This window comes from Dromaius novaehollandiae, chromosome 20 (assembly GCF_036370855.1).
Source record: "Dromaius novaehollandiae isolate bDroNov1 chromosome 20, bDroNov1.hap1, whole genome shotgun sequence".
Taxonomy (NCBI): domain Eukaryota; kingdom Metazoa; phylum Chordata; class Aves; order Casuariiformes; family Dromaiidae; genus Dromaius; species Dromaius novaehollandiae.
In genome coordinates this window covers 11,372,899-11,444,365 of record NC_088117.1, presented here as the reverse complement: position 1 = coordinate 11,444,365, position 71,467 = coordinate 11,372,899, and the positions used below count along the sequence as shown (strand labels likewise).

The following is a 71,467-nucleotide window of genomic DNA, read 5'->3' as shown; positions in this document are numbered from 1 at the left end:
TCATAAAAAGCAAACAATCTCTACTCAGACATTCAATATCTGTGATTGAATATGCATGTATAAATAAAAAAAGCTATGAGATTAAAGCAGATTAAATAACAGTATTAAAAGAAAGGCTGAAAAATAATTTTGGAAAGTTGAAATGAATTTCAGGCAAAACAGTTTTACCAAGCATACTAAAATACGTATGCAAAAAAAGAAAAACTACCCACAACAAAGGTAACTACTAGCAAACAACCTCTTTATGGAGGAATAGAGATTCATACACCAATTTTATTATATCTGTTCTTCCTGTGTAATTCTACAATCTTGAAAACTGAGGCAAAGTTCATTTTGTGGGGAGGTCTTTCAATTTTAGCCATAGATTAAGAAGAATTCAGACACATCTTTTCTAAAAACAAAACAACCCCCCCCCCCCCCAAAAAAAAAAAAAACATCACGAGCTTGTTCTATTCACACAAATAGATCCTATTACCTGAAGACACTGTTCATATAACTAAGCATGCTTAGGACTACAGTGATTTTATAGACCCTCTGATGTGAACAGTTCTGTTTGGAGGTCCTTTGGATTCCCTTACCCTGATCCCATCGCAGGTTCAGATTACACAGTTCAACATTAAAACATGTCAAATATAAACCAATAAAAACATTACATCAAGAAAGCCCTAGCAGGTTCACACTGGCTGTCAGACTCCACAAGTAGAGCAAACTATCAAGAAAAATATATCTGCTTTAAAAAAGAAAACAAACAATTGCAAAATGGCTCATTTTGTTTGTTTTTCTTTTATCAGTCCAGAGATGAATCTTCTATTAACATCTGCCATGTATCATCATGTAATCCTCCTTTTCTCTTTCCTCCCAAACTACTGCAATTCAGGGTAACCCTAATCTTTAAAGTGGACAAGAAGCATAAAACCCTACCTGTGGTGGGAAGGATTAGGGAGTACATCATGCTTTTTAGTAGATGGGATTTAAACAAGCAATAAGGAGAGGAAAACCTCCCAAGACATAATCCGACAGTCTCAGACTGACCCAATTCTTTTGCCATAAGAAGTGATCATCACATATCTGTCCCGATTTAAATTGATGGTTAAGTGTGCCAAAGAGTTTTCAGATTCTACAATGTATTTTTAACTTTGAGCTGACTAGAGCTCACACTTGAAACATGGGACAATTTAATATGCAGCTTTGTACAGTTAAGTATTAAGAACATTTAATTTAATCAGAACACTTGTAGCAATTGGGACAAACCAGTAAAGAAAAATACCAGGAAATTTAACTTATGCAGGATTCTGGTGAAAAGCTAATATATCACCCAGTACAAAAACCAAAATTCACCAGGCAGAGCATGGTACTGAAAGAATTCAGCCTACCTTCCCACAGATAAGGGGGAGGGGGGGAAACCCCAAAACAAATCAACTACAGAATGATTAGCTACTCAAAAATCCCAATTTTGCAGGAGATTCAATTTTAAGACTGAGAGATTTTAATTGTATTTACAAGTAATGCTGGGAAAATATATATAGCCAAAATTTGAAATAAACACTCAAAATATATATATATATATATTTTCCTTACAAACAGTAGCTGAAAAATTGTGAATTTTTGATCCATAAACATTTCACCCGGCACTCTTACATTTCTTGCAAAAAAATTTTAAATGCCTTAAATTAAGAAAAAAAACCCAACAAATGAAAACTAAATAGAACTGTAATCAAACAAAGCACTGTCTGAAAAGAATAAAATCATATGGAAACCAGTATTTTAGCATTAGCAATTCTACTTCCATTTTGCTTGGAAGAAAGAGCATATATCCAGCATTTTTCTTACATACAAATCGGCACCAGAATATTAACATTGTTTCAAAAGATGCTGCAAGTCTAAAAAATAAGCAGCTTCACAGAACATCTGCAAGGAAGTTAGAATATCACTTATAACACATCAATAGTCGCTATGAAAATTTAAGTAAAAAAAGAAAAGAATCAGTCATAACATTCAGTATCTACGAAATTAAATTAAAGAAAGATTGGCTAACGGTTGTTATGCTTTTATAGCTACTAGGCCATATTGTTAAATCTCATTCTTTTCCAATTAAATTAACAGCACAACCTTGGATAACCTGGAACAACCTTCAGCCCTCTCTGGAAAAAATAAGTTCAGACCTTCTGTTTGAAATTCCCTCCTTTTTCTGCTTTATTGTTCACATACCTTATTTACCACTTGTCTATGCAAGGACGAAGGGACACGACTTCTGCCGATGCCTGCGAGCTGCAAGCCTTGCTGCAAGAAAGCTATGCTCTGACCCCTGCTGGCACAGAACTGAAAGCCGAGCCTCGAAAGCCACTGTCCTCCACGAACATACAAAGATTTGCTCTAATGCTTTAGTTTTTCTATCACACAGCAAAAGCGCTACATGCATTTCTCTCCTCCAAGTGTTTTGCGTAGCTGCTGCTTACCTGTATGCATCAATGCCTTTGGCTGCAGTGCAGCTTGAACAGTTAAGGTATGAAACAGCTTCCAAAGGGAACACGTATAACCTCTCAGCTCCGGTCTGCTGCCCTGACATCCGACCCACTGAATTCGCTTAGTGAGAAATATCCCAGAAATCTGAAAAGAATATGTATTTAAGATCTATGCAGCTCTGGGACCTAAATTAACTTAAACAATTTTGGAAATAATACTTAGCTACTGAACATAACAAACATTAAATAGCTTCAAAGTTCTTGAAACATGCTTTGCATTTTTGCAGTTCTTTTCACATATTTATCTGTAAACTACTTTATCGTTGAACATACAAGCTCTTATACATGTTGGAAACAGCAAAGAACTTGAGACAAGCAAATTCGCATAACCAAACACATGCAAGTAATCCTGTACAATGTCAAAGTGACAGGCTGAAACAGAACATTTTCTACCTGAGAAAAGATCTGTGATTAAATAAGCTTACAAAAAAACCCACTTCTTGCTAATAAACTCATGTTTAAGGCAAAGATGTTCAAAACTTGGAACAACCCTGAAGTAAAATCTCTGAGATATTCTGATGAACTGTTGTTAAATTCATCCTTCTTGCAAACATATTACATGACATGTAACACAGTCATTGATGCTAAACCTACCAAGATGCAGATCATGAATGTCTGATTAGTCTGACGGAATACATGCAATAGCTTAACTTGTAACTTTTTTTAGGCCCAGTATAAAAAAAAAAAAAATTCTCACATACACATACATATTCATATATGCATATAACATTATTGTAGACTCAGGCCAAGTTATAATTTCACTAGGCACAATAGAAATACCTTATTACTCAGTAAGAGTGACCTGACTTATAGTAGTAATGTATTAACAGGATAACGTGTAAAATTGATCACTATTTCTTCTAAATACAAAACCACTATTTATTCAACATATCGAAAAATCTAGTGTAAGATTTCAGATTTAGTGAACTTATCTCTCTGCTTCCTAAAACACACAAGTTTCCAGAATTCAGATAGCAGTCTCAGTTCATGGGAATAAAGATTCATATTAATTTCTGTACAGTGACGGGCCTATCATATTGCTTTGCATTACCAAACTGAGATGGGATTCCTAGTAAGGTCTACATTGTGGCAGGAAATTAGAGTGTTTTCTAAAAATGCTTCAGGAATAATGCCCACTTCAGTGGGTAAATACCTCCTCTTTTAAACTCTGACCTTAATAGAATCCTGGTGATAAAATAATTGGTGCATTCAAAGCCTTGAAAACCAATCAGAAAGAAAACAAAACATGCATCTTGAGCATCCCAACGTATGACTAGCATATGGAATGAACACACACTGGAGAGCCTCTCGTTCAGCTCAGTTAAAGAGAACAGTGTCAGTGATAATATACATCATACATGTGTTCATGCCTGTTTTGGAAAGGTATGGAGAGCAAAAGCAACTCAAAAATTTCTGCTGAGAATCTTAAATCATTTGAAGGTGACACAAGGAACATCTATATGTTAGTGATTGCTTGTTCATTATAAAACTGAGACAGGATTGCATATTTCAATGCTCTCATTTCAATTCCTTCCTAAGAATTTTTTTTCCTAGTAATGATTTCACTTCATTTTAACCTTCTTATAACTCCATTATGACTGAGGGACTATCAGTAAGTGATGTCTTAGATTTATATAGAATCTTATCCTTTACTAATGCTGTATTTTATGCTGGAAACTAGTAACAGCTTACCCGCATTTTGTTGTTGACCAGATCTAGGATAGCATCATAAGGGATTTTGTCTAATGGAAGGCTCACCAGCCACTCTTGCAAGGTCTCTAACAACTTTACCACAGGCTGACGGCCAGGAAAAAGCTGGGGGGGTGGGGGGGGTGGGAAAAAAAATTACCAACATTTTAAAGCTCAAATCTCATTAGCACCAAGACAGTTCTATATTCTATATTATATCTAAACATATTTTTTCTCATTTTTAAAAGCTTCATTTAAACTTAACAGACTTTGTTACATGCAAATTAATCATTTGTTCTGTTTCTCAATAAAAAGCTATTTGTTTATGAAATTTAACAAGTTGCATGCACGTAAAGTTAACCGGTAAAACGCAGCTATTCAATAGCACGCAGAAATGCTACAAAACAACTTTTGACAGGTTATGTGGAATTTTGCATTGAGGTAATTCAGATCAGTATATAGCTCAAGAAGGAATTTTGGCAGGGACCTCTAGGGAACTTTTAAATGGTCAGCATGTTAGTTTCACATCTATTCTCTCTAACAGTACTGATATCAAAGTATCATACACTTCAAATAGTATCTAGCCCTTTGGATCAAAAATTCAGATGGAAATGAAGACATACCAGATTACAAATTGAGATTGCCAAATCATCTTTCAACAGCGACTTTATCTAAATGACTGGAATGCTTCTACACACATTTATGATCCTAATTTTTCAAATTACTAAACAAAACAACTAACTTCACTATCCAATAGTAAAATGGAAGCCTATTAAAAACATTACATATGGATTATTAATATCTCAACTTTTATGGGCATAAGAACGAATGAATTAGAGGCATATGTCCTTTCTCACTCTTAGAAGATTAATCTCAAAAATTAGTTCTTATATATCTTTTGTTCAGATTTTTGTAAATACAGATGATGCTGGTTTTCTAGAAGGGTATTTTCTTTTTCACATATGTAACAGTGATTTCCAAATACTTGCAAGTTAAAGAACTCAAGGTCTGGCAGAAAAGTATGAGGAACTGTAAAACACATCTGTAATGTCATTATTTTACACTAGAAATGGTACTTTGCATTACTGATGTTTCTAATTATTACAGAATTCATTAGAGTATGCATAGCATCTTCTAAGTACCCTTCCAGAGGGAGCAGTATTTCAACAGATGAGGAAACAGTCCCTGTATCTGCTACATTAAATACATACAGTAATTTATGACAGAAGATGCTATACTTCTGCTAGTTCATTCTGTATAGTAGTTGTCCAACTATTCATAACTTCTCTCACTGGCTCAAAGGCCATTTACTTGATACTGTGCCAGTCTCATGGGCAAGAACTCCCTTTTGCTAACTGTCTGTACAGGATCTAACAGGAGGGATCTTGTGCATTGTTTGGGTTCAAAGACAAAGCTTTTACATAGTCAATAATAAAAGAGTACACCTCTGAACTACTGACTGTATATTATAATTATGTTAACTCCTGTAGGATCCCCAAAATGTTGTGCATAACCATCTGAAAGACAACAGTTGCAGAGCATCTCAGGTAGATATCAGTCTCATGGAGGATTCAAAAGAATGGGCTCCTGCACTAAGAGCCAAAAGACCTAGTTCTGCAACAAATAAAATCCCTGAGTAGGAGACTGGAGACTGGATTGGTGTGACACATTAATTAACATCACCATAAATGCTGTTAAAAAAGAGGATAGTATACAAAGTCCTGAAGTCCAGATTCACAAAGCTGTTTTTATTAATTGATTGCTAAATATTTAGTTAAAAAAAAAAAAGAGGGTGAGGTAGAGAGTTAAGCTTTTAAAACCAAAGCTTATAGCCTGCAAAGGATGCATATAGTTATGGTACCAACATTGCACACTTTGGCATACTGACAGTCTCAAATCTAAAAGATCCTAATGGAAACACATGAGAATTATGAATGAGAACTAGAAGTGTTACACAACAAGAAAATGCAAATAAAGGACAGCCTTCCCCATTTACCCAATCACAGTCTGGAGATGAGAATGCAACTAAAAGAGAGCATTCCCCATTTATGCACTAATAGCCAGGAAAGTAAATTACATCAGCTGGCCAGGAGCCATCAGGAAGAACAGAGGATGTTTTAGGGATAATATGATGGAAAGATTAGCACTACACTTTCTTAAAGAAATGAGGCCAGCTGGAGATTTCTGACCTCTATGGCCGTAGGGGGGCAAGAAACTGTCTGATTTTCAGATAAATCCAGATACTTGCAAATATTTCATACAACCCTTATTATTCCCTTAAATAGCTATTGATTTGCCTTGTTTAAAATAAAATGTTTATTATTCAGTAAGGAGACATTGGTTATTTCAGCTGACATTACAAAGTTAAATTATTTTAATTTTTTCAAGTCATATCATGTTACATTACTTACATTGCCCCTTCATTCAGTGTAATACAAGCATCTTTATTTTTGAAATACTGTACCTCAATTATATTCAAAATTTAGACTCAAGTTAGCAATATCTTTAAATGTTCAATTGTTTTATGAACATTATATTTGTCAAATAAATATGATAATATGCATATGCACTAAAAAAATCTAAACATCAGGAATGAAAAACAAGGTTCCTCTCCCCCCACTCAAACACAGTGGCTACTCATCATGAAAATCTGATAAATGGGCTAAATTTTTAGTGTTTGTTCTATATGCTGCAGACCAGAGTCTTTATTTAATTTTGAGCCTTCTAAGATGACATCAGTCCTACAAGTATTTCAGAATTGCATACAATAGCTCAAAAATAACATTTAAAGAAACCCACAAAAGTTTCGTATCTTAAGCTAGTGAAGAAACAGGTATTTAAACATATTTTGAAAGACATTTTGAGAGGTGTACATCACATAAGAAATTCTATGTTAGAGTCACTTTACTCTCACAAATAATCAAAGACTAGAAGTGTATACCTTGGCAGAGACAGTAACAAAATCCTTGAAGGTCTTTAGCTCTGCTCCCTCAAGTGTCTTGTGCGTAGCAAGCTCTACCCGGAGCAGGTAATGCAATCCTGATTCAAGGTCAGCCATGTACAGCTTAGATCTGAAACACACATATATAATGTTATAAAGTGGCAGGTTTCTTTTGCTCATTTTCTCACCAGTCATGAAGGTAAAATTGATATATAGTAGGTGTCATTAAAACCTCAACATTTGCCACTCCACAGTGATTGCAGTATATCCTACACCAGGTATGGGAAGATACAGCAGTAACTACAGCTGTTTGCTATGGTGAATGTCAAGCTCAATGAGTTTCACTGCACTCCACTTTTAACAGAGTAGTTTTACATCATTTTATGTAGCCATTAGACAAATGAAGTATAACCATACACATGAAGTTTTTCTGTGTTTGAGTAAACTTCTTGCCTCCTAGCCAACTTTACCATGTAATGGAATTATAACCTGACATTGAGGCAAGGAAATAGCTGGTGTAAAGAAATTACAGCTTCTCTTCAGAATCCAAACAAATCACAAATTATACCCTATGAAAAAGGGAGCCTTTTGTTTAACAAAAGTAGATTACAAACAGAGCGGGAACGTAAACAAGACTGAAAAAAGTCGGTTAAAAAGGACTGAATATAGAAATCCGCTCTAAAATGTAGTAGCTTTACTGTAGGTTATTTGCATACAAGTTTAACAGTCAAATTAAATCATATCAATCTTGAGACATAACTAAGCACCTCATGACAAGTACAAGTAAAACATCTAAAGCAAATCAAAAGATTTTAACAGTTCTTCACATTTGGAACTATCACAGCAACAAAAAAGACATTCACAACACAAAGCACTTTACAAAATACAAATGCATTAAGGTAAACACCCTCTCTTTCAACACTTTCAGAATATAACCTTAAGTCAGCATGATGCAGGGAAACATAGCAGTACAAGTAGAAGTTCATATAATTAATAGAGCTAAACACTTTATATAAGAGTTCAAAAGCACTATCACTTCTAAAAGCAAGCAGAATTAAAAAGAAACAACTAGTCAAAAAACCTTCTGTCCCCACCCTGAAATAACAAGCATTAAAATAAATAAATTTATATAAATAAAATGCAGAATAATCTACATTCTTAACAACTCAAACTACAGGCTTATTCTGACATTCACCTCCTTATTCAATAAGATACTCACTTATATTAAAAACAGTAAAATTCTGTTGAATTCAAGTTTCTTAAAGAGATATCCATATGCATGCATGAGATTCGCAAAAAAACCCTATCTGGAAGACACTTAGACTGGAGATCCATATCAACAAGATTTTGTTCTGCTGGAAAGCAGCTCAATTTAACTAGGTTGTTCTGATGATGGTCTACATAAAATATTTTATTATTGCTTTTTAAAGAAAATGACACTAATAGCCTCCATGAAATGAAAATAAGTATGAAATGAAAGCACTCAGTCCTACATCTTTTCCATCTAAAGACACTGAGGGATTACCTCTCTGCAAAGCCCTTGTATCCTTCTCTCCAACACAGAAAGAGGGTAAAGATAAACCTTACTGGATCTGGTATGACAAATGTCTTTTCTGGTGACTTGAGGGTTTTCTACTACATTAGCATTTTCCAAGCACTTTCTAGTGGACGCTGCCTCACTACCATACACACACAGAATTCTTGCTGTCTGTAGAAATGAGTCACAGTTCATTGCTATTTTACTATTTACTTTTTTCTAGAACACTGATTTCTTTGCTGAAGTTTTCCAATAATTTAAGTCAGTGATCTATATATTTCAGGTACTGGTTGATGAGTCCTTGGTATTTTTACATCAATTAAGTAGTTAAAAATACTTTCTAAAAATCTTTCCTTCCATAGCAGTGCAGGTATTTGCTGCCAAAACCCAAATACTAAAATCCCCCAGTCATGCCACCTCTGAAACATTCAGAACACCAGTCACAGTTGCAAGAAGGTTACCTTCAGTTAGTAGAAGCTGCGTCCTTGCTTCTTCCTTGCAATTGAATTAATTCACCAGTGTTACCCAAACACACTGAGAAATGGATATGTTGAAGCAACAGCTGAAAGCAACGCTTTCTGCTTGATGCCATCATTTCTCCAATAAACAAGCATTAATCTGAAAATCAAGGGTATCACTTACTTATCAAACTCCTTCCACACCTTGATTTCTGTGTTCTCTTCTTTGTTTTCCTTTATAGGCAGCTGAAGTGGCAAAAGAAGTTTTTTTCTTACACCTGGCAGTGACTTTAAATACGAAGAAAAGAAAGACCGTAGAGGCTTCAAACTGCACACAAAGCAACAAAGAAAAGATTATTTCAAGATTATCTCAAACTAAGTGAATAGTCAAGGTAAATTAGTATATTTTTGAAATAAAATCTTTGCTTTGTTTTCTGTTTTACAATTCTGGTAAAAGGTGTTATATTTTGATACGAAGTGAAATGAAACACTGTTCAGTTTAGGAACAGTAATAATAAAAAATAATTTGGATTAGTGGCTTGATATTCCATTCAAAATAAGAAAAAAATGTCACATTCACAAAAATTCAGATGATGTCAGTTCACCCTACACAGGCAATGTTCACATGGAACAAATATTTTGACTTGGGAGCAAGTTTGTTTGTTTCTTTCTTTTTTTAAGAGCTTTGATAATTCATTAGCTTTCTCACTTTTATTCTGAAGTATTTTCTTTTCAGAACTATCACAGTAATGGGTAAAAGCTACAAACTGGCAATAGTGGTAAACAAAAGTAATATTAGGTCTCTTATTAAAAAAAGATAAGAATATTAAATGGTTCATTAAAAACTACCAGCACATTGCTAACAGCGTATCACAACTCTGAATATCAACATTGGCCTTGAGCTTCTTTTTCAATTTAAAAAACCTTCAAAATTGCCTATTTCACAAAAGAATTTTGTCAGAAGTATCAACTTGTTCTTGTAGACAAACATCACACGGGTTATAATTAACTGCCCATGCCATTTTGGCTGGCCTTTCCTCCCATATGGTGAAATCTAACTTCTGCAGGCTTACTTCATATTGGTGTATTATAAGCACCCACGAAGAGTAAACTGTGTAACAAGGCCATTAAATACGATTATCATATATATAGCCAATGGGAGAAAGGTCTAAATAGTGCTCAAGATGGACAATTTCCAAAGACAAAGAAAGGGAACAGAAAACTTCAAACAGTACAATGTATCAATTACATGCTAAGATAAAATGTCATTATATAAACATAAACAAAAAGGTTATAAAATAGCCTCCTTTCATACAGAGTAAGTTACGGCAACTGCTATAGCTTAAGTGAACCCCCTAAAGTAGCACACATCTCTCAGAGACAGATAACTACTTACATGTTAATTAACCCATGGGATCCATTTGGATGCAACAGATAGCATGAAGGGACAGAGGTAATACCGAGTTTCTCTAGAAAAGGCTTATCAAAATTCAATGCTCTCTTTACCACAATGTTCTCATACTGAATCAAGTCTAAGATAACCTGGGTAATGAAAAGATAACATGAATTATACATTGCACAAGGAATATCCAATCTCGTAGAACAAGACAAGCAAATAGGTGAAGTGCATCATCCTTTAAGAGTATCATTAAACTGTTCACCAAGGAAGTGCATTTACTAGCATTCTCTGGACACTAACAATTTCTGTTGAAGAAGATTTACCCCTCTCTGGAAATGATTTATTCCCGCCTTCTATCTTTTTCTTGTTCTGCCCTGATCTTTTCCCTTTGAAATCTAAAATCTGAAGAAAACATGAGAATGAATGAATGATAAAATGTCCTCAAACTTTAAAACAGCCCAGACGACACTTCACAGGAACCAAAAGGTGTATGTTTCATGTTATATATATATAATGTGTTTAAAGGTAAATTTCAGGTAGCAAAGAAACATTTATTTGGTCTCACTGCTTAAGGCATTCTGATGTCAAAGTCCATAACTTAGAAACAATCAAGGGCTTACATAATTTAAGGCTTTGCCTGACAAGCCCTGTCAAATCATGCTGTGTAATCAGTGGAGTCACAGTACCTAGCTGTTCATCCAGCTCTTTCTGTCTACCAACCCCACAGCAGAGACTGCACATTGGAATATAGTGCCCATACCTCAAAAGTTCCAGTCCATAGTCCAGCATCTTAGCTCAAACCAATCTTCCTCAGCTGTTTAAACCTGATGCTGGGCTTTTGCACTGGAGCAGCTGGAGTGGGCACACATTCTTTGCAAGGTGTAAACTCCAGCAAAGGGTGTAGGAGGCAGAAGAGGGTGGTAACATGAAGATGCCTCCAAGATTTGCCAGGATTCAACTATCAAAGTTCTTTGCCAACTACAAAGTTGCACCTATGAATACGATGACTCAGTTAAAGCAGCGAAGATTTGTTCAAACCCCTCCCCAAACAAAAAACCCCCCAAGAAATCACACTGAACTCATTCCTTCCCTTCCTAAATCCTTGAAGATCCCACTGCTAAAGGCAAAGCTCTTTTGCTGCTCTAATAACTGCACTCCTCAGATCCATACATTAGTTTACGCTCTTCCATCACCATTTCAAATGCTCCATTCTTACCTACGAAACCTTCCAGGTTTCAGACTCTTCTTATGTTTCTGCTTGTCCTTCTTTTACTTTTACCCCTCTTCTATATTTTTTACTGTTCCTAGTTTCAAAGTTTCCACCGCGCTTCTCCCTTTTGGGTGAGTATTATCTTTGCTATGCTTTCCCTCACTTTCAAACTTGTATTTTAAAAGCCTCTTCTCTCTTCCCATCAATGCTAAACACATGGCCTTTCTTTCTTCAGCTGTTAAGACTTACATTAAGTTTGTCCATATTGCCTTACATATACTGTAAACTTGAAAACGTGATGTTCTTTTCTATTTCACTAAGATGTCCTATAAAGCTAAAATACTACATAATATTACCAAGTATTTCTCTGCCTGAAAGCAGATTCCATTTTCTGTTATTCAGATGACTCTGAGCTTTCCCTATAGCAGAGGGTAATAAAATTAAAGTGAGTGTGATAAAATGCTGAAGAATTTTATGTTCATCACCCTTCTTCTTTTCAGTAAGGCCCACGTGTATCAACACAGCAGTTTCCAGAAACAAATGTCTGGAAGCAGTCTGCTTCTCAAAATGATTTCCAGTTTTGGCAGCACACTCTCCTCCACTTACACAACTGGGCCATCTCAGCATCAAATCTAATTAGAAACATTTCACAGACACTTGATGTTTCTACACAGATTATGCCTAGATAATTATGCAATTTATTTTCTTTACTTATCCTAAATTTTGGCAGCAAGAGAAAAGTAACAGTTGCCTAAGCTAACAGCAGGCTCATTAAGTGCAGATATGATGCCAAATTTAATATTTTACCGGGGGGCGAGGGGGAGGAGGGACAAGTCAAAAAACCCCCCAAACTTTCACTTCCTCAGTGCCTCAGATCTGTGAAAACATTTATTCTCTAAATCAGGATGACAGCATAAAATTTCTTAAGACCTGTATGCAAAGAAAAGGAACCGGATATTTTAGATTACTATAAAGAGCTGAAATCACAAAAGCTGCCCAGAAGAACAAATATTATGAATGGTTCTCTAGCAGTAATAAAAGAGTAAGTCATGTATAATCTGACAATATTTTTCTTGTGATTTTCCAGGTCTTGAGACTCAAAAGAATTGCGGTAACAATGAAACTGATGAACTATTTTTCCAATAATGTATGAAAGGAAGAAGTTAACATGACATCGTGCTCAGTTTTAAGCAAGTTTTTTTGTGTGACTGAATGCAACTTTAAAGCCTTATGTCATTACTTCACTTCCTGATATCTCAAACGTGCATAATCTTTTTATCGCCTCTTTAATCTGGTCCTATAATCACAAATATTCTTGCTGGGCTAAATAATATGAAACCCAGCTGTATTATTGGTAACATTCATTTATAATAATTTTTTCATTCATAAGTCATACATTACCTCTCGTCCAACATAGGAGTTATTACTTTCAAACACGATGGCAGTATAATGAGGGCTACTCTTGTCAAAAAGAGAAGTAATATCACTGGACCTTTTAAGAAAAGAAAAGCCACTTAGCACAGGAGAATGTAATAATCTCATTGTTATTGATGCAATTTCCTTTAATCATCTTGTAGCAGAAGTAATAATCGTATAAAACCGTACTTAAACAAGTCTTTTTATATTTTATTTAATTAGCATAACCAGTTGTGTTTTAAACAAGGAACTTACGAAACTGGATCCAAGGGTGGGCAAGCAGGTGGTCTCAACTCTTGAGAATGGTTCTGTAAGAAGTCAATCATCATCTGGCGAACTGTTTGCAGCTCACGATCGGCTCCTGCTGAATACAGGTTACAAAAAGAAGAAAACAAAACAAAACCAAAAACAATCCCCCCCCAAACCACCCATAACACTATTCAGAAAAGAGGGAAAAAAGACTCGCAGGCAGATTTTCTCACATTTGCATGCTTTTGTAGGTTAGGTTTTTGTTTTCAATTTTGGTTTAAAAAAGCAGGCAATACTATTTGGCTTAAGAACAGGGAATAAGAATTTAATTGTAGTATTCCATTTTAATGTGAAGGCAAGATGGTATTTAACAGCTGCCATCCTACCTAAAAATTAAAAACACCTCAAGACTTCTCCAGACCTAACCATCTGCCTACCTTGCTGATTTTCTCTTCAAACAATGCTTCATTCTAAGTCTGTATTTAATTTTGCAATACTTGTATTGGGAGACTTCAGCAGCTTTTTTGACATAAAGATATTTATCATGCATTAAAAATTGCACAGGTGTACCATTCTTAGCAAATCGGCCAGGCGAGGATACTAAGCCACATAACAATAAAAGCAAATAACTGAAGTGTGAGGATATTTTAAGTTATTTCTTTTAAAGGAAATAAAATGTAGACGCTCTCACAAATGCCAAAAGTAACAGGTACAATTACAGTCTAATTCTACATGAAGGGCTAATGGTGCAGGTGGTCTCTCTTCTGACCTCTGGCCTGTTAAATGTTAATCCATCGGAAAAGACAACATTACTTTTGTCCACAGACAAACCACTTGAAGTCGTGATCCTGTCAGACACAGGGGATAAGCCTGTTTTCAGTTAGTCAACATCTGAATAGGGCTTTCCCAGCGAGATTCAGGATGCCTGGAAAGCAGCTGATGGATCAAAAAAGCATCAGAGTCAGGACCCAGCAAATGGAATATCATGCTGGTGAGATGTGTTTTGTTTAAAGGAGTTACAAAAAATGATCCAACCATTTGTGAAAATTAAGAGCTACACTTCTGAACATGAGGAGTGAACAACGCCTGTGCTTTACCTGCCTAAAAATCTGCCTGACATTTCATTTTCATACAGTACTTGTAATGTCACATCCTAAAGAGCTATTCAGTGTCCATTCTAACTCTAGATGTCTAAATTAATTGACTGGTAGAGGGATTTTGCTTATTGTATGACATATTCCTCAGTGATGGGATAAATGCTTTGGAGATTTCTTAGAGTAGGATATTCTTACCTTTATAATTTTCTCCAGTTGTAAACTGCTTTGTAAATGCTTTGAAGTACTATGCAGGAGGAAAAAAAAAAAAGTATTCCTTTGAAAACAAGTCACCGCATGAGACGAAAGCTCAGTTTAGAGGCAAAAACAGCTTTCAAGAGCTTTTACTTGTTACCGCTCTAATTACACAACATCTCTATCTAGCTATCTGTACAGAAGACAGCTTTCTTTTAGCCTATGTGTTCAAAGACCTGCTTCACAACCAGCATGTATGAGGATCGCTCATATATACCCCTAGAAATGCTAATCCAACAATCAAACGAATTTTTAGAGGGAAAAAACCTCCTATCATTATATAAGTTCCTTATAGATTTTTTTTCTAAAAATACTTCAGAGGCATTTTGAACAAAAAAATGTAGTACTCAACACTGTATACTGATTTATGACTGCAAGCATTAACCTGAACTAATGATTACCAGATTAGTACTACTAACTGTGGATATGCTCAGAACACTATTCACATATTTCTCAACTCCCTCCAGTGGTTAAAACATGGCATATAATGGAGCTTGACTGCCCTCTGCTATAAAAAATAAAATAGAAAACACTCAATGTCTAATAAAGAATACATTACAATTTACCCCCACAGCTTTAAAGAGGGGGAGGGGAACCCCAAAACCCACCATTGCTTTCTCTGTCTGGGTAGGACTCCATAACTTCTACAGTAAAACTTCTACTGTTTCCTTTCCTATTATAACAAACAAAATCTACTGACATCCATCCATCTATCAGTTTCTTTTAACTCTTATGGATAATAATTATACAGATCAGAAAAGACAGAGAAGTTAAAAATTGCACTTAGACCTGAAAATGAAAAATTCTAGATTCTTTTGGCAAACACTAGATCGCTTTCAAAGTCAGTTTGAGTGAATTTTGAAATTAATGAGAAAAACAGTGAAGAATTAATCCAGGCTAAGTTTTTAAATGGAACACGTTAATGAAATTGGGCGATTTCATGATGTAGTTTCAATCTACTATATTTACTTTCATATATCACAACTAAAAACATTATTAAAATCATGAACATTTGCATCTAAGATGGTTATTTATACAAATTATTATCTAACAAATATGTTACAACTGGTTGTTATGTACATGTAACAATATACTGCTTTCTAGAAGGATATCTTCTGTCAATAAAAAGTTTTCAGACTCAGATCCGAGGGCTGCATTACTGTTCCAGATGACTGCATCAGCTATTCCACTCAGCAAAAAGAACCTGAAATCATCTTTTATCAACCCTGCAGTCTTCTCTACAAAATCAAAGAAAAAAACCAGCTGAAGAACAATAGTTGCATGTAACGCTCTGAGTGAACATATTTGTTCTGGTTCTAATTAGTATAAAGCACCTATCATTTACATAATGCAATATATCATGCCACTTACCCTAAAAGTTGGATAATAGTGAATACCATATTCTTTACATGTCTCGTAGTTCTCTTCTTCCCCACAATCCAGCACACCAATTCTGATCGCAGATTCCCAATCTAAAAAGAAAGATATCTTTCCATTTTCAGCATAAGTGATCATGGATCTTAGCCGACAGATTAGATCAGTTCCCATGGAAATCAATAACAGAACTCCCATAGATTCCAATGGTATTTTTTTTTAAAAAAAGCGCATTGGTTTGATCCTCATTTGCTATCCATTTCTATCCTCAGCAGCAATATGATCTACTCATTTTTAACATAACTAAAACCCCTCCACTTTTCTTAGTTGCATCAATATTTTCAATAAATCTAAATGAAAAAAAAGAATCCCAACACACAATGCAACATTTTCAGGACTTAAGACATTTTACAGAATCCAAGCAGGTGAAATAGGGGCCAATCCAACACTTGCAAGATACAGTATCATTCTCTAGCTTCCTGCATCTGCCAAGCTTATTCAGCTAAATTCACTCTGCACGCTTATTTTACAAGATGAATCCAACAGTTATCCATCCATATGGCTGTCAATTACATAACTATAAATTTCATGCATCTTGTATCAGAGTTGATTTTAACACAGTCTTGCTTTCGATGAGCTTGCAATTTTCTCAGAAGCCTGAAGAATCACAGTCCCCAACGAGGCACTCCAAGGCTCACATGCTGTCCCTTGAAAGTTGTCTTATTTTTTTGTACAGTTCAAGAATACATGAGATGTATTTAAAGATATCTGAGTTTTAACTGAAGGGCTACATATTTTACTTGGGACATCACTGAACGTTTCTTTTTTAAATGTTTCACAGCAAGAGCCACAGAGTTTAAGTATTTCTGCTTTTGAAATTTAGCTTGACCTTTATTTGTCTTTGAAGAAGGATGGAGCAGCTGACTGAGAATTTCAGTTGTACTGAACATGCCAACAGCTGAACAGGCACCAGTAGTAACTACAAGCATTCTAGCAGATGGGCATGTATTCACATGAACACAAAAGATACAACAGTCTATTTTATCAAATAAAATGCAAAATAAAAAAAGTTTGGCTTCTCGATATTTATCTCATTCAACTTACACCACTCCTCCTCCTTTTTCCACCTGTCTTGATCCTCCTCCACATAATGAATAGAAGCACTATAAATATAATGCAAATAGCCAACCCTACAACAATGCAAACCCATCGCTAGCTAATACTTGGGTTAAAGAGCACCAGCTGGGATGTGCGTTGCTTAGCATCCCCTTCTGCTTAAAAAGGAGCTTTTCACTTCTAAAGGATGTGACAGTCCTCCTTCTGCAGTGCACAGCCTAGACTGTATACATTTATAGTGGCACTGTAGCCTATTTTTTTTAAAATGCTGCTGACCATTCTATTTTAAAACAGCATTAGTATTTCTGAAATACCTTGTAACACAGCCTAGATTTTAGTGATTGCAGGCTGAAAAATGGGGCAAAAAAAAAATCTATATGGAGCTTGTTACCCTGCCTTACAACACAGTAAAACAATCAGCATACCATTCTTCACATGAAAAATTTTGTCAAATTTGAGCAAATAGTTTAAACATACTGGAGGTTCATAACATATGTAAACTAAGGATAAAGTTACTGAGAGAAGTTATGCTAGAGACTCAAAATAATTTCCATTAACTCACAAACTGCATGAAAGAGGTAGACCAGTGATATTATTTTAACCAACACTACTTCTGCTTATGCTAAAGAAGTTCCAACAAATCACACAAACATATTGGAAAAACTGGAAATGCAGCAAGTTGGTCAAATCTACCATTTAAAAATGCTACAGAATACCAACATACCAGGCACAATGCATATCTACAAAGACATTTTTCCTTGCATAAACCTGGTATATTCCCTCCAACAGGTATATGCAATGTGATGTATTATTTTCCATTATGAAGCTTCAGCAAAGGAAGTAAGAGATGTATCACAAGGAATCTCTGAGTGCTACTTGAGTTACATAGGCAACACATACCCCACTTCCTGATTAGTGACAAGGCTTCTGTAATTTCCCATCAAAAGCATTTAAAGAACAATTTCTAGAGGAAAATCATTATTGTCAGATTCAGAACAGTTATTTGTGTATATAATTCACGGATTATTTTGTATGGGATTTCCAAGGGTTTGTTACTTCTGCACAGAAAATTATTACATACAGCTCTAAACCACAAGCATTTTGGTGGATATACTCAACCACGTTTTAAAACAGCAAAAGTACAATTAACTAGAACAGCAGCCTTGTACACTATTATAACAGAACTAAATGTGTAATTAGGAATACATTAGCAATGCCTCTAAGCTTGAAGTCTGTTCTGAGACGAGTATCGAACTGAAAATGTAAATTACACAAAAGAAAACACTGTTCCTATTTCTCAGAAGCATTTCTCTCTGCTACATGGTTTGCAATGATATTATTGCAAGATTTAACAAATGAGAAATGGAATAAAAGTGAACTGTATTAACACAAGCCTTCTATTTGTACAAAGGACTTGCATCAATGTAACTGAATTCCTAGATCACTGTAGTTAAATTTGCAAATTTGGTATCGTTTTCTAATACAGATGAGCCGGCATACTCAAAGTTACTTGAAATATCTTACCACATAAGTAAAATATTTTTGAAAAATAAATGTTGAGACAGTCTGAATAAGTAGCTGAAATGTTTTTCTGATAAAGCTACCAACAAAAAGTGTGACTATTCTCAGTTTCCTACTAAAATCCATTTGTCCCGATTTTAAAATGGAAACATTTTGTGGACAAATGAAACCAGTTCAAGGCCAAGTGCATAATATCATTCACAGTTAGCTTGACCGCAGATGAAAGCTTACTACCCTCAGGATTGGACTCGTTCTAACTGCAGATGAACAAGAATAAAAAAATACGTATTTGAAGTCATTGTAAGTTATGAAAAATATTGTCTACAAAGGTATTATGCTGCTGTAGAAACATGTCCCTTTCTTATTTGAAAAAGCTTCTGTTGAGTTCAGGCTTTTCATGTTCTTCACTGCCATATTCTTGTTCTTAACTTGTCTTCAAAATAAAACAAAAAGAGGGAAGCTAAAATGTAATAGTGTTTTGGCCACAAGCATATCAAATCAGAAAGTGAAAAAGTTACACAAGCTTATGCAAAGAAACCAGAAATAAAGCTTCTGTTACGACAAACAAAAAGCATAAAAGTAATGAGTGTTTGAAATGCTTGGAAACCACTATGGTTCTGTGTTTACAGGTTTTGGAGTTTTTGCTCAGTCAGCATTCTTCAGTATGTGACAAACACACCAGGTCCTGTTTTCAATGAGGCCTGGATTTTGCCTCCATTTCCACATATCTAAAAATAAATATACCTGAAACTGCACCTGCATTTTTTAAGTGTTAAGCGAGGTTGATACTTTTTCACATGCAAGGATGTCTGAGACTTCACTCTGTCAGACAACCTGAAAAATCTTTCTTGAGTTAAATGATAGATCAAGAGTCGTTTAGAAAGCATTTCACACCACCCTATTAACCATAACATTTCCTATACAAGTTCAATCTCAAGTCTTCTCCGCACCATAGCTACTCAATTTAACTGACACCAGGAGGGCCGGTTTGTTCCCTTACACTAGATCTACAAATACAGTAAAACACTTCAGCATCTGAAAAAAGAACTGAGCAGAGTTAGACATAGCAACAAAAGTCTCCCTCAGTATAAACTGAGAGTATATATTTTTTAAGCAACTTTTTGCCAAATCTGAAAATCTGACTACCACTTAGCTTTGATGTTTCTCTTGTTTCCTGCCAGTACTTTCCCCCCTTCTATCTAGAGGTCACTTTGAGCATTCATGCGACATTGCAAGATGTAAACCAAGCACACATATGGCCTCTCCAGTGCCACAGACTTTATTATGCTTGGTTTAGCCTTTAAAATAGGTTAGTCTCTTTACAAAACATTCAAAGGACAAAATAACATTGCCTCAAAGAGTTTACAGTCTAAACATACCCCCTGGGCCTTAGTGCATCCACTCGCACTCTGCAACGCATACGGAGACCTTCGCATGCAATTCTGCGGCTGAGCACTGCATGCGTTTGTGGGGTAGCGATATTTTATTCCTGGATTCGTCTGAAACCTTCGGCTTGGAGCCCTGCCGCTATCCTCCATGCCGTGCTTCCGCCCGTGTACTACTCTGACAAAGTGGCGAGGGCTTGCCCATCACAGGGGAGGGAAAAAGAGGGGTGACCCACACATGACGAAGCACTGTCGTGACCCACATGTGATGAGGCTCCACTGCATGTGACAAGGCCGTGCTGTGACCTGTGTGACGAGGCACTGCCACGCATGACCCACACGACGAGGTGCCGCCACATGTGACAAGGCCATGCCACGACTTGTGTGACGAGGCACTGCAACACGTGACCCATGTGTGACAAGGCCATGCCGCAACCCAGGCACCACCCCTGTGCAACGAGGCTCTGCTACATGTGATGAGGCAATGCCGTGACCCACGGGCGACAAGGCACCACGTGTGACCCATGCGTGACAAGGCACTGCCACATGTGATGAGGCCAAGCCACGACCTGCACATGAGGCACCGCAACACGTGACCCATATGTGACAAGGCATCGCCGTGCCCCACACACGACGGGGTGGTGCCAGGCGTGACAGGGCCGTGCTGTGCCCCACAACAGGGCACCACCGTGCCCCACACACGACAAGGGGCCGCCACGCGTGATGGGGCCATGCCATACTCCCCAACGAGGCACCGCTGTGCCCCAGACGTGATGGGGTGCTGGCACATGTGACAGGGCCATGCTGTGCCCCACAACAGGGCACCACCATGCCCCACACGTGACGGGGCGCTGCCATGTGTGACAGGGCCGTGCCCCCCAACGAGGCACCGCTGTGCCCCACACATGACGAGGTGCCGCCATGCGTGACAGGGCCGTGCCGTGCCCCCCAGCGAGGCACCGCCGTGCCCCACACACAATGAGGGGCTGCCACGCGTGACAGGGCCATGCCATGACCCCTAACAAGGCACCGCAGTGCCCCACACACAATGGGGTACCGCCATGCGTGACGAGGCCGTGCTGTGCCCCCCGACGAGGCGCCACCGTGCCCCACACACGACGAGGCGCCGCCGCGCCGGGCCCACGCTGCACCGCCCCGCCCGGGGCCCGGTGCCAGCAGCGCCGCGGGGGCGAACGGCCTCGCCGCGGGGGCGCCCCGGGCGGAAGGGCCGCGAGCGGGGCCGGGGGCCGGCGGCGCCCCCGCACCGGGCCCGGGGTGGGGGGGCCGCACACACGCACTCACCTTTGACGTCCCCGGCCAGGGCCCGCCAGGTGGGGGCGAAGGCGACGCAGTGGCCGCACGACGAGCTGTAGAACTGCACCACCCAGGCGGCCGAGGAGTTGAGGAGCGCCCGGCGCACCGTGCCCGCCGCCAGCACGCGCAGCGGGTCCTCCCCGGCGCGGTACAGCCGCGCCGCCGCCGCCGCCGCCGCCAGCAGCAGCAGCGCCAGCGGCCCGCCGCCGCCCGCCGCCATGTTGGGACGCCGCGGCGCGCGGCGCGGGGAGGGGCGGGGCAGCGCGCCCTAGCAACGCGGCGCCCTAGCAACGCGCCCGCCCTGGAGACGCGGCCTAGCGCGGCGCGGGCCCCGCCGACGCCATCCCCGGATTAGCACATGCGCTCGTTTACCGTTGTCCCCTCAAATCTCCCCTCAGGTTGTTTCGACCGCTGTCATGTCCCCGGGCTGCCTTCAGCAGCCTCCTCCAAGGGCGGCAGCGATCTGAGGCCGTTCCCTCCTTCCCCCACCTGCCACGAGCGCATCAGCAGAGCCGGGCGCAGAGGTCGCAGCTTTTCACCACTGTGTTTACATCCGTTTCGCTCTTATTAGGCCACTCAAAATTAGTGAGGTTGTTAGGAAAATTGAAGAGAACATCAAACAGAGATATTCTGGTCGTTAGGCTTTAACACGCGGGCAATCTCTGCCAGAAACGCAAGTCTCAGCGCCATGGAGCTTTTTATTGAGCAGAGACGGAAACAGGGCGGCCTGTGGCGGCAGAGCCGGGTCACCTGCCCGCGCGCAGCTCCACGGGGCACAGACTGCTCTTCAAAACTAACGATAAGATAAAAGCCCCACACATCTGGTGCTGCGAGTTTTGAAAGGGGATGTAAAAAACGCTGTGCTTTCATGTTCAGATCGGTTTTGAGCTAGGAATGAGTTTAACGCCTTTCACGGCTGTAGCAAGTGTATGAAAGTCTCCTTTCGTCTGTAGATACGGGCTTAAATGCTTCCTTACATTAGTAGAGGCAGAGCAAAAACAGCATAGAGACCGTCCCCCGAGGGAGGATTGAAAGGAGTTCACGAACGCCGAGATAACAGGAGACTGAAGGGCCCGAAAAGCTAATTCTTGCTCCTGTCACCCACAAACGCTCCTTTTAATCCTCCAAGAAAAAATAGGAAACAAATGGATCCAGATTCTGACTTCAGTTACGGCAGTGTGAATTCAGAGATTCGAATCCAGTCTATGCTCATTTACTCTGGCTTTGCTCTGAAACGCATGTCCAGTCGCACGCTGGGTGAGACTCGCGCACAGTAAAAATAAAGAGCTAAACCTCTCATCTGAGAACTGAACACCAGCTTCTGCCCCTTGACTTGCTCTTTTCCTGATACTCCCTTCTTTCCTGACCACTAATGTCTAAAGTGCTTCAGTCTTACACGTCTTTTACATCCGTACTCACAGCTATAATTTCCATGGCTCCTTGTATTACATCCAAGTTTAATTTTTTTCTATTTTTCCTGCATGCTATAAGCAAAAAAAGGAGATGGTTACCACAGCGGAGTCCAAATGCATCAAAGCATTGAAAATCTTATGGCAGCTGCTAATTCGAAATTTAAAATCTGCAGTGCCTAAGATATTTTAGAGTGTATTTTATTCAGAAGAAGAATTGTTAAATGTGTGAGGATGAAAGAGATGGATTACAGGAAAATTAAATGTAGGGTTTAACTGAGAAATAATCATTTTCTATGAAAGATAATGACTCCTCTTGAGGCTAGTATCAAGATTTATTGACCCAGGAGGTTAATATTGATCAAAACCAAGGCAAACAAAATATTAGACCTTGAAGTAGAGTAATCTTGATATTGAAGTCTTGCCACTGACTGAACAGGTCAATATATCTGCGTGCCAGAATCTAAGGTTTTGAACACATAATGGTGGTGGATATTAAACATGTCTGACACGTTCTGTGTACACACTTTTTATTCTCATCATCAGTAGTTACTTTATAGCTATGTCCTTCTGTACAGAGCCATCTTGCAAAGATTCAGGCTTCACTCACAAACCTGATTGCAAATATAATGGTTATTTTTCTCAAGTGTAACATACAGTGTAACATAAGGCACCACTCTGAAAAAAGGCAAGTCCTTCATCTACTCATTCACACACAGGAATGATTTTTTTAATAGCTCTCACTCTGAACACACAAGAAGGATCCTGATGATGCTGGTATGAAACTATACTGACAGTGAACTGTGAAAAACTGTAATGCTTCAATATAGAGATTTGTCTCTGTATCCAACAATTTGTCTCTAATTCCGGGACAAAAAAAAATACTGAATTAAGTTCTACCAAAAGGAGACAACAAGAAAACATTTATCTTGGAACAAATAACTTATCTGGACTAATTAATCAATGAGGATAAAGGTGGTGGTGGGGAGGCAATTCTCGCCCGAGAAGGAAGAGTTCGTCTAATGCTGCATCTCAGAAATATCATCATCTGCAGGGCCCACACGTAGGAATTCACCACTAAGGACATGAAAATAGTGTACAGGATAAGATTTAATCTTCTTAAGGGAGAATTTGTCTTTTGATTTCTATTCATACAGTAACTAACACAATGGGGCTTTTAGGAGTTACTGCAAAACAGTGAGAATTCATTAACTAATTCATTAATTAATTCAGTAATTCATTATTTAATTCAGTAATAATTCATTCATTAGTAGAAGTGTATACAATATAGTCTGAAATCAATGAGAATTTCAGTAAAAATAAATAAAAAATGAAAGATGCATTTTTTGTTTATTCAGAAAACAAACAATTCCATATGAAAACAGTTATTTCAGCCCTCAATATTTAAAAATAGAAACCTAAAATCCTTTTACATTCTGCTTTTTTTTGCCAAAACCAGACTGTATATATTGTGATTTTAAATATAAATTTATATTTAGTTTAAATGTAATTACCCTGCTTTTATGTTGATTTGAAAGATGCCTTGAATGAACAGGATTTGAATAAACTCAACCTCCTTAAATGTAATTATTCAGTAATATACAGTTTCTGAATACCAGCAAGATAAATAAATATTTGCATAATATTAGAACATTAACAAATAAAAATTTATCATTAGTCTTCTCTTTATGTGAAATGGGTGGGAGCACAGAGGCACACAGTGAAAAATTAGCATGATCAGAGAACATTCATATTTCCTTGCTAAAATCTTGATTTCTCCAATTTTCCAATATAAAATAAAGTAGAATTATTGATTTGCTCATTTTTCCAATAAAAATACATCCCCAGCAACCTTATGTTTAGATGTTGTAAGAATTCAAGGACTCATGTGAATTGCATGTTAAAGAACTTCATTGTTTTCATAAATATATATACACATTTAGTATTCAGAAATTCAGAAACCAGAGTTACTGGTAGGAAAGTATCCCATTTAAAGTGCATTATATCAGTATGTGTCTTCTGTTTAGAAGAGAAACTCTGGCTCTGAATCCTGCCGGGGCTGGATCATTCCATATGCCCATCTCTGAAACCATCTCCAGGCTAATTTTAACCAATGCAAGAAATGGAGAGGTTTAATAAAGCCAACAGGGGGTCCTAAGGAAGTTGTTGGTGCAGAAAATAGGCTAAACATGAGGGTAATACATTCTATCTGCATAAAGCCTCCTTTCATTGTAAACATGGGCATATAGCTTAGCCCAAGGCCACGCTGGTATTGGGAATACAGTTCAAAATTAAAATTCTTAATTGTGCAATCTTTGCTTTAAAAATCACAGAAATTAAAATTCCACCATTAGGGCCTTTTAGTGAATACTTCTAATCACAGGCTCGTGTCAGATAGATCTTATTAAGAACTCTGATTGTGTCAAGGATCAAGCTATCAAATATGTCTTCAGTTATTCTCATCTTCACAGTTAATTCATCATCATCGTAGTAAGTCCACTGAGATTCTTCTTTGCGGAGCTCCTGAATCTAAGATATAATGTGGATATGAATGTTTACTTCAAGAACAAGAGTGTGATCAGTTCTGCAAGGTACAAGAAGCTGTAGCCCAATAAATCTAAGAAATTTTTAGCTACCTTCATCTTCTGATAAAGTCCACTTAAACTACTCACAAGAACTGACAGTAGTGGATTATTATTGCAAACGTACTGAAAAGGAAGGCAATAATTTGAAGTTCTGAAGTTATTTTAAGTAAATGTGGTTCTCAGCATGAGAATTGTTAGTTTAAACTTAAACTTTTACATAACTTTTATTTGACTTTTACATTAAAAAGTAAACAAAGCTCCACTTGGATGTCTGCTTACCAGAATAAGGTCCACTCTGTCTCTCTTACAGTTTCCATACTTGGACATTTTAAGGAATTTTCTTTTCATTTCTAAGTCGTTCTTTTCCAAGTTCATTATTTTAATAATTTCACCCTGAACAAATGTCTACAAAATAAAAAAGGCTGAAAAGAATTGTTCTCATAGGAAATCTGTCATTGTGAAGGTTGCAAATGAGAGACATAGGTGCCAGTTGAAGATCCAGCTTCAAATCTAGAGATGTCCCAAATTTTAGGGAACTGACCTAGAAGTACCTGGTTAATAGTGATCGACACATTTTAAACGTAAGATTACTAAGTCCTAAGATTTTCAGAGTCTGGAAGATTTAGAAGCCCAATTCCCACTCCCCTACAGAATTCCATGCACTTGGAATATTTAGACTAGCTAATCACCTCAGTCTATATTTATTCAAGCATTTCAGAACAATGCTGTTTTCTTCTCTCATCACCTCAGTTGTACTGCCATAACCCTCCCAATTTTCACGTCCTTGCCATTATGCCACTGCAATCTCTTCTCTCTTCATTGACTGTCATTATTGTGCACTTTACATTTCCAGAATGTACCTTGACCTCATTGACATCTGTTCTTCTGCAAAGATGCCTGGAATAGCAAGATCCCAAATTTTCTTTCAGCCATGGAAATGCATTTGGATTTACAGTTACATGATATTCTGCACATAGCAACTCATGGGTCAAATCAAATATAATCTGTAACAACAAGAAAACACAGTACCAACATAAGCTGAATACCTCAATGATACCCCTTCAAAGGTTTTCTGAGTGCTTGTGAAAGAACTCACACTGGTGACAATAGAGATTTGCAAAATTTCCTAGCATCACCACTGATGTTTCTATAACTGATATCATCATGGCCATTACTTAAAAGAACATGTGAACCAGTGCAGTAGTAGATTTGGGACAGTGATGTGTGAACACTCACTCAGTGTGGATGGTTTATGCAGGAGGCCCTGATGGGACCCCCTTAACCTCCTTGTGCAGACAGAGGTCCCTAAAACTCAGTAATCTCAGGATGCTGAGGAACATGAAGATCTTTCCAAACATTCCACTTAAAGGACACACAATTATGACAGCAAAGAAACAGGGAATGCAGGGGCAGCTGGTGAGGGAGCAGGAGAGGGAGGAAGGAGGGGAAGTGTGTTGCTTAGCAGGTCTCCAGTAGTTCTGCTTGGAGCTGTCTGACTGCTCACCCTGACTCGGTCCCACACCTGAAAGCGGTGTAACCCAACAGAGCAGGACAGCTGAGGCAGAAGACTTGGACTCTTCCGACTGCAGCTTTCTGGCAAGCTTGGCTTTTTCTGAATGGACCCAAAACAGAGACTGGACTAGGTCTCCAGGGTCTTATAACAGGGAAACTCTAGCAAAATGCTTTTACTAGGGCAAGGACACCTATATTTTGTTTAGTAGTAGATTAACAGACACAATGTAATTTGCAACACCTATTTCAGTGTTCCTTTGTTATATTTAGTGTTACTAGTTAGAGTAATGTTAAGTACTAGCTGATATTATTGAGCCTACAAAACACTAGAAAAAGTTAATAACAGTTAATGCTCTAAAAATACCTGATTATACATCCTCTTGCTTTCTGTTTCCAAATTGTTCTCTGAGAAGTCATTACATTCAAAATGCTTTGGCACACTGATTCTCCTGCAACTTGAGTGCATGTTTTCTGGAGTCCATAATTCTTCTACAGCATGTGCAGACAATTTCTTAACGGATGAACTGTAATGTGGTACCACAAGAGGAACCTCTGCAGTTTTCTTCCAAGGAGCTGAGTGCCACTGATCTAATTTGTACAAGTATTGCTTTTGTGTTTGTCTCTCCAGAATACATTGGTCAGAATTAAGCTGATCAAAATCTTCAGAGCTTCCAAAAACACCAGCATCAAGGATTTTTATAAGGAACTTGAGTAGGGAGAAAAAGAAAAGCCAGATGACATAATAGTCCATATTTTACACAATTTTTGCAGGTATTGAAATGCTTAGCAACTGATTTACGGTTACACTTAAACAAAGGAATAAGAATCCTTTACTCATGGGTCTCAAAGAAAGGCCCACTGATGTGTCAGGAAAATGCCTATTTTAACTGTATTTGGCAGAATTCAGTATTAGAATTCCAAATTTGAGTTCCATGATAATTTTTGACATTTTCAAATGTTTTTGTCTGAATTGGAAAAAATCTCCCACCCAAAGAGCAAAACTTTTTTTCTTTTTTCTTTCTTTTTTTTTGCTTTATTTGGTAGTACTTCCTGATGGACTATTTAGGAAGTAAAAGTTGACATCCTGGGAATTCTGTATGTGAGGAGTGGGTCAGATTAAGTGAGCAATCTGTTTCCAAATGTTGACATGATATACTTGTTCATAGTGAAAAACAACAGGACAGCACAAATGGTTGCCTGTGTAGACCCAAATGCAGGTCCAACACCTAATCATACAAAAACTTTCTGACTCTACTTACTGGCAAAGTGGTCGGAGAAGTGTCTGAAGATAAATGAAATATCTTGCCTGCTTTTGCTCCTTGTTTTCTTCTAATCTTCTTATATTCTTTAAGTGCATCGTCTACAAATTTAGTTACAATTCTTTCTGCTACTGTGTGACAACCGTGAATGCTAAGCATATCAAAACCACACAGTAAGACATCAGAAACCTTTGCTGATTGTTTAGATAAGCTATCAGCTGGATTTTCTTTGAAGAGAAACCGTTTCTGATTGTCTTCTTGTTGTGGGCCTTTGCCATAATTTATCACTTCTTCTTCAAAGGCACTTTTATGTTTATGTTGAGCTGTTTCAGAAAATGCAATTAAAGTGTCAAACAGAAGTTTTTTACTGAGTTCACTTGCGATATCATCAATGAGTTTTTTTCTTTTCTGATCCTCTACCGAGCAACAAATATTTTTGCTTGTGTTTCTCTCATCTGTGTTACTGGTCTTATTTTCCACTGGAAGCATATCTGCAAGTATACTTTGTTTTATTTGTGTCAGTTCTGTTTTTTCTTTATCTGATTGCAAGCACATTAGATTATTTTGACAAAGGAATTCATTACCCTTGCACTGACCAGAATTTGGAAACTTTTGCCCTGTTCCAGACAGCAAGGCAATGTGTAACCTAGACTGTTTTTCTTTCACTTCTGAGCCTCCCACATTATTTGTGTCTTCAGCTTTCTGCTCTGTAATTCCTGCTCCCTGCTTATCATCTTCAGTGTATTTGCAGTCTCCTTGGAAGGATTCATCATCATAGAATGAGTCCGAGTCTTCATCCTCAGTGTCATTGGAACCATTGTCATTGGCCTCCAACAGGTGTGAAATTTGATCAGGTCTGACAAAGATGCCACAGTGCTGAGCACACTCAAAATACTTCACGCCTTGGTAAGTTCCAGAGTTATCACCTTCCGCTTTGTCAAGTGCAACACCAGCCCAATAGCCACTATCAAAGCAAGTCCGTCCTTTGAACATTAAAGTCCCAGGTTGTGTCTTTTTTACTAACACTCTGTCTCCAATTTCAAATGATAATAATGGGTCGTGGCTCTCCTCCTCAGCTTTGGGAAGTGTTACGTGTGTTTTGCGTAGTTTCTTCATGGCCCCAGTATTTTTACTGGCTTCACCAGAAGAAACAGGATTTGGCACATGCAGAAACTCCAAACACTGCAAAGACATCTCATATCCTCCTTGCTGGTGTTCTAATAAGTCCTTCTTTGCACTGGAAATATCTTCTTTAACTAAAGATTGTTCTGAGAGATTACCATCCTGAGTTGAAAAAACATCAATTGGCTCTGGATTGAGCAGAGGAAGTTCTTCAGGCACAATGTTATCAGGTAATGGGGGTAATGCATCCGTTTTCAGTGATATATCTTCATCCATACACTGTCTAGTCTCTGAGAATGTCATTTGCTCTGGTGGAGATGGGAAGTCATCCGTACTGAAGCTAGAATCATCATTTTTCATTGCATCTACACCCAAAGGAGGAGGAGGATCTTCACTTGGAAATGACAAATCCTTTTTATTAGAGGATGGCAAGTCAGCACTTCCATAGGACAGCACTTCATCAACAGGAGACAGTATTTCTGACAAGGTATCCTCATCAGCTGAGAGAAGACCCTCATCACTAATAAAAATTGTATCATCTTCACCCTTGGAGGAACAGTTCTCAGCTTGAAACAATTGCTCTTTTGAGGAGGCAGAAGAAAGCAGTCCCCTTCCCATTTCCTTAATGGCTTGCCTTTGAGTTGTTGAGTTATTTTGATTTCCTGTGGCCACCCTTTGCAAAGATTCATATGAACTGATTTCAGTTTCTTTATGGGCTTCCTCAGAAATTCCTGGCATGGATGTGGGCAGAGATACAATTTTACTGAGCTTGCTGGATGAAAGTTTCTCATTCAAAAGCTGTGTATGGTTATTTTCACCTTCTGAAACCGATAAATCTCTGGAGGATACACATGCTACTAATTTATCATTTGTAATACCTCTCTCAGGTGGAAAAGAGACAGTGTTACTAAATTGGTCAGTATCCAAATCTAGACACTTCAAAGAATCTGTCAGCAGAAACCCCATTAACTCTGTGTTTTGATCCACAGATATACTGTTAAGTTCGCCATCCTTTTTCACTCTGCTAGCTGTAGAACTGGAATCCTGCTGTGCACAGATCTTCTTAGTTGGGTAAATATCATCATTGTACGAAGAGCTGGTACCTGCATCTTTATCCTGCTCAGAGATCTCTTGAGAAGAGGTGTCATTTCTACCATAGTTTTCTGAGGCTTCCAAATGTGGTTCATCCATTCCCTTGGCAGGGTTATCAGACTGAAAGACATGTGGTGGCTTTGTTTTGGAGGCATTTCCTTTGTCTGACGGGATGAAATAAAGCAAATGATCACCATGATCCGGAACATCTCCAGGATATTTCTGAGAGTTCTGACAGCATGATGAAATCTCAGGACTGCAGTCAGCTTTGGGCACTTGTTCATCATATTTGTCACCAGGTAACATTTCCATTCCATCATTTACTGCTATTAGTGTCTCTGTTGAAATGTTAGGAAACACATCACCATTATCATAGGCAAACTCTTCTGGGATACCGACATCTGTGTCCTCTCCATTCTTCACTTCTAATTCAGAATCTGAAATGGAGCTTTCTGAGATGTCAATCCAAATTGCAGACACTTTCTGAAATTCTGGGAGTAAAGAGTCTGATTTGGCACTCCCACCTGTCAGAGAGAAGTTGTCTGATTTGGAGGATGACTCTGTGGAAGATAATCCCTTGGAAAATGCTTTTAAATCAAGTTCTTCATCAGAAGTTTCATGAGAAATAGGGTCCAAATGTTTCAACCACTGACTGCCATCCACCTGACTGATCTCATGAGGGACAGGCACTTCCACTTCTTTAACTGGAACATCTAGAAAAAAATCAGCATCGCAGAAAAATCTTTATTTTATTGAAAAGGTTGCTGATAGTTAACTTAGGATTCAGATCCAGTGATCTTCAACTGCAAATTTCATTCAAAGGTCAGTAGCAGTAACTGCACAATCAAGAGAAGGATTATCTTTAGTATCATATTGTACAAAAATTAAGATTTATCAAATAAAGATGAAGAACTCTATAATGTAACAAGCAAGCAACTACAACAGTGCCTTATGTAGTTGATCAGAAGGGTCTGAATCCAGGATCTTCACATGTCAATTATTTGAGCCCACTGAAGAACTTCATTACCGGGTACAAGAAGTAGGCTATTGTTCTCCATGGACAAACTTTGAGGGAGAGCTACTACTCAAACTGTGTATTACATAACCATAGAAGCCCTATTGGGAAAAGGCATTTCTTACCTTGTGACAATGAGATTTCAAAAGGTGATTTTTCATCTATATGTGTGATTTCTGACTTTCTCTTAGAGTCTGTGCTAATCCTGTAAATACAACATTATAATTGGATTAAAACTGAAATTATGAAGTGAATGGTACTCACTGGCATTCCAGTCTGTATTAGGCAGAATGCTGTACTAGAACATTAAATTTCTGTTGGTGTATTTATTCGCTGCATACAAACAAAATTATATGAAATACTATCACTTATTTCTTAGCTGTGACTTCAGACACTCACTTTCTGTCTAGCCCAAAACCTTCAGAAGACAAAAACTTTTTTTTCAAACTGGCTTCAACAGACCTTCAGCTGACTCTGAGGAGTCAGATCTCCCAAGACAAACTAGCAGCCAGTAATGTTTGGTGAGCATGAAAAAATATTATGTCAAACTCTTAAAAGGAGTCTGCACTTTTTAAAATTACGTAAGACAAACAAAAATCCAAGTTAAGGTCCTAATGGCCTATCTCTCCTTTCCACAACAGAACCAACCATAGGCATTGGACCCAACCCCTGCTTTGCTTCTGAAGATTCAAGCAGGCAAGGTCTGACACTTTTATAAGAGGAGCAGAAGGCAGGCCAGAAGGACTTGGCCTTGACAGATACAGTACCTCTGCTCTTCTGATGGCCTTTCTTTTCTTAACTGGGTTTTCACTACTGTGGCTCCATCTGAAATTAGCAGTGATCCTCTTTCACCATCTTCTTCACTATCAGAAGAAAGATGTTTCTTACCTCCTCCAGCCTGCAGGGAGGATGATCAAGAGTCACTGAATATGAAAGAAACTGAAAGAACACCAGTGAATTGCTACTGTATTTCCTCCACACTTAAGAGCAATACTTTAATACAGTACAACAAAACCTCAAGGCAACTTTGGCTTCTCCACCTACAAGCTGAGTACCCAGCATAATATCTCCATGCCTGCTGATACTGATGATTTCTTTTGTTGAATATTTACATGAAAAAAACGAGTTCATATAAAATTATAAGCTTTCCACATGCCTGAAATGGACTGCTGGAGTCCTGCTCTTCTCGAGCTTCATGACTTCTCTGCTCCCTGTGCACTTTCTCCACTGTCAGAGAATCATTCTCTAGGTCTTCCACTATGGGTGATGTGCTGTCACCTGAAATACACAGATTATTCATCACAGAAGGCAAATCCAGGCTTCTCCTTTCTCTAAGTTGCACAAAGTAGCTATGACCAGAAGAATCTAAGGCTTGCTACTAGAATTTATGGCAATGCAATGCACTGACACCCTAGTTTACGAAATTGCACAAGACTTCTGCCAAATATAAAAAGCCAAACACTAATGCTGAAATCTTGGTCCACCGAAGTCAATGGAAAAATTTCTCTGTACCTGAGGGACAGGATTTATTTCAGACGACTTTTTGTCCACATGCTCAAAGTTAGGCTTGAGAATCTAGTTAATATGCAACCTCTACCATACCTCTGTCATTACAATCATTGTTATTAAATCTTAATTACACAATAAAAATCTATAGCCTCCCTCACTCAAGGAGTAAATGCAGACAGGTAGTGCATTAGAAAAATGGCACAAATATGAACTGTTGCCACCATGTATAAATATTTATAATACACAGATTATGCATACTTGGAGCTATATAAATGACATAACTGGCTCATATATAAACTACCAGTTTTATTTTTTATAAGTTGTACTGAGTACAAGAAATATGAACTGAAGATAAAACCTGGAAACAAAAATAACTCCAGCATGTCCTGTCGAAATCTATCTTCAGCTGATCTATGGTCTTTTAAAATGAACACCCTTAAATTATTTTTAAAATGCCTCAAAAGAAAGTAAATTGTTAATGACACAATCAGAATAACTTATGATTTTGTTCTGAGGAAGCAGCATAATCATATCTCATAATAAACCTTTGAGAGATCTCCACCATCTTGCCTAGCAGTGATTTATACATGGGATATAGTGAGCAAGACACTTAGGTAATAAATGAGAAGATTTTCTCTCTTTCTATCTGTATTAAAGTTTGATTGAAGTGGTTGAAACAGATTGGACATAATAGCATTAAATATGATTTACCAGTTTCTTGAAGAGTACTTTCTGCCTCAACCAGGCATAAGTTACACAATGTAGAAAGCATCCCCAAGCCTTTCACTGTAAACTTGCTGTCACATGGATTAATATCTTGATTGTTTTTAAGATCTAGCTTTGGGCTTGAAATAAATGCCTTTTCCTCCAGCACAGATTCCTAGAATGCAAGTATTCAAGAGACAGAGTTAGTGTCGTAAGGGAAAAGGACTTTGCTATTGACAGGCTAGCGCAAAGAATAGTTAAGAGATCAACAGAGATTAACTCTGCACATTCACACTAAGATATATATGTGGACTCCTGCACATATATACCCACTTTATATCTCTGAGGGAGGAAATAGGAAGGGGACTAGTCTCTGCAACCGCTATGGACAAGTATAGTTTACTGCTCCACAGACAGGAGGTTTAGATACTCCTGGTGCAGCACCACACTTGTCCAAGGGAGACGGTTTAAACACGTTGTCACCAGTTAACAACATAGAGAAAATGGAAGGGGCAGGAATGTCGTGGTAAACCAGTCCATGTCAAAATGCAGTCTTCAGCTTTGTGACAGTGCACAAAGTCAACACATTAATTAATTAACTTCTAGCTGGTGTTCATAACTGCCAGAAGAGCCTTGTTTTGGTCTTGTCTTAATATGAATATAACCTGGGGAACATTTCTTTAGGCAGAAATGGAATTCCAGAGATGATTTTCTTACCGGAAGTGCATACTTTCTGCCTTCTCTTGGAACGGGTGTGGATATACCTTCATCTATTCTAGCTGAATTTGCATGTTCCAGATGTAAGAAAACATGATCCTGAGCATTAAGCTCTGAAAGATACAATGTTAAGTTACAATGTTCATAATGCTGCATTTTTATTTATGAGTATGTTGACTATAGCCTTTTGTTTAGCTCAGTCATAAATGCTCAATTAAAAGTATTTATAGTTTGAGTAACTTTTAATTTTGTCCTGCACATTCCCTGTTACCCCAACAGAAGCTTAAAGGACCAATGGCCTTATTTATCCAATCATTAACTAACTTATCCAATTGCATTGTAGCAACTGTAATGCTCGCTTTCAAATACTACTGCAATCTCTCTCTTCAACTACAACAAAACAACTTCCACCTTGGTTACACCTTCTTCTTGCAAGTCTTGAATAGATCCTTGTGCCAAAACCTGGGCTGGAGGTTACCAAGGAAATGACCAGCATCAGAAGTTGTCTATCAGAGGTTAAACAACCTAGCAGTCCTCTCCTGAAAGATCATTTAAACTGCTCTAAAGAACAGCTGAGATTTCAACTTTTGCTGCAAGTCATTCATTTTGACTAAGTGGTCATAAACATGGTTTGTCACAGAAGCCTTCTTTATTGGATACCTGTGTTTTCGTGATCTTTAACCATAAAGAGCGAGCCTGTGTTTTGACCAGTGGCATCACACAGTGTTTTGTCCACTGTTTCGGACACATCAGGAGCTTCTACATCGAGTGACTGCTCCAAAGCTGGGGACTCCTCTGCCTGTTTCTGGTGTTGTACCAAGGGTTTCTTGTTCTCAGTAGAAAGGCTGTAAACAATTAGACAAGAAATTAATGATTTAGAGTTGTTTTCATGTTCACCAATTAATCACGACAAATTTCTGTGAAGTCAATAAAAATAGGAATTAAATGCTTCTGGTAGTCCTTGGTAGTACCTATAGAGTGCTCACATGCACATATGTTTGTAAAACAGCAATTTAGCAAAGTCGGAAACACTCTCTGAATAGTGTATTTATTTCTCCATTCTCCTCCCTCTCACTTAATACTATATTTTATACAGTCAGGTTTCATACCTTTTTATACAAGATAGGAGGAAACCAAAGAAATCACCAGCACTCAAAGAGAAAAACAGGGTCATATTCTGAACCCATATGCCTCCTCCTTCTCAGTCAATGATCCTATATCAAATTCCAATAGATCACAGTAAGTTTTCCATTTTAAACACAACACCACAAATTTGTGGACATTTGGGACATCAAATATTGGTTGTGACAATGCCTTTGAATTTTCTAAACACAGAAGATGAAACTCATCTCCTTACTGCAAAAGTAGAAGGCATCACAGTTTGTACTCATGGACTTTTCCATTAGTGGTACAGGTGCTATGATACACAGTTCAGTAAATAATTCTGTCCAGAAAAAACAATGATCCACATTGCTTTTTTTAATACAGTAACAATTTTTTAAAAATAAATATATTCTTGAATAGATTAAAAATAACAATATCATAGTTTCTAGGATCTAAATCACTATTCATTTTTTTAATGTGAAAAAAACAAGCATATATTGTATTCAACACCACTAATCTTTAAGGAAGTTAAAATAAGAATCTCAATTCAGAGGACATATTCCAATTAGCTAAAAACTTGTTCATTTATAATAATTTATAATTACAAGTTTCTGTATTCCCTATTCCTGGTATTTAGTATTTTTAATCCTGTGATGTATGTATATTTACATCAGCATACAGGAACAGCTTAAAAATAGGCTTCTTCAGAATGGAAAAGAAAAAGCTGTAGTCTTTAGGAACTGGTTTAAATTTGCTGAAATCTACAGCAATAGCCATTCCTTGTCTTCATAAGCAATGCTGCTTCTGTCAACAGGAGTCACTCAGTTACTGCACTGGGTTTTGGATCAGCCTCAGCTTTCACAGGGGAAAGCTGCAAAATTGACAGTGAATTTCATCTGCCATTAAGCTTTTGCTCAGGTACAGCTATTTTCCATTTGGATAATAATTTAAGTATAGTTTTAAGGAATGTCTGCTTTTTTGTAAATTAATAAATATTGCATTATATTGCATTTTGCAGTAATGTAGACCACAGTTCTGGAAGCAGATATTTTATGCAGTCAGCTAATGCAGAGTCCTCTTTACAGGCAGTAAAATGCAGCACTTAAATACCAGTCTGATCCATTAATAGAATCCAAAACCAGCAGCCTTTTCTGCATGTTGGCAATTTGTTTATTATTTCACTTTGCTTTAATTTTCAAAAGTATTTCCCAGCCCTTTCCATCCCCTTATAGCCCTGCTTTTTAACTATTTCCCTGATCAGTATAAAATATTAGCATACCTGCACTGGTGGCTAGATAGCATAATTACCACTCTGTACTCTTACCTAGGAAACAGATCTATGCACAGAAATGCAGCAGCAGAGTTTGGGTGCATTGGGAGTTCCACCAGGCCCTGCCTGCTACAGACTTTCGCTAATATTCACTGTTCTCCTATGAGCAGACTCGTCAGTAGTAAGAAGTGAAAGCGCAGCCAAGAAACCTTTTACAGATTCCTGTGACTTGTAATCAATAACACCATGAATTATAGATCAGTTTCATGCAGAGATTTATTTGAAAGCCTTTCCCTGAGGGGACTTAAGTAAATGCGCAACCCTGACTCACCACTCTGCCAAAGAAGGTCTGGGTAACGCTGAATGAAGGGTCTTTTATTCATATAGATATATATTTGTGTTTAATTGTGCCTATTTTTCTCTAAAGCAAAGTAGATGTTCAAGTCTGTTTTGGAAGACTGGTGTTGGGAGCAGTGTGTATGCTGCCGGGTCCTCACCTGCACTGCTCAGCACCTCCTGCGCGGTGTGAAGTGGGCGAGGGATGTTGGGGACACAGCGTCTAGGGAGACCAGAACAGGAGACTGCTGCTTTCTCGGAACAGACTGAGTCTGAACTCCTGAACTGCTTCTGACTTTGGGCATTTTACATGACCCCTCTATGCTTAAGTGCAAAATAGTTTAAGCATAAGATTAAGCAAACAACCCGTTCTGTGGGGTTAAGTGATACATAGGCTTAGAGCCAGCAGATGACAAATGAGTGAATTTCACCAATTAAATCAATACATCTCTACACATTTCATATGGGTATTTTGAAGTTTAATTAATAGATAGTTGCAAAGTGTTTTCAGTTTGTAGTTAAAAGCCATCATGAAAATGTGAGTTTTCATTAGCAGTTGTATGGCATCATTAAAAAATATCCAGGTTATTAATACTATGTAAATTAACATACCTATGTCCGGCAACATCAATCAAAGCTATATTTTTTCTTAATATTGCAGTGTTAGGGCCCAGTCCCACAGACATATATATACTGCTTAACGTTTTATAGTCTGGATAATCCCGAATGAAATACGTCTTATCTGCTTGCACGAAAGTGCAAATTTTAAAATGAATGCACAGAGCCTGCAAGCGTTGGCTTTCTTCAAGCACAGAGGACTGTGATCCTAAATGCAACTATATAGAACCACTCTAACAAAAGCACAACTGCCTGGGGAACAAATACTGCTCTGCCTTTTACACTCAGGATTAACTAGTTTATTACCCAGTGCAGACCTTGGTTTTCCTTCCCATGTGCAATAAGCTTATAAGGGCAAATTATCGCTTTTCTGTGTATGAAACAGACTTGCCTGAGTTGTAATGAAAAATGCAAATCACAGAACTACATTATATATATATATATATGTATATTTACTCCCTGGATTTCATGATTATGGCTCAGATTCAGTTTGTTCAATTGAAGGAGTTAGTACTTGTGATATAAAAAAACCCTTTGACCACAATGCACCTTCTCCTGTAACCTCAAGGAGTATTTTTGCAGACAGCAGAAGGAGTCCCTGATAAACAGTAGAGCTGGTCTACATACTGACCCAAACAGCTTTCAAGTAAAATTCAGGATTTCAATTAAAACTTTTTTTTTTCCCCCACAGAAAAGGACCTCATCTTTTTAAAGAATGGAAGAATCTGAAACATAGATATTTCAGATATATTGAAATGATGAATATATTCAATCTGAAGAGCTTAGAGAGTAGTATGTAAAGGGTCTCCAACTATGGATTCAGATCTTAATTTACTTGATGCTGTTCACATACCTTGCAACAAGCTGGTCCCTGCCCTGAGGTGCTTACAGTTGTAGACATGCGAAAATAGGTTGGACAGATGGAGGCAATATTGGTCACCATGATAAGCAGTGATGTTGATGCACCAACTGCTTGACCAAACAGGTTTTCAAAACTTACCACTGTAAAACTCCCTCTTGAGAACATTTAAAGCTCACAAAATTATGTAGGCTATAACTGCTTGTATCTTCTCCACTGTATTGCTTTTTATCTTCAGCTATCGCTATGGAAAGGGTTTTACTTACCCCTCATATTTCTTGCTTTGTTTATTCTTCAGCTGGACACAACTCTCTCTGTTCCCTGGCAGACCAGGCCTTTCTGACTGTGCTGTAGATTCTGCTGAGATGGAATACGGCATTGGGCAGGAAATCAGTCTCGTTGTCTTCTGCTTTATTGCTTCTTCAGTTGCTGGGCTCTTTGTAAACTAAAAAGAAAAGGGTACTGCATAAGGTTTTACTGGGGTTCCTTCATTTGTAGTGCCAACTCTGATTTCAGTTATTATCCATTTCAAAAAACCACCGAGACTTCTAGTGACAGTCTCCTTAGGAGTGCAAAAATAACCAGAGAACTCTGATTGACTTTAATAAAAATAATGTTACATGCGAATTGAATGCTTTGAAAATGTCCCACTGTAGAGCCACGTAATAAGTCATGCTAGTCTTCCCTCGTATCCTCGCAGTGAATGGCTTGTATACTGCCCCTTTTCTTATCTTGTTTTTTTGCATGACTGGTATGAACTGAAAAACATTTTCATTATATTCTGCCATTTCACCATCAGATAAATTATTTCCACGATGTTGAGGCAAACCTGCAGAACTATATTTACTAGCTTGCTTGAGACAGGTAACTTTGAATGCGTTAGTGTGTGTGTACGTAGTGTGGGATACTTAGGCAAGAGTATTTTGTCCTCTTTATAAGCAATGATTATTCAAACACTTGCAAATCAAGTTATCCTTTGGTATCTGAAAAAGTCACTTTGAAGGACTGCCTTTGAAGGAATGCTCACATACCCCAAAAGCATTTGCATATACATTTTTCAGTATATCAAACCTACCTTGCAATCCAGGCTGGGCTGAATTTTACCTAGCAGGTTATTTAAATGTATAGGTTTGAACAAAATTATTCCAAGGTAGAATGTGGCCATATTGCACAGCTGACAGTTTCTTTAACATTATTTTTTAATCTGTTACATGATAATCGTTGTCTTAAATTTAATAATACAATGTTTTTCCTCATTATTACAACTAATAGGAGAATAAACCATTCCTCAAACTGTGGCACACTAAGTCTAAACCTAATGTTACATGCAACTGTAAAACAAAAAGCATTTAAACTATTCATGAAGTGACTTAATAACCTCTTGCTTCCCAGTCAAGTTATTCAGCTCTTCCTGGAGCTGTGCTGTTGAACGCTGCATCATTAAGATTTCTCTTTGGTGCTTTAATAAAAGCTTCCTTTCTTGATGGGCTGCCTTGTAGATATTTTGCAGGTGCTGGATTTCTGCCTAGAGTAGAAGAGGAGAGGAACATAAGAGAGAGTTAAAATATAAAAACAGAGAAAAAAGAAACTATATAAAAATGTATATAGTATTTATTAACATAAGGCAACACTACTATTAAAGCATTGGGAAAATTCAATATGCAGTTGTTTTTATTCCTTTTTTGTAAAGGATTGTTGCAGTTTTTCTTTTCACCAATGCTGACCAGGGATTATCTGTGAAAAGTGATGACAGGTAAGGTGATATTTCACTGACTGAGAGAAGGAGTAGCTCTCAGAGGTGAGAACTTTGGAATCAAAGTATCTTCAGGTCATTCAAAACTATATGATGCTTGTGGTACCCTGTTTGCATAGGAATTTCTCAAAGTAAAACAGAGGCCTGTAGTACATAAGGAACAGAACTCAGATCTTCAGATTACTAAGTCTAATTATAAGCCCATCGTTCGTCACAGTATCAGGAAAACTGAGACTATAAAATTAGTTGTCAGATTAATTTAATATATTTCAACATCGGAAGCATAAATCTGCATAAATCAGTGTAAATCTAAATCATATGACCTGTTTTTTATGCCACAGATAGAAAAATCCACAATAACATTGGAGTAGCAGAGAAAAATGTTTTCTCCTGTCTCTAAAATTTACAGACTGCATGCTTTGGCACAAAAATTACCTAACTGAAAGTAGGAAACACAGAACAGAATAATGCATGTGAAATAAAAACACTGACTTTTTTTTCTTTTTTCTTTTTAAAAAACACATGCTGCAGCAGTTCCAGCCATCTCCTAGTGTTGCATCCTCCCACTGTTTAGAAGATGAAAGCCAGCTCCTGTTGCTGCAATATTACCTGCTCCTGTTGCAGCTCAGTTAGAATTTTGCGCTGCTTCTCAGCCAGGGCAGAGGCTCCCTTACCATCTTGCAGGTTTTCCAGACAGCTGAAAACCAGAGAAGGACGGCGATCACAGTTAGAAAGATATTTGGGTGGTATGAATTTAATGCTCTTTAAAACATTGCCGGGGCTAACAGCAAAGCTTCTCCTTTTGAAGGAGTTGTAGTAGAAGCAGCAGGCATGAAAAAGGCCCTGCAGAAGGAGTGAACCTTGCCGCAATGGGCCATCTCGCCTGAACCGCTCCCAAGGCAGCCGGGCTTCCCCGAGCACTCAGTACGCAGCAGCTCCTGCGGAGAGCAAGGGACACTCCTTCCTTTCCTGTATTTTGGAAATCTGCACGCTCAATATAGGGGCTTACGTGGAAGTTTGCATTGCTTTGAGTGTGTAGCTCTTACTGCTGGCTTATTACGAGGCAGGCAGGGACCTATGGAGCGTATGCCGTGGATAACCAGCTTGGGCCCAGAGTGAGGTCCAAGAAGAAGGGTTTTATCAGTCCCGAGCTCTGTCCCCCTGCAGCCTCACCTTGCATATCCCCACCAGTTTTAAGTCAATAAGCCATGTACAGGCCCGAGCACGTGAATAACCCCCCTGCCCAGTACCACGTTGGGTTAATAAAGCGGCCGGAGCAGGTGGGCTCGTCCTGCCCGTCCGCACTTGGCTCCCGTGGAGGAAGGGCTCCAGAGAGGGTCATTTGTCCAGACCAACCCCAGCCGGCGGTGAGACCCGCACAGGGATCGGGAGCCAAGGTGAACCGTCCCCCTGGACCGGGGAAGCGCGGCGGCCGCAACGGCACACCGAGGGAGGCCCAGCCGGGGCCGGACTGTGCTCCGGCAGCAGTAAAGCTGAGCATACGCCGATATTCCTATTTCCCACGGGAGACGGTGGCTGTGTTCACCCTCCCGCCCCGAGAAAGCGCCCCGGCGGCTCACCCACCGTCGGCGGAGGTCCAGCCAGGCCAGGCGCGCGGCGGCTCGCTCCCGCAGCGCCCGGCGCCGCAGCCGCAGCAGGGCGGCCTGGTGGCACCCTCGCAGCTCCTCTCCCCGCAGGCACTGCTCCGCCACGGCCAGGCCGAAGCGGCTGCGGACGGCGCCTCCGTGGCACCCGCCGGCCTCGCCGCCCTGAGGGCAGAGCGGGAAAACCGCGTTGGTGTGTGAAGTGCCGCCGCGCCGCGCTGAGGCGGGAGCCGCCATTACCTGGCTGCCGGCGCCAGCTGCCTCGCCGCCATGTCGGGCCCCGGGCGGTCGCGCGGGCTCCGAGGTGCGAGGGCCGTGCGGCGGCTCGTCGCGCTCTGCAGGCCACAGGAGATGGAGATGTAAAGTCACCATAAGTAAAACGTTTCTCAGTAACAGTAGGGAGAAAAAGCAGGGTGACGCGTCTTGCTCCTGAGCAGCGTAGCTCAGGCAGGAAGAAGATCAGAGCTAACCAGTTTAGCTTTCTAACATGCTGCCCCCCCCCCCCCAAAAAAAAGAAAAAGTGGTATCATCCTTTCAATTATGGGGCTGAATTACAGACTCTAACCTAACTTTCAACCAAAATCGCGGTAAACAGGTAAGGGGAAAAAGGGGCCTGTAAATAGGGTGAATAATTCTCCCTTAACTCCCAAGAAGATTCTGCAGAATGATCAGAAGCGCACAGGGAAACTGCAACGATTAAAATATACCTAATGGCCGTACTATTTACGTCAAAATTTTCTCATTTTTAGGCAATTAACGAAGCTTGTGACCTGTGCTGCACCATTTCTTGGGCCGTGCTGGGAAGCGGGTCGTGGGCTGCCTGGCGCTCACCTCCCCGCAGCTCCGAGCCACGCGGCCGCCTTCCTCCGAGGGGTCGGCCGCCTCCCGCCGCGGGGGGATCCATCGGACGGTGCCCGCTGGCTGCTTGCGGGCCGGGTTGCTTCACCGTACGAGCCTCCCCGTTGCTGAAGGTACAGAGGGAAGGAGACACTCGCTTAGCACAGCCCGAGGGACAACTTCAATCCCTGTTTTTATAGAGAAGTTCTCTCTGGAGGCTGAATCTTCCTCAAACTAGCGTGGTGGCAATATTTATACAATAGTGGAAGTGTGCAAAGTCCCTTTCTGGCAATCGTATCCATAAGAGTTTAAAAGCAATTCTCAGGTCTCTACTCTACGCCACTGTAAATGAACATAAAAACATGCACTTACGATATTCTCATTCATGCCAAGGTATATGACGAAAAAGCAAAATGGGGGAAAGGATACTCTTTTTTTGACAAAAATAATATATGGAGATTCTACCTTTAGACACATGCAAATTTCTCTGCAACATCAGCAAGGTATTTCTGCTATGATTTGTGCATAAATCAGAGCAGAAAAAGATTGCAAAGACAGACACTTTAGAGCAGAGGTCTGAATGAACAAAAGGATTAGGCCACAGTCTTAGAGACATTTTAACTGCCAGGTAAACCATTCCCTAGCGATGCAAAATAAACATCCATTTCAGAAATGATGCACAGTGCCAATGCTCTAGAGCCCTAAGCCATTCGTGCGACCAAACCACAGGCCAAACCATGTAACTGCCCCCGTGTACACTGCCTTCTGTACCTCTCGCCAGCTGTGCTGTTGCCTTCCGATTGAGAGCTTCTCTGCTTTTGCTTTGCATGGTCCCGTCTTGGCACAGAGGAATAATCAGCTCTGGAGCTACTGCACTCCTGCAAAAACAGAGACTGTCCTCCAGAGACACGAGTGATCTATTTGAAAGGCAAAAACTTTTCAGCCTGCTTCCCTCATCCTCTTGGGAAAGCCCCTCATTGTAGATAGTGCTGTTCATATGCCAATAATTCCTAGAACTGAATTAACTAATGAGCTGGATACTATTAGCACTGAAATAACTGTGGGCATATGGAAGTAAGGTAGAATAACAGCTCACAAACTGCTGCTTATTTAGAGCTGCTTTCACAGGAGTCAGGGTACAGCGTGCATCCTAAGGGCTTTAAAAAAACACAGATCACTTCTGTCTGAGCTGTCTAAACATATGGAGAGAATTCACTGAGCCAAAGTATCTCCCAAAGCAAACATTCACACTGATGTAAAGAGAACCTGGAACTGCATGTGAGGTCTGGGCTTGCATTTATGCATCTGGGGCTAAATTCTTACTCTAATAGTCACTGAAATCTATCAATTTCTAGCTGACTTCAGAATCTGAGGCTGGAAGGCAAAAATACCCAAATAAACAGCATACTAAAGTCTCTTTCTTTCTTTGAAAGGAGACTTCTTGATTATGATTAGCATCTCACTAGTAGGCTTTCATGTCTGAACAGAAGTGCCACAGTAATTATCCCCTGAAGACCTAAAAACTCTTTTCTCTGACTTTACAGCAAAAAAAGGCTGTAGAGGGCAAAATCTGCAGTAGAGTGATTTTAGTATAGTGATATACTATATATACATATATATACAGATTCACAGTCCAAATGACTGTGTATAGGACTCTGTCACCTGAGAGATGTGGACACTTCCAAAGAAGTTATCCTGATCTACACTCTCTACTAATTAAAAAACCTTTTGATTAAGAGATTCTGAGTGAGAAAAAACAGTGGGGACTAGAGGAATATTTTGGTAGGTCCAGAAATGGTACTACAGGGCCTGGAATGATAACTCACCTCTAAATTGTGCTGAAGCAGGTCACTCAAAGACCTCTGGCTTTCTTCAACTTCTAGCTTTGCTTTCTCACTCAGCGCTGCCAGTTGTTTCTGCTGCAGCTGATGGGCCTGCATGGGGAAACAATATGCCATAAACAATATTTTTAATTGAATCACATGACTCCTCTGAGCTCGGTGCCAAAGTGCAACAAACTCCAAAAGAAAGCAACCCAGGTACTGGGCAGCCGGCTGCCGTCACACCCCGGTGCCTTCGGAAGGCCGCCCGAACGCTTCCCTCGGCTTCGGCTGCAGCCGAGCAGCGTGTTCCTGCCCACCAGCGTTGAACGGGATTTAGAAACGGGAAATTAAGGTTGGCAGCTCTCCCCTGCAGCTACTTTGGGTGTATAAACCTGATGCACAGTCAGCTGCTGCCAACTGATTATAACCGGAATACACTTATACCCGGAGATAGCCAGCACTTTTTTATGCAGGACAGCAGAACGGGAATGGCTCTTTGCTTAGGCTGCTTGCAGTACCTGCAGTTTGTGAGCCAGCTGGAGGGAGGTTTGCTTCAAATTGCCCAGATGGCTCCTGTGTTTCTCTTCCAGTTCTGTGCAGCTAAGGTCTCCCTCACCTGCAAAAGATGAGAAAGGAGATGCTAACAATCACTGTTAGTTAAAAAAATCTGTGCTCCATTTAGTAAGTGCCAGCTAAAGGAAATAGCAGGGTTTAACAGAGGCAGTGGGAGCTGCACCAGCTACAGACTCCAGCTGGATGCTGCCCTGAGGATGTGTCTCCATACTGCCCAAGTCCATTGGGATTTTAAGCATTTGCTAAGCATTTTGCCAGAAAGAGATGGCTTGCTGGATCACAACTGAGGTCAGTACACCTTGTAAGTAATCTAACAGCATCATTTTACTTTCAGTAAGGGTCCCAGGGCACCTGCTTAGCTCTGCTGCCTTCCAGGCCTTGCTGCACTATTCAAAACATGCCCGAGTCATAATACATAGATTTAAACAGGGGATTTTTCACAAGGAGAAAAGGGGATGGGTATGTTGTTCCTGGATGCATTTTCCTTTTGAATACTCTCTGGGTCTATTTTTGGGAGTCTCCCAAATCTCATGGCTGACTCTATTCCTGGAATAACTGCTCTGCATGCATCTATATCTCCTAGCATATCTGAGAAAGTAAAATATCACTACCTCCATCCTGTCAAGAAGTCTGTTAGCATAAACTCCTGCAAGTCCTGGGGAAAAGGGAAGAGGTAGGACTCAAGAGGACGTGTGCCAGAAGTGAGGAGGACCAGGGAGCAGTTCCCCTTTGTAAGCCATGCTGTGGCCTGCAGTCTAGAGGGTGAGTTATTGCTGCTCTTGTTCCCATTGTTCCTTGGCTGCACCAACAGAATCAGACCCCCTAGTTAAAGAAGAACAAAAGCTTCCCAACCTGGTCACCTCCTGGAGACCTCGAGCAGCATCGCATGCCCCTCCATCCTGCAGGTTCTCCCCGTTCTTGGGGTGCGGATTTGGTTTCCCTCTTTTGTCACATGAAAGATAAGCTTTTGAAAAAAGCTTTTGCTTCCAAGTGGGGAAAACAGCTCTTGCTCCAGGTGCACCTATTTCACTGCTACTTCCTTATTCTAACTCTCCTGTCTGTCTTCTGCAGTATGGGTGATGTAATGTTTACCAGTGATATGCTCTTGGCAGTTTTGAGCTTCTCAGATAAATTGCTAAGCTTATTCAAACAGGTTGTGTGTGTACTCTGAGCTGTGTGACTGTCACAGCAACCAGGGTCATAAATGAATTGAAATGTGTGTCATAAATAGAAATAGGCTTGACTTGGAAACTTCAGATAAAATCTGTATCCCTATCCAGTTTGTCTGAATTCAAATTACCTCATATCACAGAGTAAGCCCACAACATGCCGGGTTTGTTTCTGCCTGAAATACTGAAAGACCCTTAATGCAGAAGCTGTGCCAGAGACTTGGGCTGCTTTGCCTGCCAGGATGCTTTTATTGTTTACAAAGATGTGAGTGAAATAAAATGTTAATGCTTCAAGCCTGATGCAGATTTTCTATTTGAACATTGCTGCTTTTTTTGTAAACAGCTTGATTGCAAATTTCACTTACCTCTTAGTGTTCCCAGTTATCATGATTTTAAAAAAAACAGCAAGCTTTCCTTAACCCCCTGCTTTCCAGAATTATGAGACTAGATGAAAATCTCATCTTTCTTTCAAGGAAAGCATATTCCCAACCTTCTTGGTTCTGGTGGGTTGCTTGAAAAGGCAAAATCACACTGAATGACTTGGAAATCATATGGCCAATAAAAAGCCCATTCTTTAAAAAGATTTTTGTTTTTACCCCAATCTTTCCAATTTGAGGTCTGATTCAGACTCTTCAATGCTTGTAGTTATGTGATGATTTCATCTGTGGGTGAAAGAGGTATTGTTTCTATAGGGTAGTAAGTCATTTTATACAAAAAATTTACAAGCTAAATTTCTTGATGGCAAGTTATCTGAATAGCTTTTAATACCAATAGCTGGCCCACTCTGAAATATGGGAATCTCTTAAGATAGAGTTTAAAACTGGGAGTTATTTTCAACTTGTGCCTCAAACTGAATGATGCTATTGCTGTTCACCTCAGAGACATCTCAAGGCGAATAAAAAGTTTGTGCTCTGTTTTCACTCCTCTTGAACATAATTTTCCTAATTGTGGCTATTGCCAGATGCATTCACTGTGTTGCAACATCCCATGTTAAAGAAAATACCATCTGGCTAAACTTCATGTCCATGTTATGATGAATGGCATTTTGCTGCATACCCAGATAGCTTCAATGTTCATACACTCAGCCACTTTAAAAAATGCTATTTATTAAATCACTTTCCGCTGCACCTGCAGAATCTCAGTAAAACCCTGTGGAATCTCTGTGACATATAATCTAAAAAGCTGGGCTAAAAGTCTCATTTTTCTAATTACTTGAAGTTAGACAGAAGCACTTACTGCTGCTTTATTCAAGGACAGCTTTTTCTCTTTCTGCCCATGTCAGCAATCAGTCCAAACCAGTTATTACAAAAATACATACTTGCAACTTTAAATACAAGCCCAACTTTGACTATGTTATTGCCTGGGAGTATAGGAAGGTGGAGTGAGAAGGGTCGTGAAAGGCTGCTGCAGAATGGAGCAATGGATCCAGCAGGAACTGCTCAGCTGGCCCCTGGGTCTAGGCAGTCCTTCCCCCTCCAACACTGCTGCACTGGCTTTATTATTTTATTATTTTATGATACCCTTTAGATAAGGGAGGGGATGGGTGAAATGCCACCTAGGCATTTTGGTATTACGTTAGCATGCAAGCTAGTGGCAATGCAGAAGGAGGTTGCCTGACCCCTGGTAGCAGCTGAGATAAGCAGCACAAGTGAATGGGATGGCTGAAATTCCCATCCTTGGCTCTTCTTTAACAAGACCTATAAGCCAAGCACAATCCCTAAGGAAGAGCCTCTAAGCCTGAAGGCTATGCTTGTGGACCCTAGAAAAACAGTGGGCTCATCTGCACTGCTGAGCACCACCGTGAAGCCAGTGGGTACTCCATGCCCACCCAATCCCTTCTTCTCTATAAATACATCTGGTATCTTACTTGTCACTGAAGAGTAGCTGCTTGCTAAATTATGGGATTAATGCTGCCTGTACTGCTCCTGTCCTCTGCATATTTTGTGTTTATAGCTAAATCCTTTAGTGCATAAGGTTGGCCAGAGTTCAGCTCCCAGCCAGATGTTGCAGCACATGGCGGTACCTCAGCCCGCTGCAGACACTTCCACCTGTGCTGTCCCACATCCCGAGCAGCAGAGCAGCTCCTGCCACCGGCTAGCGTGAGCAGAGCCCGGCCTGAAGTCAGACCTAACCAGAACACTGAGTTTTCAAGAAATGTAGCTTCTATTTCTCAGCAAATATATTTAATTCCCTCAACCCACTACACTTCCAGTATGGATTCCAAAGCAACACTGGACCCCACAGAGCAAGAAAGACACAGAAGTCCACAAGATCTCTGGTGGCATTTTACAAGTAACGACACGCTGTGGGACAGTAGCATGGAGAGGGACAAAGTCCTGACTTGCATGAAGGGCACGGTATGTTTTATCAGCCAGCTAATAGGCAGTGCGAACATAGCCTTTGAGGCTGTGGAAAGGAACTAGTTCAGAGGGAGAAAACAGGTATCAAAGGGAGCGAGAGCAGTTCTTGTGCTGCCTGCCACCAAGTCGAGAGGCAGCCGTGCTTTGGTGCTGCTGTCATTGCAGACTGCTTCAGAGATGCTCAAAGGCTGCTGATTTTGCTCACTGGAGCTCATCAGGCAGCAGGTTTGTAGAATACAAAAGATGGTGCAGTATTTTGAAGCAAAGCACCAAGAGCTCTCTTATCTCAAAACTATCAGTGAGGGGACGATTAGCTGAAACCATGCAGCTACACTTCCCTGCTCTCCTCTGATTCCTCTAATTTAATCATTTCTGTCTTTCCTATAAGCAAGAAAGCAGCTCCCTCTAGTGATACAAAAAAATGTGAAATCAGCAGTTAAGAGGAAAGGTAATTTTATGTATGAATATGTTTTCTTTGTGCTCCAGGTTAAAATTCTGCATTTTAAGAGCAATGGATAGCATTCTGTTTGCTTTCCTAATGCTAGTTACTTCAAACCAGTATCTATGCTGGAGCTTCAACATTTAGAAAATACTTGTTTAACATGAATTTCAGTTTATACCTCCTTCTTTCTCCAATAAAGAAAGGAAAACTAAGAGTCTGGCTCACTCAGGTGAGCTTTCTAGTTTGTAAGCCAAACACAAAGCTGTAGGAATGGATACAGGGAAAATGGCTTTAAAAGCATCCAGTTCCCTTATTTAATAGCCATATAGACAACTTGGGTACTGGGCCGTAGTCAGAGGATGTGCTGCAGTATCAAAGAAAACAGAGCTTAGCTCCCTGTGGAAGAGACCTGATGGTCCAGCAGCAATAACGGGAAGGTTTTATGCAGTGGTGTCTCTGAGATAACGAGGTGTGCAAACTGCTTCCTCGTCAGCTCACTTTGTTGCACAGTTTTCTGCCTAAACTGATTAGAGATGCATGCAGCAGCTACGTGGACTACTCTCCAGCCATCTGCATGGAGATGATTTGTGTTGATCACAGCACGTGCTTATTGCGTTTGCAATTGTGGATTTTATACTAGCTGTGTTTAAAAAGAAAGTTCAGCAGCTCAGGAGAGATTCACTGTCCTGTTCCAGGCAGTAAATAGTTACAAATATTTCGTGAGCATCTACTTCTTGTAGTATGTTTTATTATGTTTGAAAATGAATTTTGTTATTTTGCCAAGTGTGTTTACTACAGAAAATTTTTAATGCCTTTGGCATAGCAATTAAGTTAGGTGATGCATATAGCTTTTAAAGTAAATATTTATGTTTTGCAGCAGTCATATAATTACACATCATTATGCTGCATGTGCACAGTGACTTCTTCTGTGAAAGCGAGCAGAACCAACCGAACGGCAGACAATGCAGCCCTGCGTCTCAATACCCTTTCACTGAGAAGGGTGGTGAACAGAGCCACTTGTGACCCATATTTCAAAACCGCATTGTCTTCAAAATGATGGTACTGTGCCTCATCTGCAGCAACATGTCCCTTCATTGGAACCGCTGGCTTGCAAGGCAGCCTTGGGTTGAACCCAAACGCTGTCAGCTCCTGCCAATGCAGGAGAAGGTAGTTTTCTCCTGGCATACAGCAGCTCCTGTTGTTCAAGTGGTGAACGGCGGATGGCAGGGTATTTTTGCCAGATAACTAAGAGCACCAGATCTGGGAGCTATTAATGCTAAGTAAGTACAATGTCTTTGCTTATGGTAAACTGTGCAGACAACAGACTTGTTGTCCAATCACATAAGATGCCCTCCTGTTCCCAGGGGGCTGGGGCGAAGCATAGTAAACAACGCTGGCTTCTCCACCACCTCAAAATCCAATATTACTTATAAAATTTTGTGGGGAAAACAATGAGGAATCCTTAATAAGAGCAAAGGCTTTTTGTAAGTACTCTCTTTGAGGAAAGGTTATCTGATCTTGTTCTTTTGTGTCTGAAAAGCCCTTAAAACAATGCACCATCTGCTACTGTTTGGTAGGAGCAAGCAGAGATGCTTCAGACAGAGGCCTGTGAACTACTGCGTGCTGTTTAACCCCTTCGGCAACAAACTTTCCCTTGTTCCTACGAAAGCGTTTGCTCTGCGGAGAAGTGGCAGTGCCCTGCGCGCTACCCCGGCTTGGCCGGCCTTGCAGACGCCCGACGGAGCTCCCCGTTCTGTCTGCGTCCTTCCCCAACCCCACGAATGTGCTGTGCCTCGGTATCCCTTGCTGTACGAGTGGGATGATATCCCACGCTTGTCTGACGTGGTAATTATGAGGAGTTAATTGCAAAGCTCCTTGAGACCTTCAGATGAAGCTGCAAGGGGCTGCAAATGGCACTGATCTGAGTTATGAAGGACTATTCGTTCTATGAAACAGCATAAGAAATAACCCTGGGAGGGTGCTGAATAACCACTGCACTCTGTGGCACTTTGGGAAATGCCGTCTTACCAAAGTCCCGCTCAAAGCCGCCTTGAACCTCCGCGCCGGTGGGCAGGGGGGCAGAGGGTCCCAGCGTGCGGCTGCCAGGCGTCCCCAGGCTGGCCGCAGGGCATCGGTCTGCGATTTCCTCCCGAGTCCGGGCGTTCAGGGCAGCCTCCCGCGGGCAGCGAGTCCCCGGAGCTGCGGGTTCCCTCTGCGGGCTGTGGTAAGGCAACAGCAAAAATTGCTGAGACAGTTTTTGAGGTCATGCATGAGCATAAACAATCTGTTGAACTAAAACAAATGGTTACTTCATTTTAACAAAGCTAGCGTTTATTAAATTTTGTCGAATACAAACAAAAGACTAACTGAGAAGTCATACCTGCCGATGCACCAAGTTCCCTTTCCTGTACCTAGGTGATGCTGGGAAAGCTAACAGCACTCTTCATTACCTGCTCTAATTACTGTGCTGAAAGAGCTGGATTTTGTTCAACCTGGGGGAAAGCAGAAACAAGAACCTCGCGGTTCTGCAGCTTAACTTCTTAGGGCTGTTGTACAATCTGTGCCGTTGTTAGTACTGGGTTGCACAATTAGCTCTGAAGCTTGGCAAAGCTCTCTGAAATCTTTTTATGCAAGGTGTTGTAGAAACGCAAAGTATCATTCCTGTTCCTTACATTTCCAGGCCTTGTGCTGAGGGTGGCTATGGCCCAGTTAAGACTTGCTGTTGATGTATGTTATTTAACATTGCAAACGATGTCAACGCTGAGGCCTACAGTCCTGCCAAAGATCTCAGCTAACTGCTTGCTCTTTGTTTTGATCTGTAGCTATCTGAACAAAAACTAAGCTCTCAACTAGGACCCACTCGTAGCTGGCATGCTGCAGTGGTGCAAGTTCTGCTGTGTCCTTTCTAAGAGCCAGAACAAGGCTTAGCTAAAAAGATTAGGAAGGAAGGTGTGAAAATGGGCATTTATTGTGCTGAAACACAGGCAGGGAGACTGAGACACACTGAAATGGTGACAGATGTTTTCTTCTTTATACAGAAAAATGAATGTGGATTTTTTTTTATCGGCAATCAGCTTAGGGAAATCTCATTTCATTTTTCTCATTAATAAGCTTTGCTTTGTTTTTCATGACCCAGAAACTGCTAAAATGATTAGAACAGCTTCCACTAACGCATGTCTTGGATGTTGTCTTCAGAAAGTGGGAGCGAAGGTGGGTGAGTGAGAAAGAGGGGAGGTAACAGGGACTTCTCATAAAGCAATTCTAATATTTGTTGGGCAAATACAGAAACAATGCTCAGTGTATTTGTGTTGTGTTGGTTGCTTAGTCAACTCTGCTGTTGCTTTTGGCTCTTAAACACCTACTTCCCATTACAAATACCGGTGCCAAGGCCCCATCCCAGCCTTGCCGATTCCTGGGCAGTCTCGCGTTGCCGTCAGCGGGAATCAATACAGACTCCCCAGAAAACCTTGTGATTACACAGGTGCGATCAGCAACCCCTCTCATCCGAACACAACCAGCTCTGCTGGGGGCATAAATTATCCCAGCTGCAGCACTCTGGATTTGCCCCAGCTAGAGGGGCAGCAGCCGCGGGGCCGCAGCAGCGAGCAGAGCTGTGACCTGGCGCTAACCGTGCCAGGACCTCGGGCCTCTGCTGCCCATCGCCTGCTCTGCCCCAGCCTACGGGCTGCTCTGCACACTTCAAAAATGAACTTACTGCAAAAGTATCACGAACTTCTTGACATCCAAGAGCTGCCGAAGGTAACAGAAAGCCACCTTTATAGGCAACCGAATCAAAACAAGACTGAGATTGCATAAACGTTTTCTGGCAGTTTGAAGAATTCCCATCAGTGAGTCATCTGCATTAACAGCAAATCTCCGCCAGCCGCCCCTGCGGACGGCAGAGCGGCCGCGCGTGAAACGGGGACGGTGCTTATGGAACGGTGCACCTGCGGGATTTCTTGCATGAACATGAATCACTGCTTTCACAGCTATAATTAAACATGTAAACACAAAACTGTGCTGTCGAAACTGGCTGTGGGTAGGATCATGTTCAAGTGCCTTAATTTTATAGCGTTGGATGTGTTGTATTTGTGAATGAAGCTGGCAAGCAGTCAGCTGTTAACAGGTGGCTTTGTTTAAATGAAGTCTTTTTGGGAGAATATTTATTCTAGCCAAATGTGGACTCATAACTCACTAACACTGGTAGTGTCCTTTATATCATATATTCTTTTTATGATCCCTTTACTGCAACTACTGCTGCGTTAGAGGGAGCACTCAGCTCCCAAGGACACAAGTCTGGAGCTGTCCACAGCGCTAGCAGCACTGTCCACTGCCCATCTCTAACTGCGGTGATATTTTATCTGCAGGTATCTCTCTTCATCTCGTGAAGAAGCACTCGCAACAGGGTTGTAATTTATTGTTTGAAAGGTTTTATTGGTGACTTTTTTCCTGTGGTGCTCTGAGGACTTTGCTTGACTCCACTGCTCAAATGCATGGAGCTTTGCTTTCTCGGTAATTGCATTGCTGAGGAGATCAGTGCAATCTATCTTATCTCTACTTTGTCTGACGCTTGCCCGTTGCAGCTGAAGGGTTATTCCCATCGCGGTCCTCAGGGGTTCTGCACCCTCCCTCCATTACGGTGAATTAGAGCTGCATATAAACACACATGCATCAGGACAAGAGTAATAGACCCCACCATTTTTTTAAGGCTGGTGGGCTTTGCACCCCGAGGTATGGTGCGTCTGCAACTCCGATGCTTTCAGTGCATGCTCTGAGTGCTGAGCGCTCATGTTTTATAGATTTGCCATCTACTGTGACAGAACAACTCCATAATCCTTGCAACTGATCCCTCGGAGCAGAAATCAGTCCAACCTTTGTGACTGTAATAGTTGCACACAAAGAACAGGGTTTTAACTCTCTGTAATTCTAGTAATTACTGTTCATAACTTTGGTAAGCTGAGCTGTCTGGACTTATCTCTCCTGTTTTCATTTTCCTCTTGTTTGCTTGGAACTGCAAAGCTGTAAACAATCCTCTTAAAAAGAACGCTGTGCCATATCAAAGGCATTTTCTGTATGCATGGCAAAGTCCTGCCTTCAGTTAAAAAACAGTGCTCGTCTTTCCACCACAGCTTCCCGCAGTTTAATATTCAACCAGAAGGGAGCACCGTGATTCGCGCGGTGTGCTCCTGTTGCTTCTCCCCCCCTCTGCCTCGCAAGGGCCCAGCCTGCCCTCCGACTCCAGCACAAAGCCACCAGCCCTGGTGCAAGGACTCTGCATTTGCCTCTCTGTAAATAAGATTGGAAATTGTTTCACTTCCTTGGCCCTTCTGAAGAAAAGGCAAAGCTAAGCATGAGACCGTGGCCTTTTGGGTTAATTCCTCCTTGCTCCTCTCACAGGAGGAGCAACGGGCCAGGACAGATAGCTGCCACGGCCACTTCGGTCCCTCCTCGGTAATGCCTCTGCAGGTTGTATGTAATCTTCAGGGACTGGGGGATTTACGCTCTAAGGGAAGAGCTCTCTGCAGAGAGACGTGTGGTCTGTGCTGGGACTCTGTGGCTTTGTTGTTCTCTGATGGCTGGACAGAGGTAGGGTTTGATCTGGGTTAACTATTACTTTTGAGCTGACAGTTCCCTTCGTGGTTCTCCTTGTGACCAGAGATGACCCATCTAGGGGCAATTATACAAATACGTCTTTGCTCTCTAAGATACAGGTTAAGAGCAAAGGGTTTACTATTTACTGTCAGCTACATTAAACATTTAATTAGCATAGGCTGACTGAAAACTTAACCTACATAATGTAATCCTTTTTCTAAACTTCCTGTTTCAAAACATGTTTTTCCATAATTACCGTGCTCTGCCATGTGTCTGCTTCAAGGAAACTTAACATTTGTGAGTAGGTGTTGCTACACATACACACAACCTGTAGAGCTGCAGCAAACATAATTTCTCACCCACTTCTGGAGTAGGGTGAGTGAAAACAATTACTATAAATGAATTTATAGTATTCAGTTGATTAAATCTCGCTTTAATCCCCTGCAAAGAGGAGATCAGCGGAGATTTAACTAGGTACTCGTAAAGATAATCAAGTCAATGCCATATGTTAAAATACCGGGGGAGAAGGGAGGTGAGATCTGCATGGTACTTTTCAGGCACCTTTACGTTGCACTAACGATACTTCGCTTATTCAGAAATGGACTCACAGAACAGAGCACTTCCCGCACTCGTTGCGGCGCTGATGTCGGGCCGGCTGCCGCGAAGGGAGGCGGGCGGCGGTTCCGTGCGCGCCCCGCGGCGGCGGCGCCCTGCGGCGACACCTGGCGGGCGGCCCCGGCGCCGCCGGCCCCACTGGGCGCTCCCCCCCCCCCCCCCCCCCCCCCGCCTTTGGGGCTTTAGCTGGTCCACGGCGGCTGTTTTTTTTACCCGATTTTACCGGGTTGGGAAAAAGCGAGGCCTCCCTCAGGCAGCTCGGGCAGTGCCTTGGCTGCCGCGTGAGCAGCCTGCGCCGAAATCGCTCCCCCTTCAGCTCCCCGTCTGCTTACAGAGCTGGGAGGTTGCATCTAGGGCAAAACTTCTGTAGAGCAGATCCATCTCTCCTAAAAAAAGCACTTGAAACTTTGCTATTGATCTTTCAGCTCTCTGCAAATAGGTGGTTCCCTCTTTCAGTATATCTTGTGTCAAAATCTGCCTACTTGGCAATTCTCTGGGTAAGGGATAAAGAGCAGCCTGACTCCGGGCTGAAATGGTGCTATTCATTTTAACTGCACGTGCGTGTGGCACATTTAACAGAGAATAATATATCCAGATTTGTTTACCTTCCAGCGAGGAATCGGTGAGATAGAGAGACTGGGCTGGTTATTGGCTTTTCACGCAATAGGCTTATGTCCACCTCGGAGCCTTCATCCACCAGAAAACCTTTTAAAAAGACAAATGAAGGCCTTTAATAAATAAGCTCTTCATAGAAATGAAATGGCCCAAGCGTTGGCATTTATTCTCTGCCTATTTGTGTGCGAGCACGTAACTTCCATATTGCTGCTCTTATTCACAGGTTTCTAAGGACTTGGCGTCAGGCTTGCAATTCCTTTCTTTCTGCTGGGAAAACCCAGGCACCAGAAGGTGAAGTGATGTGTCCAGAATCAGTGACAGAGCCACAGAAAAAATTCATAGGTATAGTTTTTACAGGTGCAGTAGGGGAGGAGAAACTGATTAGAACATTACCCGAGATTCTCACTGGCACAACCTCCAACTTCAGTCCCATCTCTCCTCTCACAGGGGGACTGACTGACTGTTCAGTGCTAACCAAACACTCATATAAGGAAAGCCAGTCACTTCTAACACTTTGCCAACCTGATCTGAGGAGGTTGGCTGGAGTTTCATGGCCTCACTCATCCGAATCAACCGAGCAGCGTGCAGACCGAGCTCGTAGCCGCGGCTCTCAGAAGGTGCCCAGGCTGCCCGTGCTGCTTGCTCGGGGCTTGGCTCATCTCAAGACCAGATCTGTGAGCTGTGCAGAGGACAAGCCTGCAAAGCCTTGGGGCTCCTGCAGCCTCTCCCACCAAGCACTACAGGTCCAGCCTAAAGGAGCTACTTGTTAGAGATTTTCCAAGGCACTGCTGACTTCCAGTAGCCAAGGGGAAATCGGGCTCGAAGTTCATAGCTTTGAAGATCCTGTGCTACATTATTAGACTGTCCCTGCCGCATCTCATGTGCATGACCTACCTTTCAGCGTGTTGCTCAGGTCTTCCCCAGTGAGGAGATGTCTCTGTCTCGCACTACGGGTGATCCATGGTAATTCTTTGCCCACAGCACTCCCAGCAGACGAAGGAGCGTGTGCTGTTTTCTGTCTGTCCTGGACTGTTGTTCCCTCAGCGCTACCCACAAGGCTAATCCTGCCCAGTCCATGAAATTCTCTATCTGACGATACACACGACTCATTGAGACTTGGGGCTTCCAGAAGCATTTGTATCGTCATTGTCCTGTCTTGCTCGCCCTTGGATGTGTCTGGCTCTGAGTGAGAAGAAGATCCTTTGAAAAGGTCCCAAGTCGTCTGGGTCGATATTTTGTCAGCAGAGTCTTGAACCCTGCTTGTTGCATTCAGCCTCTTAGTTGCCAGCTCAACCTTTTCTACAAGTTCCCTGGACAGACTGTGTATGGCTTTCACGCGATCCTGTTTGTTCCTATATGGAGAAAGACCAGACGGCAAGTCCTTGGAGTCGGGTTTTGCATCCTGCCAAGGAAGGGAGCAGCTCTGTGGAGGTGTGTATAGAGCCGGGGCAGAGCGGTCCCTCAAACCCTCACATTTTGGAGAACTGAGAAACCAGCATTCAGATTCCAGTGGTGCTGGAGAAGCTGATGCCCCTCTCTTTTTAGATGGTTGAGCTGTTTTTAGAAGTGGATCCCTGTTTAAAAAAAAAAAAGGAGAAGCGTCAGGTTGTAAAGACAAAGTAGCAGTAGCCTTCTGCCCAGACCGGTACCCCCAGGTAAAGCACTTCATAAAAGAAAAAGAAAGAGATTTTCCTGTTTGTGGATACATTTGCCAAACACTAGGATGAGGATGGAGCATGAAGTGCTCACAAACAGGGATAAGAATCAGAGTATTGCCAGGAGCTGGCAAGGAACAAACAAGGAAAGAGGCTAGCTAGGATGCTTTTCACGTCCGAGTACCTGCTTCTGGGCCTTTTGCTTAGCAGGGAGTGGGATGTTTCATGCACCCAGGCCATAAAACTCCTCTCCAGGGTCCCACTGCTGGGCTGCTTCTGAAACAAAACTGACCATTAGTTGAGTGCTAAATAACTAGATAACGAGCATTTGGCTTTTGTTCCACTTAATAATCAGTCCACATAATCAGAAAATGGCATGCGCCAAGTAACAAGCCTGTTATTTTAGCTGAAGCAATGAAGATTTCCAGGCTTTTGACCCTGAAGTCAAGGGATCTAGCCTTACTAATGAGCCCAGCAGTTCTTGCCATAATTAGAAGTTAATTGCTCTATTTTTCCAGATAAAACTCCCTCTCCCTGGCACTTCAAAGCATTTGTATGAAGTGTTTCATCTCCTGCACAGTGCTGTAGTGATCAGGACTGAGGGATTTTCAGTCTGCCACTCCTTTACGACTTACTTGCTCAGGTTTATGCTGAGGGCTTTCTTCTGCAGAAGCTGTTTCCTTGATGAACTTATGCGTCTGCTCAGAACATGTTTTCTTTCCAAAAGCTTCTTTCTGTTTCCTGTATACTTCTTGTAACCTCTTATTTCTCATCTCCATGGCCTGCACCAAAGACTTCTTCTCTTCCAGGCTTTTTTTCTTTCTTTCTGCATTCTTTCGATATATAAACTCTTGAATAATTTCAGGGCTGTAGGGGTGAGGCTTTTTCATGTTTGCCCTCCTCTTTGAAGGGTGGTTAAGGTTTTCCTTTTCAGACCCTTTCTGTGCCGGGCTTCTTGAGCCTTTCCGTCTTTGAGGAGAAGTGCTTTTTCCTCTGCTGCGGTTTCTGTACTCGGTTTCAGCTCTTATTAATGAAGATCTTGTCTTTTCCCCACTGAAGGCAGAGGGAGTCATGCCCTCAGCCCCAGGGGAAGGAGAACTGATCCCTAGGTATTGTTGCAGATCTTCTGCCTTTCCTTTTGCAGTATCTTCTGGGAGCCTGGTATTTCGGTGTTCATCATGATGTTTGCTTTGCAAATGTAGGTTCCTGAGTATCTGTTTTGTGTCCTCGTCTGGTGTATTTCTGCCCCTTTCAGCAGGCTCGCTGCGGGGTACCACGCAGCTTTTGAATTCAGGGCTTTTCCCCACGGGTTCGTTTCCCCTTTCTCTAGAGCTGTGTTCCCTCGCCGGCATTGCTGCAAATCCTCTACCAGGCTCTGTGAAAAGCATTTTGAAACAACAGTGGTATTATTACTTCAGTGAGGTATCAATTCCTGTCTTTATCATGTGCATCTCAAAACCTACTACCTACTGTAGGTCCGAAGACTATTTGCACGTGTGGCCCAGGCTCGTATATCTGCTGTAAAATCCTCGATGTTCGAGGGAGACGACAAGCCTGTGAGGGCCAACTTTGAAGTTGCATTGGCCAGTTGTACAAATGATGTGTACTCTGTGGCCCTTCGAGGTAAATATAATTCAATATACAAGTGAAACCCTTTATCTCAAATGTTTGCTTGTCTGTGTAGCCCAAGGAGATGTCAGCAGTCAGCCTTGGCTATAGGAAGGCCGAGGGAAGCTATACAGCTCTGCCCGGCAGCCCAGCCCGGCCGAGGAGCAGGCTATGCTGGTACGTGCAGAACGCCGAGCCAGTGCTGTGTCTTGTCTGACACTGCGCTGTGCTGGGGAGATGCACCCGGTGTTACCAACCCAGCGAGTCTGGGTTTGAGGACACCGTGCGTTTGCAGTGCCACCGTCTTCAAAGCCATAACAGATTCATTGGGCCAACTGACCGTGCACAACAGATTTAGTAATTGCACTGGGCAGTGGTTAGCCTGACAAGTGACTTTTTGCAAAATTCTTTGCAGATATCTGTTCAGAAGGGTTTTGAAACCATTTGTTTCATCTAGTTTTAATCAATGGTCAGCCTCTTGTTTGTTTGTTTGTGTGCCAAAACAGCTAATGTAGCAGCGAGAGGAAACTCTACCCAAGGTATTTGCAGTGATGTGCTCTTCAGCTGTGCTCTTCGGCTTTGCAAATTTAGGGGGTGGACCAAGCAACTTTCTAGCTAACTTCTGACCTTCTCTCCATGCAGAAGCTCCGGGTAGCTTCGTACCTGAAACAGAGGATTTGTATTGAATTATTATTAAAACTCCACAAATTCTTTGAAAGGAAATGTTTAAGTCTATTATAAATCTTTTCATTTGTGATTTCCAGGAATCACACTCAAGATGTGATCTAAAAAGTTTCAGTCAGAACAAGTTTAAAAAAAAAAAGCTGATGCTACTCTGAGGCAAAAAGTTTTGAAGCACTCAAAATTTGCAGCCAGTCACTCTGCTAGGGTCTATTTGCCATCTGACAGTTCATGAATCAGGTGAGGGCAAGACGTGAAGGTTCAGTAATTTCCTAAGGCTTTACCATTATCATTTATCACTTGTATCATGTTCACACGGTTGTTACAAGCTTTACTCAGAAACCAGTGGCTCCCAGAGTCCTCAAGAACGCGAGGAAGAGGTCAAGGCAAAGTGTTGAAGAGCATCATTCTCTGATGGCAGCTGCAGATAGTTGGTACTTGCTGGGTACCAACTAGCAGATTTGAGGATAGGAGGGAGAAGGATAATGACAGTATGATTTTCCTTGCGATTTCTTCAAGCTCACCAGAGTAAACTAATTCATTTTTAAACTGGTGAGAATCAGCAGGATGCAGTGTGCAAGAATCAATGAATGATACAGGACGAGGGACCATGTATAATGCAAAAATAAATGATGCAGCATGCAGCACAAACATTATTTTTCCTTAATATGTGGTGTCACATAATAGACAACATTTATCACCGTTTTACTTCATAATTTCAGATTGCATTCACAGCATGCCAATACTTGTACTGGCATAATTATGTATTTATAGCAAACGCTTCTCCAGCAGAAGGTGACTAAACAGATACTTGTTTGTTTTTTGCATGGAAATTTCCCCCCTCACATTTTCCCCAAAGAAAACACTTAAGCTTTGTTTTAGAGAAAAGACTTTACACATTAGTAGGTGTTGCCCTCAGTCCAAAGATACCTCTCAGTACTTAGTAAGAGTTACAAAATCAGTTGGCGGAGTCAGGCTTTTCTAGCTTCTCTTTGGTAAACTTGTCTCGAGCTGCCTGTGAGCAGCATCCCTGAAAATCGCCCGTTAGACAAGAAGCACTTTCAGAGGTTGGCTGGTTAATGGGCTTGTCCGAGATCCCCCTTTGCTTTGTTAGCAGCAGCTACAAGGCAAGGCAACAAACTCTTGGCCGACAGCCCTGGGCTCCAGACCATGGCCGGTGATGGAGACGCAGCCATCTGCGCCGGCTGAATTTGCAGCAGCCTCCAAGGTGTGCGGCCGTGTTAGGGGTGACTGGCTTTGCTACCACCTCTGACGGCTCATCTTTCCCTAGATCTGTGCAGTTTGGTGTATGACAGCACAACGCACAGAGGCAACTCCCAAAATCGATTGGGCTCAGGACAAGTCAGACCTATCGGTGTTTTTAATAAAACACCTTGCTGTATTATTTTGCATTCTCCTTTAGCAGTAATAAAAATGCAGGTGGATGCAGGTGGTTTCTCTAAATGCAACAGATAAATTAATATGTGCACCTAACACTTCACGTCTCATTTCAGTTAAATCTTTTTTTATCTACCCATTTTTTATTAACTACAGAAACTCATGCCAAGAGCATGAACATTATGCCAAGTTCAAGAACAGCCTGAACTTCTGACGAAAACACTTGCTAGAAGGAAATGTTTTGATTTAAACAGTCTCCTGTTTTTCCCTACCTATGAACAGATGAATATTTTATAGCTGCTGTGACTTAATTTTTTGTTAACTACAGCAAATTTCTAATTCATCAAATTCCTGAGCACTCTGGCGCTGACCTCCCACCCGCCATTCATCTCGCCGCAGCCCTGCCGTGGCTCTCGCGCTGACAGAAACTAATAGCCAATAAAGACACCCTGACATTGGCAGTTACGATGATGGATGTTTCGTGTGGCGTGGTCATATTATGACCCACTCGCAGAGGAAGATCAAGCCATTTTTCAAACAATCCATTCAAACCAAAAAAGGAGGGAGAGGAAATTATTATATATTTCATGCATTTTAAATAGTGCTTGGGTAACAGAGCACATGATGCTGCTATAGTCGTAATTTCATCTGCACAGTATCAGATAGCTTAGATTTTTTTCTTTCTGTTCCCCACAAGTTGCATCTCTAATGCGTTTGACAGTATAAAATGCAACTGCTTTGAGGGACCTACATCCGTAGCACTACTGCTCTTTGCCTTGTTCCCTACAAAGTTTGAATGCAACCATTTCCAATGCAAAATGATGGCATTAAAATGGGTAAAATTACTTCAATGATTCAAACTTGCACTTAGAGATATAGTTCAAGGAAAACTGTGAACTGGCGGTGGGGACTCCTGCTATTGCTGCTGAGTGTGCAGTAAGGTCATGGATAATTCATCCAACTTTCCATGACTTTTATTCGGTCCCTATTTTGCGGGCCAGGAGATCCTTCCCTTTTGGTGGCTCTCTTAATTCACTAGACAACGCCAAACTGAATATGTGACAGACGCTCCTTCCCATCCAGGACAAATGGCTTATTTTTATTTCAGATGATTTTTAGACCTGGCAGGCCTGAACTTCAACTGCTGCAGGCAATGGCACAACACAGGTACCAAAGCCCGGTTCCCCGGTAGCGCTCGCTGGCGTGCCGTCGGCATGCAGCATGCAGTGAACCCTGTGCACGGGCGTGCGGAAGGGACTTGCCAAACTTCACCAAAATTCGGTGACAGAAAGTGGCAGCGGGTGGCCAGGCTGCTCCCCATCCCTGAGGCAGCAGCGTGAACAGCCGAGCCCGGCACCGAGCCTGTGCCCTCGCGCTGGCTGCGGTCATCTCCCCACCTCGAGCAACCGCTGCTTGTGCCAGTGGCTTTCTCCGTTGCTCGTTTGCCATGCCTGGGCCGGAGCCTTAACTGCGGGTGCCAGGAGTTGGTATTATTTTAATAACCAGCTAAAGGTTTTGCCAGGCGAGTGTCCAGCCACTGTCGTCCAGGCAGTTTTGTCTGTCATTTCTCATGATTTTCATCCTTACCGTTACCTGTCTCTGCTCTCTCCGGAACAGATGACCTGGGTGAAGGCTGCCTCTGGCTTTGTGTTCGAATTCTCCACGCTGAGCTTCTCTCTCCTTGCGCCAAAAGGAAAAACACAGAAAAAAAATAGTGTGTAGCTAAAATCAAACTGCCGACACGACAGTCACCAACAAACTGAACCCGTGACACAGATTTTGGGTGGCGGCTGCCAGCCACCTTTTCACAGCCAACTGTGCTCCTGGGAGCAACAGCAATTTCCCCTTCCCGTTTGCTGTGCCACGCTTCATGGGAAGCCCGCTCGGATTTAAAGGTGTCCCGAGGTGCCCGTTACCCCATGCACCCATGCGACGTGCCCTGAGCTAGCCGTGGGTGCAGCGTGACGCCTTCCCCTTTGGAGATCCAGACTAACCTTCTCTGCAGGATTCCCAGACGTCTGCACGCTTAGGCATGTTGCCTGTAAGGAACTGTTACGATACGGCATTGCTAACCTGGGGTCTGGAGGGCTTTTCTATCATCCCGCCATCGTCCAGGGATGCTAAGCTCTTCTCGCTGTGGTACTCCACACTCTTCATCGGGCAAGAGAAGAGCAGACCTCACATTCACAGCACTAAAACCTAGTAACCAAATAAAGATATTTGAAAGCTGTTAGGCTGCAAGACGTGCGTACGCTCGTCCTCCACAGCACCGAGCTCCTCCGTGCGTGGAAAGCAGCAGCAGGCTTCTCGGGGCAGGCTGCGGGACACCTGACTGCGGTAATATCCGGCAGAGCAGCTCTGACACGTGTCTTTCGGCTGCGGGGAGCGACCAGGCAAACGGAGCCGGCTGCCCCCGAACGGAGCATCCGCAGCCGCTGTGCCCGTGGAAGCTGGAGCCGTGCGAGAGGGACGATAGTGCCCCACGAATTAACACTAATACTATTATAGGAGTAAGAATTTAACAGGTACCGCTTTGCAGCTCGTCTCCTCTAGCCCGATGCAGTTCGGTAATCCCCCGTTGGGGAAGGGTCAGCGGCTGGGCTCGCCTGGCAGCCCAGGACAGTCCCTGCTCTCGCATCCAGCCGTTACTCCCAGCGACCCGAGATCCTAAATCACGCTAAACCAAAGTGACAGGCCCAAACTTGGCAGCAAAGCAGGATGAGGAAGTCTAATAATATTTGCTTTCAGATCCACATTAGTTCTACTGTATGAACGGTTAAATCCTCCGTAATGCCTCTGAACTACACGATTTCTGCTCTAAATCACCTGCGATGCCTCTCCGTGCTGCTATTTCCCACGTGCTGCCATCACCCGCTTCGTGCTTTGTGTCTGGCGAAGGGCCCAACATGCAGCATCGTGGCAGCCCCCATGCCGGCAGGTCGAGAAACGGAGTAAAATACCGGGAGAGCAGCAGACCTGCCGAGGGCTCCTCTCGCGGGTCCTCGGGGAGGCTCCAGGCCACCCAGTCCCTCTGTGTACCTGCTCCTGGGCTAAGAAACGCAACCAGAGACCAAAAAGCTGCTGGTGCAACTGTGCTGTTTGCAGCGTGTTCCTCTGCAGCAGAGAGGACTCAGTGCTTGGGAGGAAAGGGGAGAGGGGGGTGTTTTTGCAGCAAATTCTTTACTGTTGCATGGAAAGAAATTTATGAGTTTGTGCCTGATGGGGAGTAAATCCAGTGGAGAAGCGAGCTCAGAAAGCGGGTAGGTACGGATAGCACCGGGAGGCCTATAGCTCCCTGCCGCGCTGCAGAAATGAATGAGTTTAGTGCAAGGACATGGTTGCTGCCAGCGTGTACCAAGGCGTGGGGTGGGAGCTGTGCGGTTAGCTATGCTGCCACGCCAGAGCACTGGGAGGTAATACCCCGTTTCAGCCTTGCTCCAAAGATGCTACTAACCTCTGTAGGCTGGAGCAGGAGGAGCAGAAGCCACTTTGCGCACTGCTCGCTTTTGCCGTGGCTCCCTGGTGTAGGCGGCATTTGGGCACTTCTGCTCCCGAGCTGCCTCTCGCCGGTGCCGCCTCTGCTCCCGGATTCTCTCCTTGAGTTGCTCCAACTTCTGCGAGGGTGATTTCTTCCGCGCCTCCTCCAGCTCGCGACCGCCGGGCCGGCTGCCGGGCGGGAGGCAGGAGACGGGGAGCGGTGCCGCTGCGGGGGAGCGGGACGGGTGGTGCAGGACGCAGGCCGGGTTTCCCATTTGTGCCATTTGACTTCTGGAATTTGCCAGGTCGCTGGAACTGTCCGTTCTCGGCGGGTCCAGGCTCTCTGCAGGAGACCACGTGCCGGCTGCGCCCGCTCCATCCTCGGCCTCCCGGCCGGCCGGACCGCAGCGTGCCGAGCGCGAGCATCCCTCCCGGGCGAGAGGCATCGCTCCGGATGAGCCAGAGCTCTCAGAGGAACCGGGCTGAGACCAAGCAGCAGGCAGGGCGGCACGCTTTCCCCTTCTTGGGAAAAAGAAAGACAAGATGGAGTATGCAGGGTGAATTATTCGATTCTTCACTAGATTTTGCTAATGAACAGCAAGTTGCGTTTCTAGGACACCCACTGCCGGTGGCCTCAGAGTCCCCGTAGGATCAGCATGTTGCCAAACACCAGGCAAATAAAGATAATATTGGGAAAGTGCAGAAGGAGCCCTGGTCTGGTGAGAGTTATTACAAGCGTGGGCGAAGGCAGATAGACTAACACAGAATTAATGTCAGGGCAATGGCTGTTCCCCTGGCTCGTTAGCCTTCCCGAGGGGGAAATGGTTTGGTGACTTTTTCTTTTTTTAGCAGAATAAGGTGCTAACCTTTCCGAAGTCCTGCATCCCAGAATTTTAAATCCCTTTGAAGCTACGTGTGCCTTGGCCTTTCCATCCCCTGAGCACTGCGTGTTCAGCTTGCTATTTACCTGCAGGCCGGAGGAATCTCGTTGCTCCTTTTCTCAGTCCAAGCTGTCTCATCTCCATCGCTCTCATGTTCTGCAGTGTGACCAAATTCTGTCAATGAGAGCCGAGAGTTTCCTTAGACAATCATTAAATTAACATAGTCCATTTTATTGGAGACTCTTCCCCATCCAGATCCAGCCTTTGGACATCAGGGTTGGATTTTGTTCGGAAGCAGTAAAGAGCCTCGGGCCTGGCCCTGCCTGCGCTGCAATTCTGGGATGGGAAAGTGAGTTTACTTTTTGGTGTAAAAGTTTCTGGTGAATAATTCAGCATGGTGCTACCCTGTCTCCATGCCGTCCAAGTGGGCAGGGCAGGCTGAATATCTGGTACCTGGCTTGCATGGGAATCCGTGCTGCCTTCAACACTGTCCCAGCTCCTTGAGCAGCCCCACAGTTAAGTGTTAAAGTCTGCTCTAAAGTGTGCACACACACAGTGCTGCCATCTAAAGCCAGGCCTGAACCTCCACCTCATCTTTCTCTCCTTAATTCAAGCAGCTCGGGAGCAAGCAGCTAGACTCACATACAAAGCCCTCGTGCTTAGGGAGGAAATAGCAGCCACAAACATTAAAAAGCTGGCAGCTTACACTGCTCCCAGCAATGACCTCTCGCAAGAACAAATGCCCATCAGATGCAAAAATCAGTCTGTTGTTTGGTTTTAGGAGTCCTGTGGAACTTTACAGAGCTTCCTGCTTTTCTCTTATTCTATTTTGCCACTTAACAATGATTTTAAACACTCTAGGTATTCACTGCAAAAATGAACAAGCGAAACACTGTGTTTACGTCGCTTCGGTTATGCCTAGGAAAAAGCTCTGTAGATAAAAAGCCCAAGTAGCTGCTGCTTTGCTGCAGCTGGTGGACATTAACGCTGCAGCTTTTGCCTGGGCTCTCTGCAGCAAGGTGCGACTGCCTGTGCTTTGTGAAAACCCCCGGGATCATTAATAGCTATCTGATGAAAATATACCCTTTCTTCCCTAAAGAGGGTTTTCACCTTCTCCTGTCACCTCCTGTTCCCTCCAGGACCAAAACAGCCCCCCCGTCTCAGCAATATTTCCCAGTAGCTCAGAACTCACCCAAGCTTTCTTCATGCCAGAGCTTTCTTCTGGCTGCCTGTGATTTGGCACAACTCCACATTTGATGATCAAATTTGTTTTCAATTCTCTGTAGCTGCAAAAAGGCAGATTTTTCTTTTGAAGGAAGACATATGCTTTTTTTTCTATGGCAGCTTTTTGCTGGCATACACTGCTTCTCTGATTAATTTTGTGCTCCTAGTTACTCTGTAAATACTGGCATGCCTGAGCATGTTCTGCGCGGTGTTTCCTACGGCAGGGAGGAATGCACCGGACTGGGAAGATAAGGGATGAAATCAGCTCTGTCGCCATTATTTACACTTCCCGCATATACGTGTGCCTTGGGGTTTCACCAAGCCCATTCTGATGTTTTTAAAAATGGCATAAGCTGGGAGTAACTCCGGGCAGGAGGGAATGTAACAGTGTGATGCTAGGGTCAGGCCTTGGCTGTGCAAGCAACACATGGATAATGTGGATAACAACATGTGGATAATATTATTCATCCATGCTGGTAACTGCACCATCACGACTGCAGCTGCTGAGCCTGGTGCAAACATCCCCCTGCCAAGGGGACAGCGGGGCAGCCGGGACTCGGCGATGCCCCAGAGCCGGGACGTCAGCTCTTATCCTGCCCTGGCTTCGGTCACAAGCGAGACAGACCTTTATGTGTTCTCGTCATTCACTTTGAGGAGTTTTGTGAAATTTAGTGAGATTCCTTGCTTTCCCCCTTATCCCCCTTTCGACCTTTAGAGGATGATTAAGGATGCTGTATGTTCACTGCAAAAAAGAACAAACTAAATGGCATTTCTATCGCATGACACAATTGCAGTCGCACTATCTCCGTGAAAGCGAGCTCTGCAGAGGCCACGCACGGGCGGTTGACAGGGAGCACTACGGGTGTGCGACAGCCAGCGTCCCTGAACCCCGCTTACCACCGCTTTGGCTTTCTGAAGACTCTTCCAAGCCAGGGCCACATCTGGGGAAAACAGATAAAAGAGGCGCTTTAGCATCTCTTCACAGCTGTCTTCACCGTCGACAATTTCCCCTCGTGCCCAGCCCAGAACAGTTTATAGAGCTGGTGGCTGCAATGCAGAATTGCTCCTGGAAGATTGTGTCTGGGCTGCTTTTAGCTATCACTGTTTTCAATGTGCATTTAATTCTGTTGGAGCCAATGCTTATTCAGCAAAATCTTCACTTACATTAGCTGGTAGTTTTGCATGTGTTTAGAAAATAGACTGAGCTGATTTTTCCCATTTCAGTCCTATCTGGTAGTACCAGGACTACTTGTGAATGGCTTCTTTCTAGACAGGGATGTGGCACAAGGGTAAATGTCCTGCTCTAGGCAACCACTACGCATCTAAACAGCCAGGAAAGTCGGCTCCCTCCCGCATCCCGTTACTGCCTGGTTTACACCTTACCTTTTGCAGCCTCGTCCATGGATGGAACGACCTCTTTCTTCCCTGAGGACCTGTGCAAAAGCGCCTAGAGAAGCGCTTAGAGAGGCTCTCTGGGAGGGCTGGGGTGTTTCTAGGGTGGTTAATCACAGAAACCTCCTCCAAAGGAGGGCACGAGAAAGAGCTCAGCACCGAATATCCCAGTCTCCGCCGCTTCCCTGAGCTGGGCCACCCGTCCCTGGCACCACCCAGGGTAAAGCAAACGTTCACCCGAGCCGAGTCCGCGGTCAGCCCCTGCCCATGAGCACGCCGAGGAGGAGGAGGCTGCGCGGGGGAGCCCCGCCGGCACGGCCAGCCATCGGCCGTCAGCACACCTTTGTTTGGGCTCCGCTCCGCAGGGCGACCGTAGCCACAGCACGGGGAGAGGCTGCTAGGAACCGTGAAGAAAGCAAACAGCAACGAGAGGAGCCCGAAGGCTGATCTCAGCTTGCAAACGTGTGGCAAGGCGCCAGCAGCTCTCTTGGCAAGGCTTCGCGTCCTTTCCGGGGCAGCTGGCATCCTGGCAGTGACTCGTCTCAGGGCCGGGTGGCCACAGAGGAGCAGGAGGACAGGAGCAGCTCTGCGCTTTGGGATGAAGAGAGAACAGGATGCTAGAGCAGGGGGAGAAACCAGACCTGCACGAGATCTCACCTCTCCATCCCAGGGCACCTCTCCATCCCAGGGCACCTCTCCTCCACCCAGGGCACCTCTCCTCCATCCCAGGGCACCTCTCCATCCCAGGGCACCTCTCCATCCCAGAGCACCTCTCCATCGCAGGGCACCTCTCCATCCCAGGGCACCTCTCCTCCATCGCAGGGCACCTCTCCATCCCAGGGCACCTCTCCTCCACCCAGGGCACCTCTCCATCCCAGGGCACCTCTCCTCACGCCTTTCGCTGTGGGCTCCTCCAGCCTTTGCTCCTGCTCTCAGCAGCCCTCTCTGTCACACCCGATCCCCTGGTTTCAGAAGAGTGGGGGATTTAATTCCAAATATTGGCTTTTATTTAGGGGGAAATGAAATAAAAAGGTTTCTAGTCTTTGTGATTGCAGAGAAAAGCTTGTGAATATGAAGTTAGTATAGGCTGAAGGCTCAGAAAAGGTAGATAGGGACAACTCCACCTGTGTTGGTGTGACACTTTTTAAAATGTCACAGGTTTTGAGTGTGAGTATTTGAAATCTGGGGTAGCCATTCTGCTTCTTCAAGTCTCCCTGTTTGCATCGTGGTGTTTGGGATTAATGGGAAGGAACAGTTTATCCAGCAAACAGCAGAGGGCAAACTCAGCTCGCAGACAGGAGACAGGAGGTGCCTCCAGTGCCGGGAGGCTCCGGCCTCCATCGCTGCCTGCGCGGCCCCGGGGAACCGCAGCTGCCGCTTGGTCGGAGACAGCTCCGAACGGGAGCAGCGGGAAAGCCCCGCTATCGCAGCGGTTCACTCTCCTTTTCTGTTTCGTACTTGGCCTTTTCACAGGGCATCTTTCTGGGGGGCTTCACGGGGCGGTGGCATCCCGGCTTGTGGCCTGCCAGCTCATGTCCCAGACCCTCCGGAGACTGTGGCTGCAGACGGCTAAACCGCCCTTAGGGCACAGCTCAGCTGGTGAATTTGCTCTGTCCTGTCTGCAAGCTGTCCATGCGTTGCTTGGAAAGGGTTGGTTTCTGACGTTCTTTGCCCCCAAAGTTACTCGCAGCTAATTCTTGGATCTGCACTTACAACCGAACCTACTACAACCATCGCATAATGCCAAGACTAGGGCGATCGTTCGATGCTGTTTCTGTTCCTCGATCGGATGATTCTTAGACATTGGTTTCCGGTGAAATTCTTCCATTTATGAATTTTAAATTTGTTTCCCACAAATATTTTCTCACATATGCTGAAGTTTTGCAGTTCCCAAGACTCTGCTTGCTGCTGGCTCTGAGATTCCCTGAAGGTACTTAAATAAAATAAAGACAAGCAGATAGGAATAGAAACATTTCTTGCTGTCCTCCAACAGTGACCATCAATTACTGCTGTCCTGGGGTGAATTTCAGCAAGGACCCTGAGCAGCGGCTGTGTGTCCCTTCCGAGGTCCCACCTCACTGCACAGCAGAGCTGGCTGATGTACTGCTTCACCAGCATTTTGGTTAATATTGGATTTGACTCTTGTTTCTGTTTTATGTCCTCAGTTATTTGTTCAGGCTATACGATGCTACTGATGTGCTTTAAGCAGCAATGTCAGTAGGTCTTTGTTATTACTGGAAAGTCCTTAGGTGGTGAGGCAAGATACTGACACCACATCCTTTCGTGTACATGGATCCCTGTGGTCTCTAAAGAAGTTTGCTTGAAGAAACAGACTCAGGCTGCTAATTTAATACATGTTACTGCAGTCTGTGCTCAGACATCTGCACTACCTCAGCTTTTCAAGTCTAACCAAGCAAGGAATTCCCAAGCTGCGGACCAGAGTTGCAAAGTTCCCATTTCGAGCTGTTCCCAGCCAACATTTTGGCCTGATTAGAGGTTCCAGTGCGAGGAATGCAGAGTTTGTCCCCAAGGGGAACCACAGCTATTCAGGGAGCCTAAGCGATAAGCGCCTTAATTACAGTCCCTGGGTTTAGAGGCGGCCGTTGTGCAAGGCAAGCTGGTGTGCTGAAGGGAGAGGACAAAGCAGAAATGCAAAACCTCAGCAGTGGGAAGGCAACTTTCAGCGAAGATCTGGCTTATGGGAAACTGTAAGAGTAACAGGAAAGTCCAGGGTTAGTCCCATGTCAGCTGGGTTCAGCCGACCAGGGCAGTGCCTGGAGCAGGCGTTCACGTGCCGCCCGGGCCGGGCTCTCCGCTGCGCGCAGGCGATGCTTCGGAAGCCCCTCGCCTCGGACCGGCGTCTCTTTTGGCACCCGTCTTCCCAGGCAAGCTGTCAGCCCCGGCGAGAGCCAGGAGAGCGACAGATTGCCAGCGTGTTGTGCTGCACATCTTGGAGTGTTAGACCACAAATCTGCTGAGAGATGAGGAAGTGAAACCTATAATTGGGCCAAATCCTGCTTCTGCAGCACGTGCAACTCCCCAGTCAGGGAGCCAAGTCTGAGCCGAGGCAGCCAGGAGCAAATCCATTTAGATCTGTGCTTTCGATCTGCGTGAGCAACATTAGTCAGTCGTGTATGATTCTGTCCTGCTGACTCCACGGCTCCTGTCACATGTCA

The 71,467-nt window shown here is 42.5% G+C and overlaps 2 protein-coding genes and 2 long non-coding RNA genes across 5 annotated transcripts in view; all 4 read right to left on the bottom strand.

Moving 5' to 3' along the window:
* Positions 1-21,734, bottom strand: part of QSOX2 (quiescin sulfhydryl oxidase 2) — a 30,823-nt gene extending 9,089 nt beyond the window's left edge. Inside the window, exons 1-10 of one of the 2 annotated variants that reach the window (XM_064523880.1) lie at positions 21,469-21,734; positions 16,142-16,242; positions 14,714-14,762; positions 13,428-13,536; positions 13,158-13,248; positions 10,544-10,689; positions 9,332-9,475; positions 7,153-7,282; positions 4,215-4,337; positions 2,457-2,607 (exon numbers count right to left, since the gene is read on the bottom strand). In XM_064523880.1, the coding sequence (XP_064379950.1) occupies positions 2,457-2,607; positions 4,215-4,337; positions 7,153-7,282; positions 9,332-9,475; positions 10,544-10,689; positions 13,158-13,248; positions 13,428-13,536; positions 14,714-14,762; positions 16,142-16,242; positions 21,469-21,700 (1,276 nt within the window). In that variant the 5' untranslated portion in view covers positions 21,701-21,734. The remainder of the gene's footprint in view (positions 1-2,456; positions 2,608-4,214; positions 4,338-7,152; positions 7,283-9,331; positions 9,476-10,543; positions 10,690-13,157; positions 13,249-13,427; positions 13,537-14,713; positions 14,763-16,141; positions 16,243-21,468) is intronic. The other variant, XM_064523881.1, reaches the window with a different exon arrangement.
* A 2,488-nt stretch (positions 21,735-24,222) lies between these two features.
* CCDC187 (coiled-coil domain containing 187) lies at positions 24,223-57,549 on the bottom strand. The gene is made up of 23 exons (XM_064524055.1): positions 56,870-57,549; positions 55,966-56,065; positions 51,182-51,372; positions 45,128-45,225; positions 44,613-44,720; positions 43,558-43,664; positions 42,781-42,914; positions 42,190-42,284; positions 41,930-42,114; positions 40,955-41,042; positions 39,971-40,117; positions 38,859-39,037; positions 35,066-35,250; positions 34,406-34,518; positions 33,695-33,863; positions 32,598-32,752; positions 32,242-32,372; positions 31,600-31,679; positions 28,246-31,172; positions 27,351-27,692; positions 26,335-26,478; positions 25,754-25,879; positions 24,223-25,418 (listed from the first exon to the last, which is right to left on the bottom strand). The coding sequence occupies exons 1-23, from the start codon at positions 57,120-57,122 to the stop codon at positions 25,263-25,265; spliced, it is 6,213 nt and encodes a 2,070-aa protein (XP_064380125.1). The 5' UTR covers positions 57,123-57,549; the 3' UTR covers positions 24,223-25,262.
* A 722-nt stretch (positions 57,550-58,271) lies between these two features.
* On the bottom strand, positions 58,272-63,518 carry LOC135330417 (uncharacterized). Its single transcript, XR_010392455.1, has 4 exons — positions 63,391-63,518; positions 62,905-62,997; positions 59,773-59,901; positions 58,272-59,005 (listed from the first exon to the last, which is right to left on the bottom strand). It is a non-coding gene; the product is annotated as an uncharacterized LOC135330417 (long non-coding RNA).
* A 1,628-nt stretch (positions 63,519-65,146) lies between these two features.
* On the bottom strand, positions 65,147-67,076 carry LOC135330416 (uncharacterized). Its single transcript, XR_010392454.1, has 3 exons — positions 66,868-67,076; positions 65,762-65,849; positions 65,147-65,316 (listed from the first exon to the last, which is right to left on the bottom strand). It is a non-coding gene; the product is annotated as an uncharacterized LOC135330416 (long non-coding RNA).
* Positions 67,077-71,467: the final 4,391 nt, after the last annotated feature.

What these genes read in the sequence shown, in the direction of transcription:
- CCDC187 (XM_064524055.1), bottom strand. Translation starts at nt 57,122, where the DNA reads ATGACGATACAAATGCTTCTGGAAGCCCCAAGTCTCAATGAGTCGTGT. An exon ending in AGCTGGCTCACAAACTGCAG is followed by an intron (nt 44,721 to 45,127) that starts GTACTGCAAGCA and finishes TTCCCCATGCAG; the next exon opens with GCCCATCAGCTGCAGCAGAA. An exon ending in CAGCTGGCGCCGGCAGCCAG is followed by an intron (nt 42,115 to 42,189) that starts GTAATGGCGGCT and finishes CTCTGCCCTCAG; the next exon opens with GGCGGCGAGGCCGGCGGGTG.